We start from the raw sequence: 72089 nt of genomic DNA, 5'->3' as shown, positions 1-72089 counted from the left end.
CTCTCCGTGCTTTGCCGTTATTCAGAACAAGGGCACTTGACATGTTTTAAACTGTATGAGCAGCACTGAGCTGGGACAGGACCCTTCTGCAGTGCTGCTGTAAGTTGTAGCCTGCTGCTGGGCACCAGGCACAGATTATATGTACTTATGAAATATATGTTTGGCACTGAGCTAGGACCGCATCATATATTGTGTATATTGTATTGAATATTGAGGAATGCATTCTACACTTACAATGCACTTTGTACATTTCTGGAGGAAGGAATTTAGGAAATCTTGGTGGTGAGGAAATGAGATGCTAAACCTCCTCCTCCTGGCAGAAGGTCTGTGAGTGGCCAAAACACAGCAGGTAGCAGGCTTTGTGTCTGAAGTCCTGTGTAAAGGTGTTAGTAAGGAAACTTGTGTATGTGATGGGTCATTGAACCCAGGCCATCCTGTGTGCGAGCTGTTGGTAATGCACAGACATTTGTGTTTCTTTATGTAAACATGTCCAGGAGATAATCAAATGATCTCCACCTTCCAGGAAGTTAAATATTGTAAGGAAATTGGATTGAACCCTTTGACATGTAATCTAGATCTATTTATGACAGGAAAATGTTCCAATTGGTATGTGAATGTAAATGTCCCAGGCATGTACACCTCCTGTACAATGCTGATTGGGTGGGGAGAACAGGGTGGAATTGCCCCCTGTGGTGATGTGTGTGGATTTTGGATAAAAAGGCACAAGGTTTGCCTGGAAAGTTGTACTTCTGCCTGTATCTGAATGCTGTGACATCTGTATGCTGGGCCTCCTATGATAGGAGAAGAGATCTCTTAATATGGGTTGGGATCATTCGTCAGAATGATTCTAGGTCTACAGTTATTAGGTCGACCCCACTAGGTCGACTGGCAGGAAGGTCGACCTGACTTAAGGTCGACATGGGCCAAGGTCGACATGACTTAAGGTCGAATTTGCATAAAGGTCGACATGAGGAAGGTCGACTGGTCATAAGGTCGACATGGGTTTTTCACTGTTTTTTGATCCGAATGTCGACACAGTCGACATGGACACAGTTGGCAATGAGAATCGGACCCTCGCATCGCTCGCTTCGCTCGCGATGCTTCGGGCACGGTGCCTCGCTGCGCTCGGCACACTATTTTATTCTCCCACCACGCCCTAGTGGATGGTAGGGCATGAAATACCGCCTGTCGGCACATGTCGGCTCAAAAAACAGTGAAAAACCCATGTCGACCTTATGACCAGTCGACCTTCCTCATGTCGACCTTTATGCAAATTCGACCTTAAGTCATGTCGACCTTGGCCCATGTCGACCTTAAGTCAGGTCGACCTTCCTGCCAGTCGACCTAGTGGGGTCGACCTAATGACTGTAGACCTAAATGCATTCTGACGAATGACCGCATCCCCTTAATATCTATTGGCAAATAAACCATCTATTGCCCAAGACGAATACTTTCATCTTGCGACCAACAGAATTACTGCAATAATTCCCTCCTCCGGCTGTTCTGGGTACAAATATCCAGCGTCTCCCAAGATCCGCTCTGTCAGCTACCGAAGCAGAGGTCTGGTCCGTGACCAGTGGGGAACCAATTGACGCCAGTTGGGGGGTGTCAGCAGCGTGTCACACATTCCAGCAGGTAGTACTCAGGTGCCAGCGTTTGGGCCTGAGGAGGTATCCGTGGTTCCAGGCGATACCTAGTAGGAGAGGTCTGGTGTTGGCAGCGATATCCCCGCTCACTGCTCACCCGCTCACTGCGTAGTGGGCGGAGTCAGTAACAGGTGGTTGCTGCTGGTAACAGGGACTCCACTATTGGCCAGGTCCCGTGAGACCAGGAACCGCTATCTTTGGACCCGAAGGGTGTAGCCAGAGCTAAGGGCAGGCGTCTGGTTACAGAAATTGGTGTCAAGCAGTGGGATATCCCAGGCGGCTTTTCAGTCACCCGATTGGAGAAGCCGAGTTACTCAGGGAGGAGTAAATGCAGCCAGGAGAACGCACAAGATGGCGGACTTCAATGGAATGTTAAAGGATGACCTCGAGATCATGTGTCGGGAAAAGGGTGTGGATATCCCTTTGAAAGCAACTGTAAACGAAATGAGGGCGGCGCTCATTCGCTTGGAGGAGTCGAGTCGAGAGGAGGTGCAGCACGCTGATGGTGACCGTGTCCAAGAGGACAGCCCCACAGAGGACCTTCATCTGGACCCGGTGAGACTCACAAGCCCCACCCCCTCTAGCAGCAGCCACGTTTTCCAACATTCCCTAGCAGGGCCAGGATCCCCGCGTCCCAGGGTGGACGGCGTGGATAGCCTAGCGGATCGGCTAGCGGAACTAGGGGAAAGGGCAACGGAACAAGAACGCATGCTCATCATTCAGATGTGGCGCAATGAGCAGGCACCACAGGCCGTGGTACCCCGAGGACCATCGTCAGCTGCTACCCCCCCGAGCGCTGCTACCCCCCGAGCGGGACGGATTCAGTTTGCCAAGTTTGGGTGGGGACTGTGAGGTTACCGGTTCCTCAATCACTCAGACACCGAGCAGATCAAACCAAAATACGGTTTATTTTTTCACAGCACACACATGTAGATAAAGACAGGAACAAGAGGAAAAATGTAGCATTGAAACATTCAGGTAGCAGTTCAAGTCCTTGTAGCATCACAGTTCCAAATCACAAAACTATCACTCTCTACACAGCAGTGATAGCAGAAACCTGTATAAGTCCACACAACGTGTTCCACAAGATCCAGTGGCGGGTATGACCCCTGAGCCAGGATTGCGACTAACATGAGGAGTCGTCGTGTGTACAAGTCATTTTAAAACCTTCTAAATTCCCACGGTGCCCATACCATCAGTGGGCTTGCACTGGGTCCGGATTGGTGGATTCAAGAGTCAGGTATATCCCCCCAGGTAATCTACAGCTGTCCATCTGCTGCTGCCCCCGTGCTGGGTCCGGTTCCAAAGAGTCTACTAGAGTCCAGAAAGGCACAGAGGAGTGTAAATACAAGGAACAAACACCAGCTGATTGCGTTGTGTGTTGATCACCCCCTGTGGACATAACCTTCCTGTAAATAGCAGGGTGATTGGATCACCCCCTGTGGACATTTCCTGTCTGATCATATTTGGGCAACAGCATCTGATCTACAGTCTAATACTATGGTTCTGGAAATACACACAGATATGGGGAATAGAAACATCTACGGAGAACAAGAGGGTACAGACGGACTAAAAAGTACATTAATCACTGCACCTAATAAAATATAATAATTACAGTCTTACGGTGAGTCTGATAACTTCACAGGGACATTGATGGACATTTGCAAGTTTTTGAGAGGACTTGTAAACTCCATGATTTGCCCAAACAAGAGTGGGTAAGACACCTTGTGCCCACCCTGCATGGAGAGGCGTTGGAGGCCTATCGAGGAGTGGCCAATGAGGACTGTGGGGAGTATAATGTCGCCAAGGCTAGTGCGGGGGGGGGGGGTTTACCACCTGTTCACCGCAGTGCTACGTATAAGGGGCTATGGCTGGTGCGGGGGTACCACCTGCTCACCGCAGTGCTACGTATAAGGGGCTATGGCTGGTGCGGGGTACCACCTGCTCACCGCAGTGCTAGGTATAAGGGGCTATGGCTGGTGCGGGGTACCACCTGCTCACCGCGGCGCTACGTATAAGGGGCTATGGCTGGTGCGGGGGTACCACCTGCTCACCGCGGCGCTACGTATAAGGGGCTATGGCTGGTGCGGGGTACCACCTGCTCACCGCAGCGCTAGGTATAAGGGGCTATGGCTGGTGCGGGGTACCACCTGCTCACCGCAGTGCTACGTATAAGGGGCTATGGCTGGTGCGGGGGTACCACCTGCTCACCGCAGTGCTAGGTATAAGGGGCTATGGCTGGTGCGGGGTACCACCTGCTCACCTCAGCGCTACGTATAAGGGGCTATGGCTGGTGCGGGGTACCACCTGCTCACCTCAGTGCTATGTATAAGGGGCTATGGATGGTGCGGGGTACCACCTGCTCTCCGCAGCGCTACGTATAAGGGGCTATGGCTGGTGCGGGGTACCACCTGCTCACCGCAGTGCTACGTATGAGGGGCTATGGCTGGTGCGGGGGTACCACCTGCTCAGCGCAGCGCTACGTATAAGGGGCTATGGCTGGTGCGGGGTACCACCTGCTCACCGCAGCGCTACGTATGAGGGGCTATGGCTGGTGCGGGGGTACCACCTGCTCACCGCAGTGCTACGTATAAGGGGCTATGGCTAGTGCAGGGGTACCACCTGCTCACCGCAGTGCTAGGTATAAGGGGCTATGGCTGGTGCGGGGTACCACCTGCTCACCGCAGCGCTACGTATGAGGGGCTATGGCTGGTGCGGGGTACCACCTGCTCACCTCAGTGCTATGTATAAGGGGCTATGGATGGTGCGGGGTACCACCTGCTCACCGCAGCGCTACGTATAAGGGGCTATGGCTGGTGCGGGGGTACCACCTGCTCAGCGCAGCGCTACGTATAAGGGGCTATGGCTGGTGCGGGGTACCACCTGCTCACCGCAGTGCTACGTATGAGGGGCTATGGCTGGTGCGGGGGTACCACCTGCTCAGCGCAGCGCTACGTATAAGGGGCTATGGCTGGTGCGGGGTACCACCTGCTCACCGCAGCGCTACGTATGAGGGGCTATGGCTGGTGCGGGGTACCACCTGCTCACCTCAGTGCTATGTATAAGGGGCTATGGCTGGTGCGGGGTACCACCTGCTCACCGCAGTGCTACGTATGAGGGGCTATGGCTGGTGCGGGGGTACCACCTGCTCAGCGCAGCGCTACGTATAAGGGGCTATGGCTGGTGCGGGGTACCACCTGCTCTCCGCAGCGCTACGTATAAGGGGCTATGGCTGGTGCGGGGTACCACCTGCTCACCGCAGTGCTACGTATGAGGGGCTATGGCTGGTGCGGGGGTACCACCTGCTCAGCGCAGCGCTACGTATAAGGGGCTATGGCTGGTGCGGGGTACCACCTGCTCACCGCAGCGCTACGTATGAGGGGCTATGGCTGGTGCGGGGGTACCACCTGCTCACCGCAGCGCTACGTATGAGGGGCTATGGCTGGTGCGGGGGTACCACCTGCTCACCACAGCGCTACGTATAAGGGGCTATGGCTGGTGCGGGGTACCACCTGCTCACCTCAGTGCTATGTATAAGGGGCTATGGATGGTGCGGGGTACCACCTGCTCTCCGCAGCGCTACGTATAAGGGGCTATGGCTGGTGCGGGGTACCACCTGCTCACCGCAGTGCTACGTATGAGGGGCTATGGCTGGTGCGGGGGTACCACCTGCTCAGCGCAGCGCTACGTATAAGGGGCTATGGCTGGTGCGGGGTACCACCTGCTCACCGCAGCGCTACGTATGAGGGGCTATGGCTGGTGCGGGGGTACCACCTGCTCACCGCAGTGCTACGTATAAGGGGCTATGGCTAGTGCAGGGGTACCACCTGCTCACCGCAGTGCTAGGTATAAGGGGCTATGGCTGGTACGGGGTACCACCTGCTCACCTCAGTGCTATGTATAAGGGGCTATGGATGGTGCGGGGTACCACCTGCTCACCGCAGCGCTACGTATAAGGGGCTATGGCTGGTGCGGGGTACCACCTGCTCACCGCAGTGCTACGTATGAGGGGCTATGGCTGGTGCGGGGTACCACCTGCTCACCTCAGCGCTACGTATAAGGGGCTATGGCTGGTGCGGGGTACCACCTGCTCACCTCAGTGCTATGTATAAGGGGCTATGGATGGTGCGGGGTACCACCTGCTCTCCGCAGCGCTACGTATAAGGGGCTATGGCTGGTGCGGGGTACCACCTGCTCACCGCAGTGCTACGTATGAGGGGCTATGGCTGGTGCGGGGGTACCACCTGCTCAGCGCAGCGCTACGTATAAGGGGCTATGGCTGGTGCGGGGTACCACCTGCTCACCGCAGCGCTACGTATGAGGGGCTATGGCTGGTGCGGGGGTACCACCTGCTCACCGCAGTGCTACGTATAAGGGGCTATGGCTAGTGCAGGGGTACCACCTGCTCACCGCAGTGCTAGGTATAAGGGGCTATGGCTGGTGCGGGGTACCACCTGCTCACCGCAGCGCTACGTATGAGGGGCTATGGCTGGTGCGGGGTACCACCTGCTCACCTCAGTGCTATGTATAAGGGGCTATGGATGGTGCGGGGTACCACCTGCTCACCGCAGCGCTACGTATAAGGGGCTATGGCTGGTGCGGGGGTACCACCTGCTCAGCGCAGCGCTACGTATAAGGGGCTATGGCTGGTGCGGGGTACCACCTGCTCACCGCAGTGCTACGTATGAGGGGCTATGGCTGGTGCGGGGGTACCACCTGCTCAGCGCAGCGCTACGTATAAGGGGCTATGGCTGGTGCGGGGTACCACCTGCTCACCGCAGCGCTACGTATGAGGGGCTATGGCTGGTGCGGGGTACCACCTGCTCACCTCAGTGCTATGTATAAGGGGCTATGGCTGGTGCGGGGTACCACCTGCTCACCGCAGTGCTACGTATGAGGGGCTATGGCTGGTGCGGGGGTACCACCTGCTCAGCGCAGCGCTACGTATAAGGGGCTATGGCTGGTGCGGGGTACCACCTGCTCTCCGCAGCGCTACGTATAAGGGGCTATGGCTGGTGCGGGGTACCACCTGCTCACCGCAGTGCTACGTATGAGGGGCTATGGCTGGTGCGGGGGTACCACCTGCTCAGCGCAGCGCTACGTATAAGGGGCTATGGCTGGTGCGGGGTACCACCTGCTCACCGCAGCGCTACGTATGAGGGGCTATGGCTGGTGCGGGGGTACCACCTGCTCACCGCAGCGCTACGTATGAGGGGCTATGGCTGGTGCGGGGGTACCACCTGCTCACCACAGCGCTACGTATAAGGGGCTATGGCTGGTGCGGGGTACCACCTGCTCACCTCAGTGCTATGTATAAGGGGCTATGGATGGTGCGGGGTACCACCTGCTCTCCGCAGCGCTACGTATAAGGGGCTATGGCTGGTGCGGGGTACCACCTGCTCACCGCAGTGCTACGTATGAGGGGCTATGGCTGGTGCGGGGGTACCACCTGCTCAGCGCAGCGCTACGTATAAGGGGCTATGGCTGGTGCGGGGTACCACCTGCTCACCGCAGCGCTACGTATGAGGGGCTATGGCTGGTGCGGGGGTACCACCTGCTCACCGCAGTGCTACGTATAAGGGGCTATGGCTAGTGCAGGGGTACCACCTGCTCACCGCAGTGCTAGGTATAAGGGGCTATGGCTGGTACGGGGTACCACCTGCTCACCTCAGTGCTATGTATAAGGGGCTATGGATGGTGCGGGGTACCACCTGCTCACCGCAGCGCTACGTATAAGGGGCTATGGCTGGTGCGGGGTACCACCTGCTCACCGCAGTGCTACGTATGAGGGGCTATGGCTGGTGCGGGGGTACCACCTGCTCAGCGCAGCGCTACGTATAAGGGGCTATGGCTGGTGCGGGGTACCACCTGCTCTCCGCAGCGCTACGTATAAGGGGCTATGGCTGGTGCGGGGTACCACCTGCTCACCGCAGTGCTACGTATGAGGGGCTATGGCTGGTGCGGGGGTACCACCTGCTCAGCGCAGCGCTACGTATAAGGGGCTATGGCTGGTGCGGGGTACCACCTGCTCACCGCAGCGCTACGTATGAGGGGCTATGGCTGGTGCGGGGGTACCACCTGCTCACCGCAGCGCTACGTATGAGGGGCTATGGCTGGTGCGGGGGTACCACCTGCTCACCGCAGCGCTACGTATAAGGGGCTATGGCTGGTGCGGGGTACCACCTGCTCACCGCAGCGCTATGTATAAGGGGCTATGGATGGTGCGGGGGTACCACCTGCTCACCGCAGTGCTAGGTATAAGGGGCTATGGCTGGTGCGGGGGTACCACCTGCTCACCGCAGCGCTACATATGAGGGGCTATGGCTGGTGCGGGGTACCACCTGCTCACCGCAGTGCTACGTATGAGGGGCTATGGCTGGTGCGGGCTACCACCTGCTCACCGCAGTGCTAGGTATAAGGGGCTATGGCTGGTGCGGGGTACCACCTGCTCACCGCAGTGCTAGGTATAAGGGGCTATGGCTGGTGCGGGGTACCACCTGCTCACCGCAGTGCTACGTATAAGGGGCTATGGCTGGTGAGGGGTACCACCTGCTCACCGCAGTGCTAGGTATAAGGGGCTATGGCTGGTGCGGGGTACCACCTGCTCAGCGCAGCGCTACGTATAAGGGGCTATGGCTGGTGCGGGGTACCACCTGCTCACTGCAGTGCTACGTATGAGGGGCTATGGCTGGTGCGGGGGTACCACCTGCTCACCGCAGCGCTACGTATAAGGGGCTATGGCTGGTGCGGGGTACCACCTGCTCAGCGCAGCGCTACGTATAAGGGGCTATGGCTGGTGCGGGGTACCAAAGTGATATGTTACCTGCTCACCAGAGAGCTACTTAGTGTTGTTGCTGGTTATAAGGACTTTGGGCCAGATGTACTAGGGTCCAATCAGCTTCTGTCATGTTACAGACTATGTGTAAAACATGACAGCTTGTCGCTGATAGGTCGGTGGTGTATGACTTTCTATGGCTTAGTACATCTCGCTCTTTGTCTGTTGTCACGGTGCGGTCCCTCATTATATTCCGGCTTTGTTCTTTTTCTGTGGTAAAGGTATATTGTTACTGTCTGATAATAACTGTGAGCGGGACCCTGTATCGGCATAACATATAACAGTCATTGGGGTGCGTACGTCGTGTGTGGCCTCTATCGGAGGGGATGCAGCATCCGCAAGCCACACCCCCATTTCATCACTATGGCGGCACGGTGAGAGCTGCTGGCTATTATGTCTCACGGAATCAATTCCCCACAGAGCAGCGCCATGCAGGCGGGACTCCCAACTGCACCCCCCCCCCCCTACCACTGTAGGACACTGGCAGCCCTGGGCCGGACAGTCACAACAAAAGGGTCTGTGAGCAAAAGTTGGGCAGTATGCTACAGGGAGGTCCTACACTGGCCTCCGTCTAATTACATCCCTATGAGATAATGGGCCAGCTGTATCAAGCACTGTGCCTACACAACATGGGAGAAAGAGACCCCCACCTGCCCCATGCGCCCCTAACCCCCACCTGCCCCATGTCCTATACACCCCTAACCCTCACCTGCCCCATGTCCTATACACCCCTAACCCCCACCTGCTCCATGTCCTATACACCCCTAACCCCCACCTGCCCCATATCCTATACACCCCTAACCCCCACCTGCCCCATGTCCTATACACCCCTAACCCTCACCTGCCCCATGTCCTATACACCCCTAACCCCCACCTGCTCCATGTCCTATACACCCCTAACCCCCACCTGCCCCATATCCTATACACCCCTAACCCCCACCTGCCCCATGTCCTATACGCCCCTAACCCCCACCTGCCCCATGTCCTATACACCCCTAACCCTCACCTGCCCCATGTCCTATACGCCCCTAACACTCACCTGCCCCATGTCCTATACGCCCCTAACCCCCACCTGCCCCATGTCCTATACACCCCTAACCCTCACCTGCCCCATGTCCTATACGCCCCTAACCCCCACCTGCCCCATGTCCTATACGCCCCTAACCCCCACCTGCCCCATGTCCTATACACCCCTAACCCTCACCTGCCCCATGTCCTATACACCCCTAACCCCCACCTGCCCCATGTCCTATACGCCCCTAACCCCCACCTGCCCCATGTCCTATACACCCCTAACCCTCACCTGCCCCATGTCCTATACGCCCCTAACCCCCACCTGCCCCATGTCCTATACGCCCCTAACCCCCACCTGCCCCATGTCCTATACACCCCTAACCCTCACCTGCCCCATGTCCTATACACCCCTAACCCCCACCTGCCCCATGTCCTATACGCCCCTAACCCCCACCTGCCCCATGTCCTATACACCCCTAACCCTCACCTGCCCCATGTCCTATACGCCCCTAACCCCCACCTGCCCCATGTCCTATACGCCCCTAACCCCCACCTGCCCCATGTCCTATACGCCCCTAACCCTCACCTGCCCCATGTCCTATACGCCCCTAACCCCCACCTGCCCCATGTCCTATACGCCCCTAACCCCCACCTGCCCCATGTCCTACACGCCCCTAACCCCCACCTGCCCCATGTCCTATACGCCCCTAACCCCCACCTGCCCCATGTCCTATACGCCCCTAACCCCCACCTGCCCCATGTCCTATACGCCCCTAACCCCCACCTGCCCCATGTCCTATACGCCCCTAACCCCCACCTGCCCCATGTCCTATACGCCCCTAACCCTCACCTGCCCCATATCCTATACACCCCTAACCCTCACCTGCCCCATGTCCTATACACCCCTAACCCCCACCTGCCCCATGTCCTATACGCCCCTATCCCCCACCTGCCCCATGTCCTATACGCCCCTAACCCCCACCTGCCCCATGTCCTATACGCCCCTAACCCCCACCTGCCCCATGTCCTATACGCCCCTAACCCCCACCTGCCCCATATCCTATACGCCCCTAACCCCCACCTGCCCCATGTCCTATACGCCCCTAACCCCCACCTGTCCCATGTCCTATACGCCCCTATCCCCCACCTGCCCCATGTCCTATACACCCCTAACCCCCACCTGCCCCATGTCCTATACGCCCCTAACCCCCACCTGCCCCATGTCCTATACGCCCCTATCCCCCACCTGCCCCATGTCCTATACGCCCCTAACCCTCACCTGCCCCATGTCCTATACACCCCTAACCCCCACCTGCCCCATGTCCTATACGCCCCTAACCCCCACCTGCCCCATGTCCTATACGCCCCTAACCCCCACCTGCCCCATGTCCTATACGCCCCTAACCCCCACCTGCCCCATGTCCTATACGCCCCTAACCCCCACCTGCCCCATGTCCTATACGCCCCTAACCCTCACCTGCCCCATGTCCTATACGCCCCTATCCCCCACCTGTCCCATGTCCTATACGCCCCTAACCCTCACCTGCCCCATGTCCTATACGCCCCTAACCCCCACCTGCCCCATGTCCTATACGCCCCTAACCCCCACCTGCCCCATGTCCTATACGCCCCTAACCCCCACCTGCCCCATGTCCTATACGCCCCTAACCCTCACCTGCCCCATGTCCTATACGCCCCTATCCCCCACCTGCCCCATGTCCTATACGCCCCTAACCCTCACCTGCCCCATGTCCTATACGCCCCTAACCCCCACCTGCCCCATGTCCTATACGCCCCTAACCCCCACCTGTCCCATGTCCTATACGCCCCTAACCCCCACCTGCCCCATGTCCTATACGCCCCTATCCCCCACCTGCCCCATGTCCTATACACCCCTAACCCCCACCTGCCCCATGTCCTATACGCCCCTAACCCCCACCTGCCCCATGTCCTATACGCCCCTAACCCCCACCTGCCCCATGTCCTATAAGCCCCTAACCCCCACCTGCCCCATGTCCTATACGCCCCTAACCCCCACCTGCCCCATGTCCTATACGCCCCTAACCCCCACCTGCCCCATGTCCTATACGCCCCTAACCCTCACCTGCCCCATGTCCTATACACCCCTAACCCCCACCTGCCCCATGTCCTATACGCCCCTAACCCCCACCTGCCCCATGTCCTATACGCCCCTAACCCCCACCTGCCCCATGTCCTATAAGCCCCTAACCCCCACCTGCCCCATGTCCTATACGCCCCTAACCCCCACCTGCCCCATGTCCTATACGCCCCTAACCCCCACCTGCCCCATGTCCTATACGCCCCTAACCCCCACCTGCCCCATGTCCTATACGCCCCTAACCCCCACCTGCCCCATGTCCTATACGCCCCTAACCCTCACCTGCCCCATGTCCTATACGCCCCTATCCCCCACCTGTCCCATGTCCTATACGCCCCTAACCCTCACCTGCCCCATGTCCTATACGCCCCTAACCCCCACCTGCCCCATGTCCTATACGCCCCTAACCCCCACCTGCCCCATGTCCTATACGCCCCTAACCCCCACCTGCCCCATGTCCTATACGCCCCTAACCCTCACCTGCCCCATGTCCTATACGCCCCTATCCCCCACCTGCCCCATGTCCTATACGCCCCTAACCCTCACCTGCCCCATGTCCTATACGCCCCTAACCCCCACCTGCCCCATGTCCTATACGCCCCTAACCCCCACCTGTCCCATGTCCTATACGCCCCTAACCCCCACCTGCCCCATGTCCTATACGCCCCTATCCCCCACCTGCCCCATGTCCTATACACCCCTAACCCCCACCTGCCCCATGTCCTATACGCCCCTAACCCCCACCTGCCCCATGTCCTATACGCCCCTATCCCCCACCTGCCCCATGTCCTATACGCCCCTAACCCCCACCTGCCCCATGTCCTATACGCCCCTAACCCCCACCTGCCCCATGTCCTATACGCCCCTAACCCTCACCTGCCCCATGTCCTATACGCCCCTAACCCTCACCTGCCCCATGTCCTATACATCCCTAACCCCCACCTGCCCCATGTCCTATACGCCCCTAACCCCCACCTGCCCCATGTCCTATAAGCCCCTAACCCCCACCTGCCCCATGTCCTATACGCCCCTAACCCCCACCTGCCCCATGTCCTATACGCCCCTAACCCCCACCTGCCCCATGTCCTATACGCCCCTAACCCCCACCTGCCCCATGTCCTATACGCCCCTAACCCTCACCTGCCCCATGTCCTATACGCCCCTAACCCCCACCTGCCCCATGTCCTATACGCCCCTATCCCCCACCTGCCCCATGTCCTATACGCCCCTAACCCCCACCTGCCCCATGTCCTATACGCCCCTAACCCCAACCTGCCCCATGTCCTATACGCCCCTAACCCTCACCTGCCCCATGTCCTATACACCCCTAACCCCCACCTGCCCCATGTCCTATACGCCCCTAACCCCCACCTGCCCCATGTCCTATACGCCCCTAACCCCCACCTGCCCCATGTCCTATACGCCCCTAACCCTCACCTGCCCCATGTCCTATACGCCCCTAACCCCCACCTGCCCCATGTCCTATACGCCCCTAACCCCCACCTGCCCCATGTCCTATACGCCCCTAACCCCCACCTACCCCATGTCCTATACGCCCCTAACCCTCACCTGCCCCATGTCCTATACGCCCCTAACCCCCACCTACCCCATGTCCTATACACCCCTAACCCCCACCTGCCATATGTCCTATACACCCCTAACCCCCACCTGCCCCATGTCCTATACGCCCCTAACCCCCACCTGCCCCATGTCCAATACGCCCCTAACCCTCACCTGCCCCATGTCCTATACACCCCTAACCCCCACCTACCCCATGTCCTATACACCCCTAACCCCCACCTGCCATATGTCCTATACACCCCTAACCCCCACCTGCCCCATGTCCTATACGCCCCTAACCCCCACCTGCCCCATGTCCAATACGCCCCTAACCCTCACCTGCCCCATGTCCTATACACCCCTAACCCCCACCTGCCCCATGTCCTATACACCCCTAACCCTCACCTGCCCCATGTCCTATACGCCCCTAACCCCCACCTGCCCCATGTCCTATACGCCCCTAACCCCCACCTGCCCCATGTCCTATACGCCCCTAACCCCCACCTGCCCCATGTCCTATACGCCCCTAACCCCCACCTGCCCCATGTCCTATACGCCCCTAACCCCCACCTGCCCCATGTCCTATACGCCCCTAACCCCCACCTGCCCCATGTCCTATACGCCCCTAACCCCCACCTGCCCCATGTCCTATACACCCCTAACCCTCACCTGCCCCATGTCCTATACGCCCCTAACCCCCACCTGCCCCATGTCCTATACGCCCCTAACCCCCACCTGTCCCATGTCCTATACGCCCCTATCCCCCACCTGCCCCATGTCCTATACACCCCTAACCCCCACCTGCCCCATGTCCTATACGCCCCTAACCCCCACCTGCCCCATGTCCTATACGCCCCTAACCCTCACCTGCCCCATGTCCTATACGCCCCTAACCCCCACCTGCCCCATACGCCCCTAACCCTCACCTGCCCCATGTCCTATACGCCCCTATCCCCCACCTGCCCCATGTCCTATACGCCCCTATCCCCCACCTGCCCCATGTCCTATACGCCCCTAACCCCCACCTGCCCCATGTCCTATACGCCCCTAACCCCCACCTGCCCCATGTCCTATACGCCCCTAACCCCCACCTGCCCCATGTCCTATACGCCCCTAACCCCCACCTGCCCCATGTCCTATACGCCCCTAACCCCCACCTGCCCCATGTCCTATACGCCCCTAACCCCCACCTGCCCCATGTCCTATACGCCCCTAACCCCCACCTGCCCCATGTCCTATACGCCCCTATCCCCCACCTGCCCCATGTCCTATACGCCCCTATCCCCCACCTGCCCCATGTCCTATACGCCCCTAACCCCCACCTGCCCCATGTCCTATACGCCCCTATCCCCCACCTGCCCCATGTCCTATACGCCCCTAACCCTCACCTGCCCCATGTCCTATACGCCCCTAACCCTCACCTGCCCCATGTCCTATACGCCCCTAACCCCCACCTGCCCCATGTCCTATACGCCCCTAACCCCCACCTGCCCCATGTCCTATACGCCCCTAACCCCCACCTGCCCCATGTCCTATACGCCCCTAACCCCCACCTGCCCCATGTCCTATACGCCCCTATCCCCCACCTGCCCCATGTCCTATACGCCCCTAACCCCCACCTGCCCCATGTCCTATACGCCCCTAACCCCCACCTGCCCCATGTCCTATACGCCCCTAACCCCCACCTGCCCCATGTCCTATACGCCCCTAACCCCCACCTGCCCCATACGCCCCTAACCCTCACCTGCCCCATGTCCTATACGCCCCTATCCCCCACCTGCCCCATGTCCTATACGCCCCTATCCCCCACCTGCCCCATGTCCTATACGCCCCTAACCCCCACCTGCCCCATGTCCTATACGCCCCTAACCCTCACCTGCCCCATGTCCTATACACCCCTAACCCCCACCTGCCCCATGTCCTATACACCCCTAACCCCCACCTGCCCCATGTCCTATACGCCCCTAACCCCCACCTGCCCCATGTCCTATACGCCCCTAACCCTCACCTGCCCCATGTCCTATACACCCCTAACCCTCACCTGCCCCATGTCCTATACGCCCCTAACCCCCACCTGCCCCATGTCCTATACGCCCCTAACCCCCACCTGCCCCATGTCCTATACGCCCCTAACCCCCACCTGCCCCATGTCCTATACGCCCCTAACCCCCACCTGCCCCATGTCCTATACACCCCTAACCCCCACCTGCCCCATGTCCTATACGCCCCTAACCCCCACCTGCCCCATGTCCTATACGCCCCTAACCCCCACCTGCCCCATGTCCTATACACCCCTAACCCTCACCTGCCCCATGTCCTATACGCCCCTAACCCCCACCTGCCCCATGTCCTATACGCCCCTAACCCCCACCTGTCCCATGTCCTATACGCCCCTATCCCCCACCTGCCCCATGTCCTATACACCCCTAACCCCCACCTGCCCCATGTCCTATACGCCCCTAACCCCCACCTGCCCCATGTCCTATACACCCCTAACCCCCACCTGTCCCATGTCCTATACACCCCTAACCCCCACCTGCCCCATGTCCTATACGCCCCTAACCCTCACCTGCCCCATGTCCTATACGCCCCTAACCCCCACCTGCCCCATACGCCCCTAACCCTCACCTGCCCCATGTCCTATACGCCCCTATCCCCCACCTGCCCCATGTCCTATACGCCCCTATCCCCCACCTGCCCCATGTCCTATACGCCCCTAACCCCCACCTGCCCCATGTCCTATACGCCCCTAACCCTCACCTGCCCCATGTCCTATACACCCCTAACCCCCACCTGCCCCATGTCCTATACGCCCCTAACCCTCACCTGCCCCATGTCCTATACGCCCCTAACCCCCACCTGCCCCATGTCCTATACACCCCTAACCCTCACCTGCCCCATGTCCTATACGCCCCTAACCCTCACCTGCCCCATGTCCTATACGCCCCTAACCCCCACCTGCCCCATGTCCTATACGCCCCTAACCCCCACCTGCCCCATGTCCTATACGCCCCTAACCCCCACCTGCCCCATGTCCTATACGCCCCTAACCCCCACCTGCCCCATGTCCTATACGCCCCTAACCCCCACCTGCCCCATGTCCTATACGCCCCTAACCCCCACCTGCCCCATGTCCTATACGCCCCTAACCCCCACCTGCCCCATGTCCTATACGCCCCTAACCCCCACCTGCCCCATGTCCTATACGCCCCTATCCCCCACCTGCCCCATGTCCTATACGCCCCTAACCCCCACCTGCCCCATGTCCTATACGCCCCTAACCCCCACCTGCCCCATGTCCTATACGCCCCTAACCCTCACCTGCCCCATGTCCTATACGCCCCTAACCCCCACCTGCCCCATGTCCTATACGCCCCTAACCCCCACCTGCCCCATGTCCTATACACCCCTAACCCCCACCTGCCGAATGTCCTATACGCCCCTAACCCCCACCTGCCCCATGTCCTATATGCCCCTAACCCTCACCTGCCCCATGTCCTATACGCCCCTAACCCTCACCTGCCCCATGTCCTATACGCCCCTAACCCCCACCTGCCCCATGTCCTATACGCCCCTAACCCTCACCTGCCCCATGTCCTATACGCCCCTAACCCTCACCTGCCCCATGTCCTATACACCCCTAACCCCCACCTGCCCCATGTCCTATACGCCCCTAACCCCCACCTGCCCCATGTCCTATACGCCCCTAACCCCCACCTGCCCCATGTCCTATACGCCCCTAACCCTCACCTGCCCCATGTCCTATACACCCCTAACCCTCACCTGCCCCATGTCCTATACACCCCTAACCCCCACCTGCCCCATGTCCTATACGCCCCTAACCCCCACCTGCCCCATGTCCTATACGCCCCTAACCCCCACCTGCCCCATGTCCTATACGCCCCTAACCCTCACCTGCCCCATGTCCTATACGCCCCTATCCCCCACCTGCCCCATGTCCTATACGCCCCTATCCCCCACCTGCCCCATGTCCTATACGCCCCTAACCCCCACCTGCCCCATGTCCTATACACCCCTAACCCCCACCTGCCCCATGTCCTATACGCCCCTAACCCCCACCTGCCCCATGTCCTATACGCCCCTAACCCTCACCTGCCCCATGTCCTATACACCCCTAACCCCCACCTGCCCCATGTCCTATACGCCCCTAACCCCCACCTGCCCCATGTCCTATACACCCCTATCCCCCACCTGCCCCATGTCCTATACGCCCCTAACCCCCACCTGCCCCATACGCCCCTAACCCTCACCTGCCCCATGTCCTATACGCCCCTATCCCCCACCTGCCCCATGTCCTATACGCCCCTAACCCCCACCTGCCCCATGTCCTATACGCCCCTATCCCCCACCTGCCCCATGTCCTATACGCCCCTAACCCCCACCTGCCCCATGTCCTATACGCCCCTAACCCCCACCTGCCCCATGTCCTATACACCCCTAACCCCACCTGTCCCATGTCCTATACACCCCTAACCCCCACCTGCCCCATGTCCTATACGCCCCTAACCCCCACCTGCCCCATGTCCTATACGCCCCTAACCCCCACCTGTCCCATGTCCTATACGCCCCTAACCCCCACCTGCCCCATGTCCTATACGCCCCTAACCCCCACCTGCCCCATGTCCTATACGCCCCTAACCCCCACCTGCCCCATGTCCTATACGCCCCTAACCCCCACCTGCCCCATGTCCTATACACCCCTAACCCCCACCTGCCCCATGTCCTATACACCCCTAACCCCACCTGTCCCATGTCCTATACACCCCTAACCCCCACCTGTCCCATGTCCTATACGCCCCTAACCCCCACCTGCCCCATGTCCTATACGCCCCTAACCCTCACCTGCCCCATGTCCTATACGCCCCTATCCCTCACCTGCCCCATGTCCTATACGCCCCTAACCCCCACCTGCCCCATGTCCTATACGCCCCTAACCCCCACCTGCCCCATGTCCTATACGCCCCTATCCCCCACCTGCCCCATGTCCTATACGCCCCTAACCCTCACCTGCCCCATGTCCTATACGCCCCTAACCCTCACCTGCCCCATGTCCTATACGCCCCTAACCCCCACCTGCCCCATGTCCTATACGCCCCTAACCCCCACCTGCCCCATGTCCTATACGCCCCTAACCCCCACCTGCCCCATGTCCTATACGCCCCTAACCCCCACCTGCCCCATGTCCTATACGCCCCTAACCCTCACCTGCCCCATGTCCTATACGCCCCTATCCCCCACCTGCCCCATGTCCTATACGCCCCTAACCCCCACCTGCCCCATGTCCTATAACCCCCTAACCCCCACCTGCCCCATGTCCTATACGCCCCTATCCCCCACCTGCCCCATGTCCTATACGCCCCTAACCCCCATGTCCTATACGCCCCTAACCCCCACCTGCCCCATGTCCTATCCACCCCTATCCCCCACCTGCCCCATGTCCTATAATACACCCCTATCCCCCACCTGCCCCATGTCCTATACACCCCTAACCCCCACCTGCCCCATGTCCTATACGCCCCTAACCCCCACCTGCCCCATGTCCTATACGCCCCTATCCCCCACCTGCCCCATGTCCTATACACCCCTAACCCCCACCTGCCCCATGTCCTATAATACACCCCTATCCCCCACCTGCCCCATGTCCTATACACCCCTATCCCCCACCTGTCCCATGTCCTATACGCCCCTAACCCCCACCTGCCCCATGTCCTATACGCCCCTAACCCCCACCTGCCCCATGTCCTATACGCCCCTAACCCCCACCTGCCCCATGTCCTACACGCCCCTAACCCCCACCTGCCCCATGTCCTATACGCCCCTAACCCCCACCTGTCCCATGTCCTATACGCCCCTATCCCCCACCTGCCCCATGTCCTATACACCCCTAACCCCCACCTGCCCCATGTCCTATACGCCCCTATCCCCCACCTGCCCCATGTCCTATACACCCCTATCCCCCACCTGCCCCATGTCATATACATGACACTCTCGTGTCCAATCCATGGTTAACACTGCCCCCGCCCCGCGCTGCTGCTGCTGCTGCTGCTGCTGCCGCCGCCGCAGTCGGCAGAGTCGGTCACGTGGTGCCCGCTCAGTCACATGACCGTGACGTCAGCCGCCCTGATCTGGGAGGGCCCGGGAGAGAGAGACCCCTGGATTTCCGCACCACCGAGTATGCTGGGACCCGGGTGAGTGACCCGGGGGAGTGGGTAGCATCCATCCTACTGCGATTATCACTCTGGCAGGCACATGGCCAACGCTGGCTCCGCAGCGCCGCCCATCTGCAGAGCATCGCACGTTGTGTGCTGCCAACTCCCCCTGCAGAGCATTACACACTGTATACTGCCCCCTCATCCCTGCAGAGCATTGCACAACACTATACTCTCCCTGCAGAGAATTGCATAATGTGTGCCACCACCTCCCCCTGCAGAGCATTACACCCTATGCTGCCCCCTCCCCCTGCAGAGCATCGCACACTGTGTGCTGTGCCATTTCCCCCTGCAGAGCATTGCACGCTGTATACTGCCCCCTTCCCACTGCAGAGCATTGCACAATATACTCTCCATGCAGAGCATTGCATGCTCTCTACTTTGCCCCTTCCCAACTGCAGAGCATCATACAGTGTATACATCCCCGCCTCTTGCAGATCATCGTACACTGTATATATCCCCTCCTCTTGCAGAGCATCATACGCTGTATACAGCCCCCTCCCCCTGCAGAACATTGCTCACTGTATACTGGTTTGTATATAGCCTCCTCCAATCTACAGAGCAGTGTACACTCTGTATACAGCCCCTTCTGCAGAGCATCGCTATCTGTATACAACTTCCTCCGCGCAGAGTGAGGAACACAATGTAACTATATAGTTCCTCCCCTGCAGAGTATCGCACACTCTGTATACCGCCCCCTCTTCCCTGCAGAACATTGCACACTCTGTATACCTCACTGTCAGACTATGTTCTGGTACAGCAGATGTCACCCATGTTATGGTCCACCTCGTTCAGTTACACACCTAAAGATAGTCGACAGTGTCTAGATCGACAGTAATGAAAGTTGACATCAGCTTTAGGTTGACAGGATAATGATCGACATTCACACGGTCAACATTAGCTTTTCACTTTTTTTGGTGGCTTTGCTTGGATATAATTACACCCAGGACACCTACATCTGCTCCATCCTGTGACTCCACAGAATAGACCCACTCTCTGCTTACACCCAGGACACCTGCATCTGCTCCATCCTGTGACTCCCCAGAATAGACCCACTCTTTGCTTACACCCAGGACACCTACATCTGCTTTATTCCTTGTTACCAGCAGATACTCCATCCTGTGACTCCCCAGAATAGACCCACTCTCTGCTTACACCCAGGACACCTACATCTGCTCCATCCTGTGACTCCCCAGAATAGACCCACTCTCTGCTTGCTACCAGGGCAGATATGACCCAGAGTAAGCGGCTAGTGGGGAATTAGCGACAACCATCCAGGAGGTGCTGCAGCAGCATGACCACACACGTCAGCCTATCCGGTTATGGTGGGCATTTACCGGAGCCCATGGTCCTCATCTATTAATATGTATATACTGTATGGCTGTAAGCAGCAACGGTATACAGTCAGTCCATGTCCTGTATTGTATCCATGTATCCGATCAGAAGGTTATGCTGAGGGAATGCTCGGGTACTGGGGAGAGTGGGCCGGTGCTGAGGGAATGCTCGGGTACTGGGGAGAGTGGGCCGGTGCTGAGGGAATGCTCGGGTACTGGGGAGAGTGGGCCGGTGCTGAGGGAATGCTCGGGTACTGAGGAGAGTGTGCCGGTGCTGAGGGAATGCTCGGGTACTGAGGAGAGTGGGCCGGTACTGAGGAGAGTGGGCCGGTGCTGAGGGAATGCTCGGGTACTGGGGAGAGTGCGCCGGTGCTGAGGGAATGCTCGGGTACCGGGGAGAGTGGGCCGGTGCTGAGGGAATGCTCGGGTACTGGGGAGAGTGGGCCGGTGCTGAGGGAATGCTCGGGTACTGGGGAGAGTGGGCCGGTGCTGAGGGAATACTCTGTACTGGGGAGAGTGGGCTGGTGCTGAGGGAATGCTCGGGTACTGGGGAGAGTGGGCCGGTGCTGAGGGAACGCTCGGGTACTGAGGAGAGTGGGCCGGTGCTGAGGGAATACTCTGTACTGAGGAGAGTGGGCCGGTGCTGAGGGAATGCTCGGGTACTGAGGAGAGTGGGCCGATGCTGAGGGAATACTCTGTACTGAGGAGAGTGGGCCGGTGCTGAGGGAATGCTCAGGTACTGGGGAGAGTGGGCCGGTGCTGAGGGAATGCTCGGGTACTGAGGAGAGTGGGCCGGTGCTGAGGGAATGCTCAGGTACTGGGGAGAGTGGGCCGGTGCTGAGGGAATACTCTGTACTAAGGAGAGTGGGCTGGTGCTGAGGGAATGCTTGGGTACTGGGGAGAGTGGGCTGGTGCTGAGGGAATGCTCTGTACTGGGGAGAGTGGGCTGGTGCTGAGGGAATGCTAGGGTACTGAGGAGAGTGGGCCGGTGCCGAGGGAATGCTCGGGTACTGAGGAGAGTGGGCCGGTGCCAAGGGAATGCTCGGGTACTGAGGAGAGTGGACCGGTGCTGAGGGAATGCTCGGGTACTGGGGACAGTGGGCCGGTGCCGAGGGAATGCTCGGGTACTGGGTAGAGTGGGCCGGTGCTGAGGGAATGCTCGGGTACTGGGGAGAGTGGGCCGGTGCTGAGGGAATGCTCGGGTACTGAGGAGAGTGGGCCGGTGCTGAGGGAATGCTCGGGTACTGGGTACAGTGTGCCGATGCTGAGGGAATGCTCGGGTACTGGGGAGAGTGGGCCGGTGCTGAGGGAATGCTCGGGTACTGGGGAGAGTGGGCCGGTGCTGAGGGAATGCTCGGGTACTGAGGAGAGTGGGCCGGTGCTGAGGGAATGCTCGGGTACTGAGGAGAGTGGGCCGGTGCTGAGGGAATGCTCGGGTACTGAGGAGAGTGGGCCGGTGCTGAGGGAATGCTCGGGTACTGAGGAGAGTGGGCCGGTGCTGAGGGAATGCTCGGGTACTGAGGAGAGTGGGCCGGTGCTGAGGGAATGCTCGGGTACTGAGGAGAGTGGGCCGGTGCTGAGGGAATGCTCGGGTACTGAGGAGAGTGGGCCGGTGCTGAGGGAATGCTCGGGTACTGAGGAGAGTGGACCGGTGCTGAGGGAATGCTCGGGTACTGAGGAGAGTGGGCCGGTGCTGAGGGAATGCTCGGGTACTGAGGAGAGCGGGCCGGTACTGAGGAGAGTGGGCCGGTGCTGAGGGAATGCTCGGGTACTGGGGAGAGTGGGCCGGTGCTGAGGGAATGCTCGGGTACTGGGGAGAGTGGGCCGGTGCTGAGGGAATGCTCGGGTACTGAGGAGAGTGGGCCGGTGCTGAGGGAATGCTCGGGTACTGGGGAGAGTGGGCCGGTGCTGAGGGAATGCTCTGGTACGGAGTATCATGCAGTGACAGCCAGAATAGGGGCCGGTACCAGCAGATCCGCTCCTGGGAAGCCCAGGTGACTGGCGGCCAGGATATAATGCTTATCTCCTATTTGCAGATCTATAAATATGGGGACGCCTGAGATTCTACTGAAGACCACGAGCGGAGAGGAGATGTCACATTGTGGGAGTGCGCTGGAGCCCCCCGGAGCAGGTGATATTATACGTACGTCTGTGTATGACCGTATGCAGCATAGACTTTGTATCAGGCCCTTTCCTGCTCCGTATCTTACTCTTAATAAAGGGATCAGTTTTCTATAATTCCAGAGAGTTTCTTTCACTTATCCGTAAGTGTCGCATCATAGTGTGTGGTAATGTAGCATTGTCCTGCATCTCAGCTCTCATCAACTCTGTATATACTGGTCACTCCGCCATTGTCCTGCATCTCCGCTCTCATCAGCTCTGTATATACTGGTCACTCCGCCACTGTCCTGCGTCTCCGCTCTCATCAGCTCTGTATATACTGGTCACTCCGCCATTGTCCTGCATCTCCTCTCTCATCAGCTCTGTATATACTGGTCACTCCGCCATTGTCCTGCATCTCCGCTCTCATCAGCTCTGTATATACTGGTCACTCCGCCACTGTCCTGCGTCTCCGCTCTCATCAGCTCTGTATATACTGGTCACTCCGCCATTGTCCTGCGTCTCCGCTCTCATCAGCTCTGTATATACTGGTCACTCCGCCATTGTCCTGCGTCTCCGCTCTCTTGTTCTATCCATCCCATCAGCTCTTTATATACACTGGTCACTCCGCCATTGTCCTGCGTCTCCGCTCTCTTGTTCTATCCATCCCATCAGCTCTTTATATACACTGGTCACTCCGCCATTGTCCTGCATCTCAGCTCTCTTGTTCTATCCATCCCATCAGCTCTGTATACACTGGTCACTCCACCATTGTCCTGCGTCTCCGCTCTCTTGTTCTATCCATCCCATCAGTTCTTTATATACACTGGTCACTCCGCCATTATCCTGCATCTCCGCTCTCTTGTTCTATCCATCCCATCAGCTCTGTTTACACTGGTCACTCCGCCATTGTCCTGCGTCTCCGCTCTCTTGTTCTATCCATCCCATCAGCTCTGTATACACTGGTCACTCCGCCATTGTCCTGCGTCTCCGCTCTCTTGTTCTATCCATCCCATCAGCTCTGTTTACACTGGTCACTCCGCCATTGTCCTGCGTCTCCACTCTCTTCCTCTATCTTAGTGTTCTATCCATCCCATCAGCTCTGTATACACTGGTCACTCCGCCATTGTCCTGCGTCTCCGCTCTCTTGTTCTATCCATCCCATCAGCTCTGTATACACTGGTCACTCCGCCATTGTCCTGCATCTCCGCTCTCTTGTTTTATCCATCCCATCAGCTCTGTATACACTGGTCACTCCGCCATTGTCCTGCATCTCCGCTCTCTTGTTCTATCCATCCCATCAGCTCTTTATACACTGGTCACTCCGCCATTGTCCTGCATCTCCGCTCTCTTGTTTTATCCATCCCATCAGCTCTGTATACACTGGTCACTCCGCCATTGTCCTACATCTCCGCTCTCATCAGCTCTTTATACACTGGTCACTCCGCCATTGTCCTGCATCTCCGCTCTCTTGTTTTATCCATCCCATCAGCTCTGTATACACTGGTCACTCCGCCATTGTCCTGCATCTCCGCTCTCATCAGCTCTGTATATACTGGTCACTCCGCCATTATCCTGCATCTCCGCTCTCTTGTTTTATCCATCCCATCAGCTCTGTATACACTGGTCACTCCGCCATTGTCCTGCATCTCCGCTCTCGTTTTATCCATCCCATCAGCTCTGTATACACTGGTCACTCCGTCATTGTCCTGCATCTCCGCTCTCATCAGCTCTTTATACACTGGTCACTCCGCCATTGTCCTGCATCTCCGCTCTCTTGTTTTATCCATCCCATCAGCTCTGTATACACTGGTCACTCCGCCATTGTCCTGCATCTCCGCTCTCTTGTTTTATCCATCCCATCAGCTCTGTATACACTGGTCACTCCGCCATTGTCCTGCATCTCCGCTCTCATCAGCTCTTTATACACTGGTCACTCCGCCATTGTCCTGCATCTCCGCTCTCGTTTTATCCATCCCATCAGCTCTGTATACACTGGTTACTCCGCCATTGTCCTGCATCTCCGCTCTCATCAGCACTTTATACACTGGTCACTCTGCCATTGTCCTGCATCTCCGCTCTCTTGTTTTATCCATCCCATCAGCTCTGTATACACTGGTCACTCCGCCATTGTCCTGCATCTCCACTCTCATCAGCTCTGTATATACTGGTCACTCCGCCATTATCCTGCATCTCCGCTCTCTTGTTTTATCCATCCCATCAGCTCTTTATATACTGGTCACTCCGCCATTGTCCTGCATCTCCGCTCTCATCAGCTCTGTATATACTGGTCACTCCGCCATTGTCCTGCATCTCCGCTCTCATCAGCTCTGTATATACTGGTCACTCCGCCATTGTCCTGCATCTCCGCTCTCATCAGCTCTGTATATACTGGTCACTCCGCCATTGTCCTGCGTCTCCGCTCTCATCAGCTCTGTATATACTGGTCACTCCGCCATTGTCCTGTGTCTCCGCTCTCATCAGCTCTGTATATACTGGTCACTCCGCCATTGTCCTGTGTCTCCGCTCTCATCAGCTCTGTATATACTGGTCACTCCGCCATTGTCCTGCGTCTTCGCTCTCTTTTTTTATCCATCCCATCAGCTCTGTATATACTGGTCACTCCGCCATTGTCCTGCATCTCCGCTCTCTTGTTCTATCCATCCCATCAGCTCTTTATATACACTGGTCACTCCGCCATTGTCCTGCATCTCAGCTCTCTTGTTCTATCCATCTCATCAGCTCTGTATACACTGGTCACTCTGCCATTGTCCTATGTCTCCGCTCTCATCAGCTCTGTATATACTGGTCACTCTGCCATTGTCCTGCATCTCCGCTCTCATCAGCTCTGTATATACTGGTCACTCCGCCATTGTCCTGTGTCTCCGCTCTCATCAGCTCTGTATATACTGGTCACTCCGCCATTGTCCTGCATCTCCGCTTTCTTGTTCTATCCATCCCATCAGCTCTTTATACACTGGTCACCGCCATTGTCCTGCATCTACGCTCTCTTGTTCTATCCATCCCATCAGCTCTGTATATACTGGTCACTCCGCCATTGTCCTGCATCTCCGCTCTCTTGTTTTATCCATCCCATCAGCTCTGTATATACTGGTCACTCCGCCATTGTCCTGCATCTCCGCTCTCTTGTTCTATCCATCCCATCAGCTCTGTATATACTGGTCACTCCGCCATTGTCCTGCATCTCCGCTCTCTTGTTTTATCCATCCCATCAGCTCTGTATACACTGGTCACTCCGCCATTGTCCTGCATCTCCGCTCTCATCAGCTCTTTATACACTGGTCACTCCGCCATTGTCCTGCATCTCCCCTCTCTTGTTTTATCCATCCCATCAGCTCTGTATACACTGGTCACTCCGCCATTGTCCTGCATCTCCGCTCTCATCAGCTCTTTATACACTGGTCACTCCGCCATTGTCCTGCATCTCCGCTCTCTTGTTTTATCCATCCCATCAGCTCTGTATACACTGGTCACTCCGCCATTGTCCTGCATCTCCGCTCTCATCAGCTCTTTATACACTGGTCACTCCGCCATTATCCTGCATCTCCGCTCTCTTGTTTTATCCATCCCATCAGCTCTTTATATACTGGTCACTCCGCCATTGTCCTGCATCTCCGCTCTCATCAGCTCTGTATATACTGGTCACTCCACCATTGTCCTGCATCTCCGCTCTCATCAGCTCTGTATATACTGGTCACTCCGCCATTCTCCTGCATCTCCGCTCTCATCAGCTCTGTATATACTGGTCACTCCGCCATTGTCCTGTGTCTCCGCTCTCATCAGCTCTGTATATACTGGTCACTCCGCCATTGTCCTGTGTCTCCGCTCTCATCAGCTCTGTATATACTGGTCACTCCGCCATTGTCCTGCGTCTTCGCTCTCTTGTTTTATCCATCCCATCAGCTCTGTATATACTGGTCACTCTGCCATTGTCCTGTGTCTCCGCTCTCATCAGCTCTGTATATACTGGTCACTCCGCCATTGTCCTGCGTCTTCGCTCTCTTGTTTTATCCATCCCATCAGCTCTGTATACACTGGTCACTCCGCCATTGTCCTGCGTCTTCGCTCTCTTGTTTTATCCATCCCATCAGCTCTGTATATACTGGTCACTCTGCCATTGTCCTGTGTCTCCGCTCTCATCAGCTCTGTATATACTGGTCACTCCGCCATTGTCCTGCGTCTTCGCTCTCTTGTTTTATCCATCCCATCAGCTCTGTATACACTGGTCACTCCGCCATTGTCCTGTGTCTCCGCTCTCATCAGCTCTGTATATACTGGTCACTCTGCCATTGTCCTGCATCTCCGCTGTCTTCCTCTATCTTAGTGTTCTATCCGACCCATCAGCTCTTTATATGCTGGTCACTCCGCCATTGTCCTGCATCTCCGCTCTCTTGTTCTATCCATCTCATCAGCTCTGTATACACTGGTCACTCCGCCATTGTCCTGCATCTCCTCTCTCTTGTTTTATCCATCCCATCAGCTCTGTATAGACTGGTCACTCCGCCATTGTCCTGCGTCTTCGCTCTCATCAGCTCTGTATATACTGGTCACTCCGCCATTGTCCTGCATCTCCGCTCTCATCAGCTCTGTATATACTGGTCACTCCGCCATTGTCCTGCATCTCCGCTCTCATCAGCTCTGTATATACTGGTCACTCCGCCATTGTCCTGCGTCTCCGCTCTCATCAGCTCTGTATATACTGGTCACTCCGCCATTGTCCTGTGTCTCCGCTCTCATCAGCTCTGTATATACTGGTCACTCCGCCATTGTCCTGCATCTCCGCTCTCTGGTCACTCCGCCATTGTCCTGCATCCATCCCATCAGCTCTGTATATACTGGTCACTCCGCCATTGTCCTGCATCTCTGCTGTCTTCCTCTATCTTAGTGTTCTATCCGACCCATCAGCTCTTTATATACTGGTCACTCCGCCATTGTCCTGCATCTCCGCTCTCTTGTTCTATCCATCTCATCAGCTCTGTATACACTGGTCACTCCGCCATTGTCCTGCATCTCCGCTCTCTTGTTTTATCCATCCCATCAGCTCTGTATACACTGGTCACTCCGCCATTGTCCTGTGTCTCCGCTCTCATCAGCTCTGTATATACTGGTCACTCCGCCATTGTCCTGTGTCTCCTCTCTCATCAGCTCTGTATATACTGGTCACTCCGCCATTGTCCTGCGTCTTCGCTCTCTTGTTTTATCCATCTCATCAGCTCTGTATATACTGGTCACTTCGCCATTGTCCTGCATCTCCGCTCTCTTGTTTTATCCATCCCATCAGCTCTGTATATACTGGTCACTCCGCCATTGTCCTGCATCTCCGCTCTCATCAGCTCTGTATATACTGGTCACTCCGCCATTGTCCTGTATCTCCGCTCTCATCAGCTCTGTATATACTGGTCACTCCGCCATTGTCCTGCATCTCCGCTCTCTTGTTCTATCCATCCCATCAGCTCTTTATACACTGGTCACTCCGCCATTATCCTGTGTCTCCGCTCTCATCAGCTCTGTATATACTGGTCACTCCGCCATTGTCCTGCATCTCCGCTCTCTTGTTCTATCCATCCCATCAGCTCTGTATATACTGGTCACTCCGCCATTGTCCTGCATCTCCGCTCTCTTGTTCTATCCATCCCATCAGCTCTGTATACACTGGTCACTCCGCCATTGTCCTGCATCTCCGCTCTCATCAGCTCTGTATATACTGGTCACTCCGCCATTGTCCTGCATCTCCGCTCTCATCAGCTCTGTATATACTGGTCACTCCGCCATTGTCCTGCATCTCCGCTCCCATCAGCTCTGTATATACTGGTCACTCCGCCATTATCCTGCATCTCCGCTCTCTTGTTTTATCCATCCCATCAGCTCTGTATACACTGGTCACTCCGCCATTGTCCTGCATCTCCGCTCTCGTTTTATCCATCCCATCAGCTCTGTATACACTGGTCACTCCGTCATTGTCCTGCATCTCCGCTCTCATCAGCTCTTTATACACTGGTCACTCCGCCATTGTCCTGCATCTCCGCTCTCTTGTTTTATCCATCCCATCAGCTCTGTATACACTGGTCACTCCGCCATTGTCCTGCATCTCCGCTCTCTTGTTTTATCCATCCCATCAGCTCTGTATACACTGGTCACTCCGCCATTGTCCTGCATCTCCGCTCTCATCAGCTCTTTATACACTGGTCACTCCGCCATTGTCCTGCATCTCCGCTCTCGTTTTATCCATCCCATCAGCTCTGTATACACTGGTCACTCCGCCATTGTCCTGCATCTCCGCTCTCATCAGCACTTTATACACTGGTCACTCTGCCATTGTCCTGCATCTCCGCTCTCTTGTTTTATCCATCCCATCAGCTCTGTATACACTGGTCACTCCGCCATTGTCCTGCATCTCCACTCTCATCAGCTCTGTATATACTGGTCACTCCGCCATTATCCTGCATCTCCGCTCTCTTGTTTTATCCATCCCATCAGCTCTTTATATACTGGTCACTCCGCCATTGTCCTGCATCTCCGCTCTCATCAGCTCTGTATATACTGGTCACTCCGCCATTGTCCTGCATCTCCGCTCTCATCAGCTCTGTATATACTGGTCACTCCGCCATTGTCCTGCATCTCCGCTCTCATCAGCTCTGTATATACTGGTCACTCCGCCATTGTCCTGCGTCTCCGCTCTCATCAGCTCTGTATATACTGGTCACTCCGCCATTGTCCTGTGTCTCCGCTCTCATCAGCTCTGTATATACTGGTCACTCCGCCATTGTCCTGTGTCTCCGCTCTCATCAGCTCTGTATATACTGGTCACTCCGCCATTGTCCTGCGTCTTCGCTCTCTTTTTTTATCCATCCCATCAGCTCTGTATATACTGGTCACTCCGCCATTGTCCTGCATCTCCGCTCTCTTGTTCTATCCATCCCATCAGCTCTTTATATACACTGGTCACTCCGCCATTGTCCTGCATCTCAGCTCTCTTGTTCTATCCATCTCATCAGCTCTGTATACACTGGTCACTCTGCCATTGTCCTATGTCTCCGCTCTCATCAGCTCTGTATATACTGGTCACTCTGCCATTGTCCTGCATCTCCGCTCTCATCAGCTCTGTATATACTGGTCACTCCGCCATTGTCCTGTGTCTCCGCTCTCATCAGCTCTGTATATACTGGTCACTCCGCCATTGTCCTGCATCTCCGCTTTCTTGTTCTATCCATCCCATCAGCTCTTTATACACTGGTCACCGCCATTGTCCTGCATCTACGCTCTCTTGTTCTATCCATCCCATCAGCTCTGTATATACTGGTCACTCCGCCATTGTCCTGCATCTCCGCTCTCTTGTTTTATCCATCCCATCAGCTCTGTATATACTGGTCACTCCGCCATTGTCCTGCATCTCCGCTCTCTTGTTCTATCCATCCCATCAGCTCTGTATATACTGGTCACTCCGCCATTGTCCTGCATCTCCGCTCTCTTGTTTTATCCATCCCATCAGCTCTGTATACACTGGTCACTCCGCCATTGTCCTGCATCTCCGCTCTCATCAGCTCTTTATACACTGGTCACTCCGCCATTGTCCTGCATCTCCCCTCTCTTGTTTTATCCATCCCATCAGCTCTGTATACACTGGTCACTCCGCCATTGTCCTGCATCTCCGCTCTCATCAGCTCTTTATACACTGGTCACTCCGCCATTGTCCTGCATCTCCGCTCTCTTGTTTTATCCATCCCATCAGCTCTGTATACACTGGTCACTCCGCCATTGTCCTGCATCTCCGCTCTCATCAGCTCTTTATACACTGGTCACTCCGCCATTATCCTGCATCTCCGCTCTCTTGTTTTATCCATCCCATCAGCTCTTTATATACTGGTCACTCCGCCATTGTCCTGCATCTCCGCTCTCATCAGCTCTGTATATACTGGTCACTCCACCATTGTCCTGCATCTCCGCTCTCATCAGCTCTGTATATACTGGTCACTCCGCCATTCTCCTGCATCTCCGCTCTCATCAGCTCTGTATATACTGGTCACTCCGCCATTGTCCTGTGTCTCCGCTCTCATCAGCTCTGTATATACTGGTCACTCCGCCATTGTCCTGTGTCTCCGCTCTCATCAGCTCTGTATATACTGGTCACTCCGCCATTGTCCTGCGTCTTCGCTCTCTTGTTTTATCCATCCCATCAGCTCTGTATATACTGGTCACTCTGCCATTGTCCTGTGTCTCCGCTCTCATCAGCTCTGTATATACTGGTCACTCCGCCATTGTCCTGCGTCTTCGCTCTCTTGTTTTATCCATCCCATCAGCTCTGTATACACTGGTCACTCCGCCATTGTCCTGCGTCTTCGCTCTCTTGTTTTATCCATCCCATCAGCTCTGTATATACTGGTCACTCTGCCATTGTCCTGTGTCTCCGCTCTCATCAGCTCTGTATATACTGGTCACTCCGCCATTGTCCTGCGTCTTCGCTCTCTTGTTTTATCCATCCCATCAGCTCTGTATACACTGGTCACTCCGCCATTGTCCTGTGTCTCCGCTCTCATCAGCTCTGTATATACTGGTCACTCTGCCATTGTCCTGCATCTCCGCTGTCTTCCTCTATCTTAGTGTTCTATCCGACCCATCAGCTCTTTATATGCTGGTCACTCCGCCATTGTCCTGCATCTCCGCTCTCTTGTTCTATCCATCTCATCAGCTCTGTATACACTGGTCACTCCGCCATTGTCCTGCATCTCCTCTCTCTTGTTTTATCCATCCCATCAGCTCTGTATAGACTGGTCACTCCGCCATTGTCCTGCGTCTTCGCTCTCATCAGCTCTGTATATACTGGTCACTCCGCCATTGTCCTGCATCTCCGCTCTCATCAGCTCTGTATATACTGGTCACTCCGCCATTGTCCTGCATCTCCGCTCTCATCAGCTCTGTATATACTGGTCACTCCGCCATTGTCCTGCGTCTCCGCTCTCATCAGCTCTGTATATACTGGTCACTCCGCCATTGTCCTGTGTCTCCGCTCTCATCAGCTCTGTATATACTGGTCACTCCGCCATTGTCCTGCATCTCCGCTCTCTGGTCACTCCGCCATTGTCCTGCATCCATCCCATCAGCTCTGTATATACTGGTCACTCCGCCATTGTCCTGCATCTCTGCTGTCTTCCTCTATCTTAGTGTTCTATCCGACCCATCAGCTCTTTATATACTGGTCACTCCGCCATTGTCCTGCATCTCCGCTCTCTTGTTCTATCCATCTCATCAGCTCTGTATACACTGGTCACTCCGCCATTGTCCTGCATCTCCGCTCTCTTGTTTTATCCATCCCATCAGCTCTGTATACACTGGTCACTCCGCCATTGTCCTGTGTCTCCGCTCTCATCAGCTCTGTATATACTGGTCACTCCGCCATTGTCCTGTGTCTCCTCTCTCATCAGCTCTGTATATACTGGTCACTCCGCCATTGTCCTGCGTCTTCGCTCTCTTGTTTTATCCATCTCATCAGCTCTGTATATACTGGTCACTTCGCCATTGTCCTGCATCTCCGCTCTCTTGTTTTATCCATCCCATCAGCTCTGTATATACTGGTCACTCCGCCATTGTCCTGCATCTCCGCTCTCATCAGCTCTGTATATACTGGTCACTCCGCCATTGTCCTGTATCTCCGCTCTCATCAGCTCTGTATATACTGGTCACTCCGCCATTGTCCTGCATCTCCGCTCTCTTGTTCTATCCATCCCATCAGCTCTTTATACACTGGTCACTCCGCCATTATCCTGTGTCTCCGCTCTCATCAGCTCTGTATATACTGGTCACTCCGCCATTGTCCTGCATCTCCGCTCTCTTGTTCTATCCATCCCATCAGCTCTGTATATACTGGTCACTCCGCCATTGTCCTGCATCTCCGCTCTCTTGTTCTATCCATCCCATCAGCTCTGTATACACTGGTCACTCCGCCATTGTCCTGCATCTCCGCTCTCATCAGCTCTGTATATACTGGTCACTCCGCCATTGTCCTGCATCTCCGCTCTCATCAGCTCTGTATATACTGGTCACTCCGCCATTGTCCTGCATCTCCGCTCCCATCAGCTCTGTATATACTGGTCACTCCGCCATTGTCCTGCATCTCCGCTCTCCTGTTCTATCCGACCCATCAGCTCTGTATACACTGGTCACTCCGCCATTATCCTGCATCTCCGCTCCCATCAGCTCTGTATACACTGGTCACTCCGCCATTGTCCTGCATCTCCGCTCTCTTGTTCTATCCATCCCATCAGCTCTGTATATACTGGTCACTCCGCCATTGTCCTGCATCTCCGCTCTCTTGTTCTATCCATCCCATCAGCTCTTTATACACTGGTCACTCCGCCATTGTCCTGCATCTCCGCTCTCATCAGCTCTGTATACACTGGTCACTGCGCCATTGTCCTGTGTCTCCGCTCTCATCAGCTCTGTATATACTGGTCACTCCGCCATTGTCCTGTGTCTCCTCTCTCATCAGCTCTGTATATACTGGTCACTCCGCCATTGTCCTGTGTCTCCGCTCTCATCAGCTCTGTATATACTGGTCACTCCGCCATTGTCCTGCGTCTTCGCTCTCTTGTTTTATCCATCTCATCAGCTCTGTATATACTGGTCACTTCGCCATTGTCCTGCATCTCCGCTCTCTTGTTTTATCCATCCCATCAGCTCTGTATATACTGGTCACTCCGCCATTGTCCTGCATCTCCGCTCTCATCAGCTCTGTATATACTGGTCACTCCGCCATTGTCCTGTATCTCCGCTCTCATCAGCTCTGTATATACTGGTCACTCCGCCATTGTCCTGCATCTCCGCTCTCTTGTTCTATCCATCCCATCAGCTCTTTATACACTGGTCACTCCGCCATTATCCTGCGTCTCCGCTCTCATCAGCTCTGTATATACTGGTCACTCCGCCATTGTCCTGCATCTCCGCTTTCATCAGCTCTGTATATACTGGTCACTCCGCCATTGTCCTGCATCTCCGCTCTCATCAGCTCTGTATATACTGGTCACTCCGCCATTGTCCTGCATCTCCGCTCCCATCAGCTCTGTATATACTGGTCACTCCGCCATTGTCCTGCATCTCCGCTCTCCTGTTCTATCCGACCCATCAGCTCTGTATACACTGGTCACTCCGCCATTGTCCTGTGTCTCCGCTCTCATCAGCTCTGTATATACTGGTCACTCCGCCATTGTCCTGTGTCTCCTCTCTCATCAGCTCTGTATATACTGGTCACTCCGCCATTGTCCTGCGTCTTCGCTCTCTTGTTTTATCCATCTCATCAGCTCTGTATATACTGGTCACTTCGCCATTGTCCTGCATCTCCGCTCTCTTGTTTCTCCATCCCATCAGCTCTGTATATACTGGTCACTCCGCCATTGTCCTGCATCTCCGCTCTCATCAGCTCTGTATATACTGGTCACTCCGCCATTGTCCTGTATCTCCGCTCTCATCAGCTCTGTATATACTGGTCACTCCGCCATTGTCCTGCATCTCCGCTCTCTTGTTCTATCCATCCCATCAGCTCTTTATACACTGGTCACTCCGCCATTATCCTGTGTCTCCGCTCTCATCAGCTCTGTATATACTGGTCACTCCGCCATTGTCCTGCATCTCCGCTCTCTTGTTCTATCCATCCCATCAGCTCTGTATATACTGGTCACTCCGCCATTGTCCTGCATCTCCGCTCTCTTGTTCTATCCATCCCATCAGCTCTGTATACACTGGTCACTCCGCCATTGTCCTGCATCTCCGCTCTCATCAGCTCTGTATATACTGGTCACTCCGCCATTGTCCTGCATCTCCGCTCTCATCAGCTCTGTATATACTGGTCACTCCGCCATTGTCCTGCATCTCCGCTCTCATCAGCTCTGTATATACTGGTCACTCCGCCATTGTCCTGCATCTCCGCTCCCATCAGCTCTGTATATACTGGTCACTCCGCCATTGTCCTGCATCTCCGCTCTCCTGTTCTATCCGACCCATCAGCTCTGTATACACTGGTCACTCCGCCATTATCCTGCATCTCCGCTCCCATCAGCTCTGTATACACTAGTCACTCCGCCATTGTCCTGCATCTCCGCTCTCTTGTTCTATCCATCCCATCAGCTCTGTATATACTGGTCACTCCGCCATTGTCCTGCATCTCCGCTCTCTTGTTCTATCCATCCCATCAGCTCTTTATACACTGGTCACTCCGCCATTGTCCTGCATCTCCGCTCTCATCAGCTCTGTATACACTGGTCACTGCGCCATTGTCCTGTGTCTCCGCTCTCATCAGCTCTGTATATACTGGTCACTCCGCCATTGTCCTGTGTCTCCTCTCTCATCAGCTCTGTATATACTGGTCACTCCGCCATTGTCCTGTGTCTCCGCTCTCATCAGCTCTGTATATACTGGTCACTCCGCCATTGTCCTGCGTCTTTGCTCTCTTGTTTTATCCATCTCATCAGCTCTGTATATACTGGTCACTTCGCCATTGTCCTGCATCTCCGCTCTCTTGTTTTATCCATCCCATCAGCTCTGTATATACTGGTCACTCCGCCATTGTCCTGCATCTCCGCTCTCCTGTTCTATCCATCCCATCAGCTCTGTATACACTGGTCACTCCGCCATTGTCCTGCATCTCCGCTCTCATCAGCTCTGTATATACTGGTCACTCCGCCATTGTCCTGTATCTCCGCTCTCATCAGCTCTGTATATACTGGTCACTCCGCCATTGTCCTGCATCTCCGCTCTCTTGTTCTATCCATCCCATCAGCTCTTTATACACTGGTCACTTCGCCATTATCCTGTGTCTCCGCTCTCATCAGCTCTGTATATACTGGTCACTCCGCCATTGTCCTGCATCTCCGCTTTCATCAGCTCTGTATATACTGGTCACTCCGCCATTGTCCTGCATCTCCGCTCTCATCAGCTCTGTATATACTGGTCACTCCGCCACTGTCCTGCATCTCCGCTCCCATCAGCTCTGTATATACTGGTCACTCCGCCATTGTCCTGCATCTCCGCTCTCCTGTTCTATCCGACCCATCAGCTCTGTATATACTGGTCACTCCGCCATTATCCTGCATCTCCGCTCCCATCAGCTCTGTATACACTGGTCACTCCGCCATTGTCCTGCATCTCCGCTCTCTTGTTCTATCCATCCCATCAGCTCTTTATACACTGGTCACTCCGCCATTGTCCTGCATCTCCGCTCTCATCAGCTCTGTATACACTGGTCACTCCGCCATTGTCCTGTGTCTTCCTCCATCTTAGGGCAGTATTCAATGCGGCCGGTGAGGGGGTTAAACGGTGGGGATCGCCAAAAACGAGTAACCCTCGCCGTTTAACCCCCGTGCCGGCCTCTCACCCTATTCAACGTTCTGGGGGAACCCTCGCTATCAGAGGACAGCGAGGATTCCCCAAAGCACCGAGGTTCGCGGCTAATGCAGGGAGCCTGCTGCATTTATCCGCTAGCCTCACTGTTTAGGCGGCTGCACCCGCCATTTCCACGTCACTGCAAAAACCCAGCGAGGTGTTTAACGGCGTGTGTGAGCTGTGACAGCGAGGTGTTAACGGCGTGTGTGAGCTGTGACAGCGAGGTGTTAATGGCGTGTGTGAGCTGTGACAGCGAGGTGTTAACGGCGTGTGTGAGCTGTGACAGCGAGGTGTTAACGGCGTGTGTGAACTGTGACAGCAGGTGTTAACGGCGTGTGTGAGCTGAGACAGCGAGGTGTTAACGGCGTGTGTGAGCTGAGACAGCGAGGTGTTAACGGCGTGTGTGAGCTGAGACAGCGAGGTGTTAACGGCGTGTGTGAGCTGTGACAGCGAGGTGTCAACGGCGTGTGTGAGCTGTGACAGCGAGGTGTTAACGGCGTGTGTGAGCTGTGACAGCGAGGTGTTAACGGCGTGTGTGAACTGTGACAGCGAGGTGTTAACGGCGTGTTTGAGCTATGACAGCGAGGTGTTAACGGCGTGTGTGAGCTGAGACAGCGAGGTGTTAACGGCGTGTGTGAGCTGAGACAGCGAGGTGTTAACGGCGTGTGTGATCTGTGACAGCGAGGTGTTAACGGCGTGTTTGAGCTATGACAGCGAGGTGTTAACGGCGTGTGTGAGCTGAGACAGCGAGGTGTTAACGGCGTGTGTGAACTGTGACAGCGAGGTGTTAACGGCGTGTGTGAGCTGTGACAGCGAGGTGTTAACGGCGTGTGTGAGCTGTGACAGCGAGGTGTTAACGGCGTGTGTGAGCTGTGACAGCGAGGTGTTAACGGCGTGTTTGAGCTATGACAGCGAGGTGTTAACGGCGTGTGTGAGCTGAGACAGCGAGGTGTTAACGGCGTGTGTGAGCTGTGACAGCGAGGTGTTAACGGCGTGTGTGAACTGTGACAGCAGGTGTTAACGGCGTGTGTGAGCTGAGACAGCGAGGTGTTAACGGCGTGTGTGAGCTGTGACAGCGAGGTGTTAACGGCGTGTGTGAGCTGTGACAGCGAGGTGTTAACGGCGTGTGTGAACTGTGACAGCGAGGTGTTAACGGCGTGTGTGAGCTGTGACAGCGAGCAGTCAGCATTGAATATACCTGTGAGTGTCCTATAAGCCAGAACATAACGTGTCAGGAATACAGCGCAGTACAATAAGGTTATTAGATGGGGATGTTTTTAGGGAAAGGGGAATGGGGGCAGAGACCCAGTGCACAGGTTTAGATTTCTGGTATAGAGGTAGTATTTTCCACAATTAACCTATAGAGAGAGAGAGAAAGCTTGGCCTCTCTAATAATTAGAGAATGTGGAGGTCCAACCTTGAGAGTAAAATGAGTATTTAGAGGAGAAGAAGAAATGACTCTTTGTTGGGGCGCTGTTTTATGGAGATTACGGAACGTAACCTGATTTTTTTTATTAATCTTGTACAATGTGTTGATGGTGAGTGGGACACAGCAGAGGACCAACTTAGTAACAGACCCTTATTAGTTTAGTGTCACGATCTGGGAATGTGCCCTGGTTTAAATGAAGTGTATTGAAATATAACTTTTAATGATACATTTAAAATCAGCACTAGACAAACATATAAACATAGACACACAAGACAATCAACACTAGGTAACACTTGTTAGGTTGGTGCACTTTCTCCCTGCCATCTGCTCACCCACAATACCTACATCAAATTACCTTGGCGGCAGCTGGTAAAATGTGGGACGTACATAAATAGAGAAGGGCGACCGCTCTGATAGTTCGTGCTATTGCTACTGGTATATAAACTCGGGCAGCAGCCGCTCTATAAGGGACATAACAGGAGCATTTCCCTCTCTATGCTCAATGTCACTAAAATGGCTTTAAAGGGAGAGGTCATAATCATGGGAGACTTTAATCTACCTGATGTGAATTGGGAGGAGTCTTTTGCAAGATCATCTACAAGTAGCAAATTTCTAATTTCCCTACAGGGAGCCTCTCTCAATCAATTGGTGAGGGAGCCTACTCGCAAAGACTCAATATTAGATGTAATACTCACATATGGTGACAGGATATCAGACATATATGTGGGTGAGAACCTGGGATCCAGTGACTAATAAAAAATCAGACGTTACGTAGTCTTCATAAAAGAGCGCCCCAACAAAGAGTCATTTCTTCTTCTATAAATGTATTCTGCTCCCCACTATCAGTGTGTGTAATATCCCCCCTATCTATATAATGGGACCTGGCAGCGATGTGTACGCTTGCATGGTAACCCGCTGCTATACACAGTAACCCCTGTATTCTGCTCCCCACTATCAGTGTGTGTAACATCCCCCCTTCTTATCCCCAGAGACTACGACCAGTCCGGCACAAGACGCGGCAGACGTGAGACCCGACGCCTCAGGAGAGGGGAACCTGCGGGAGAGACGTAGGATAAAACCCAAGTACCCCTCGGAGATCTACTTCGATTTCACCAAACGGAAAATGCCTGTCGCACATAGTAAGGCGAATGGCGCCAGCCGTAAGCAGAAGGGCTCAAAGGGCTCTACGACGGGGAAGTGCCACGTGCCAGGTGCGGCCGCCGCGCCCGCCACGGACGAGCAGGGACATGGAGATAAACTTTACATCTGTGCGGACTGTGGGCAATCCTTCGACCTGTGGCCGTCTCTTGTGGACCATTTGGGCATTCACAATGGCACCAAGCCGTACTCCTGCCCGGACTGTGACAAGTCGTACAGCTACAGATCTGCGCTTCTCATCCACCAGAACACGCACAGCGGCCTAAAGCCACACCAGTGCTCCATATGTATGAAACGCTTCCCGCGCAAATCCTCGCTGGTCGTCCACATGCGCTCACACACAGGAGAGAGACCGTATATCTGCGACATCTGCAACAAAAGCTTTATCGAGCGCGCAAAGCTGCGGAGACACGGTCGGGTTCACACCGGCGAGAAGCCGTACCGTTGCGGCACCTGTGGCAAAAGTTTTAGCGACCCATCTGCTCTTACCCGCCATCATAAAGCGCACGCTCCACTGATAGACGAGATGTATTATAAGCGTGGCACAATCGGCCGTCACCCCAGTGACCCGGATCAGGGCGAGATACAGGCTGATCAGAGAGTGAGTGATCTCACTCAGACTCCCCCCAGTGTAAACTCAGAACATGGGCAGGACACTCAGCCGAGTGGGAATGTGAAAACCGAGTATGAGTGTGACACTCACCCGATCCCTAACACCAGCAGTACACTCAATGTGAAAACTGAGTATGAGTGTAGTGTGTCAGAGAATGCGGAGTGTGACACTCGCCCGATCCCTAACACCAGCAGTACACTCAATGTGAAAACTGAGTATGAGTGTAGTGTGTCAGAGAATGCGGAGTGTGACACTCACCCGATCCCTAACACCAGCAGTACACTCAATGTGAAAACTGAGTATGAGTGTAGTGTGTCGGAGAACGCTGAGTGTGACACTCTCACAAGTAGTGTGAAAATCGAGTGTGAGAATGATGCGATGGAGAACATTGAGTCTGACACTCACCCAAGTGTGAAAGTGGAGTATGAGTGAGATGTGTTGTAGAACGCTGAGTGTGACACTCACCTGACCTCTCCCACCGGTAGCGCACTCAGTTCGCTCTCCGAGGCAGTGTGTGACGTGTCTTGACCAGCGACCGGGGATCCCTCTACGGCAGAACTAAAGGGCTTTAATATATATATATATATTGCAATCATAAAAGGTGACAAGTTGTCTGTAGAGCAGGGCGCTGGGAATGCCGTATACTCGCCCTGCGGTGACAGCCGCCCTGTACGGGGCAGACTGAGCACTTACACATCTGTATCCGTCTCCTGCAGTCCTGATACCTGATTATATCTGTACCTTAGCGGATCATAGCTCCAACACACATTGCATTCCTTTCTGTGTTTCCTCTTAGAGTGTAAGCTCTGTGGAGCAGGCCGCTGCCCGCATCTGTTTCATGAATAAAGAGTGGAAATGAACATAGCGTAAACTGTCTTTCTATGTCATATCGCTCCCCATTATACTTCCTATAGGCATCCCGGCAGCTGTGATTCCAGCGCTGGCAATCTAAGTGACCATGTACAATGATTGGGCATGGTTCCTGAACCTGTATATTGGTGCAGGTATATAGTGGCTTGGATTGGATAAGACGGCACGGTAGGGTGATATACATATATTTGGACTATTGGACGTGTAAATGGGAGCACGTTCAGCGGGCAGAGATCCGGTGCATCTGAAATGTGGATCTGGAAGACGTAGAGGGAACCAGCTGGGACAGTTGGTAGAGAGTATATCTGCACACATAGAATAATCCTGGTTATTCTTCATGTGCTATGGGGGTGCCGCCCTACACAGCCAAGAACAGTCCTAATCCGGACCTAAGGAAAGGGCAGTATCTGGTGGGCGCATGTTTTTGGCGCCCATCAATCAGGTAAATGCTGCCCGCACCCCCCCCCGCCCAATTTTACGGCTGCGAATGCGATTGCTGCTGTGCACACGAAGGGTAAACCATTCAAAATAACTCCCCATGGAATGGTTTCTCCTCCGGACGCAGTGCTGAGTAAGCCAGGACTGCGTTGGCTGCGGAGAGGAGGAAGCCGCGGGGAACACTCACAGAAAACGCAAGGTTATCGCCTCTAAACGCCCACAAGGTGTCAGTCATCCTGCGAGCTGCCAGCGGGCTGCCATCGCACGGATGGCTCACAGTGTACCGTGCCCATGTGAGTTCAGAGCCATGCCTTCGGTATTATTGATGTGTAACTGCAGGAATGTAAATATGGCTCTTGTTTCTCCCCAGATAATTATTGTTCATTCTCATGTGTTGAGCATTTGAGTTTATATTAATATACAATAGGCCTGATTCAGACCAGTTCACTAGGCAGCGTATGTTCACAGCCTAGTGAACAGGTAAACGCTGCACGTCCAAATGGCCACTTCCCCCTGCCGCGCAAATTCCCTCACCAACACTTCCACCCTGAGCATCGCTAGCATAGGCCACGCCCCTTGCTTGGGAGGTATGGCTTATGGGAAAGACCGCTGTTTAGGGGTGTGGTCAGTCTGCTCGTGTCATCATGGCCACAGGCATTTCACAGTGGGGAGTGGGACTACAATGACGCAATTCAGGTAGTTTGATTCTCACGTATAGGAAGGGGGGGGGGGGGTTGCAGAGACCGGCAGGAAAGTGAAGGGCTTGCCCACCTCCCGGCTATTCATGGAGGGTAGGCAACCCTGCTCTTAGTGGTGGCAGCCTTAGGAGGCGGAGATGGCAAACCAGAGAGGAACAGTGTAAAAGAGCAGGTGATGGTCAGAGAGTGGCAATATCACATTGGAGGGCATCAGAGGACTCGGGATAGTAACTGGACCATTAAATAGGATAATGGAGAGAATGTCAGATGTTAGGGAGCAAAGGTGTCCAGGAATGTGTAAGAAGAGCCAGGGGGCAATAGATGAGAAGTACCCCCTTTACAGTGTCGGTGGTGCGGACCCCTGGTGTATGAGTTGGTGGAAGTAGTCATAGTCTACAAGCTACCCATTACCACCAATATGGCAACCCCTACTGTGTCCACAACTGGGGGACAAGTGGAGGAGAGGTTACGGGTACACAAAGTGTGACAACTTCCTATAATAATAATGTATATACAGTATGAGCAGCAATATGACTGCCGGTGGCTCTGAGGGAACTGGCTGTGTCATTATACACACGGAGAATTTCTTAGGCGGAACCGGAAGCACGGAGCCACGTTGCGTGGGGGAACACATTTGTGAAGCGCCGGAAGCTAGCCATTGCATGAGCGGAAGCCGAGCGTCCCGTGAGCGGAAGCCGGACGCAGAGTGAATCGGAAGCCGGCAGTGCAGCGCCATGTTCAGCCCCGCTGCGGACAGTCTGCTCCGGCAGGCCCGGGAGCTGAGCGATGAGGAGCTGGAGAAGTTTTGCGCCCGGAGCCTCCAGCACTGCTGGGACCCGGAGAGCCTGGACAGCCTGCGGCGTCTACACCTCATCCTGTCCGCCAGCAGGGGGCGCCGCCGGCTGGAGCCCGCCCTTGTGGGGCAGCTGGAGGAGGCCGTGTGCAGCCCCCGGGCCCCAGCTCCGGTACAGGCCCTGTGTGCGGGCATCCTGTGTCTGCTGTGCCCCTGCCCTAGGGGCAGCCCAACGCTGGGGGCCCCTGTGTACCCTCTGAGTCCGACAGCGCATGTCCTGGCACTGGGGCCACATATATGCCGAGCCCTGGAGTCCCGGGCCCCCGAGGGCCAGAGAGCCCTCCTCCCACTGCTACTGCAAGCTGCTGGTGCCTGTCCAGAGGGCCTGCGGGAGGACAACATCAACACTGTCAACAGGAAGATGGCCGACTGGCTACGGTATGCTGTGCACTCCTCCCCCGCCCCGGCGGGGCTATTCACTTCTCCCCGCTTCAAGTCGCCTGGCCTCATATCTGAAGTGGACGGAACCGCTGCCACCGACTTCTTCACGGTGCTGAATGCTGGCCAGAGCTACACAGAAGAGCAGTGGATGAACGTCCAGGCCTTCTCCATGCTGCGCCGCTGGTTGCTGCATTATGGGACTGCTGGGGCAGAAGATAAGTCAGAGGTGGAGGGGTCGGTGGTTTCCATGGTCTCCGCTTCCTCTACCTCCAGCCGCCTTTTGCCACCCCGGGAGAGGCTGAGGGAGAAGGGCTTTGAGTACTGCCTGAGGCTGATTGAGCAGTGTAACCGGAAGCCTCTGAGAAAGGCAGATGTGGACCTGCAGAGAGCTTGTCTGGTGGAAGCTGTCACCCTGATAGACCTCCTGTGCAAGCAAGACACCTCCTTTCTCTACCGCACACTGCCCCTCATGAAGATCCTGCATGCACGACTGTGCTCGGACTCCTCGTTGTCCGCCATCTTGCTGCCTGTTGCCCAGTTCTACCTGAATCACAGTGAAGCTGCTGCTGTGGAATCCGAAGCCGTGTACAGGCACCTTTTCACCAAAGTTCCCGCTGACTTGTTCCATCAGACCCTCTTCCCTTTCCAATTCATCCAGTTTTGCAGGACCAATGGCAGCTTTCTCTCCGAGAACGTGGAGGCTTTTAGAGGCAGCTTCCCCAATATCCTGAAACTTCTGGCATGGAACGCACCCTCACTGATAAAAGAGTTTGTGGCTCTTCTTCCAGCCCTTGTGAAATCGGATTCTGCCATTGAAGTGCTTCACGCTCTTCTTGACTTACCTTGCGTTACAGCGGCCATGGAGGTCCAACACAGTTTTGCTTGGTCAACAGAGAAATCCACAATGGACCCCTCATTGATTCCTTCATGTTCTTCTGAAGCTTTTCGTCATCCATTTTACAGGCCCATGTTCCAGTATCTTTTACGCAATGAGGTTTGGCGTGGACCACCACCGGAAGGATTAAACTTGCTTCGCCAGATCCTCTCCGATAAGAACAGTTCTTCTCGTGTTATACAGTGTGCGCAGATTGTTCCGTGCCTCCTTCAGCTCTATGTCCGCATCATTGCAACGTTTGCAGATGGCCTCTTGATCAACAAAGTAGTATTAACTTTTCTGGAGCGGAGCGGCCTCTTGTATGATCTGCCGACATTCCAAGCGGATGTCCAGAAAGTTCTCAGTTCTCAGCTCCCTCTCTTGTGCCGTCTGCACCCCTCTGTTGTTCTAGAGCTTTCTCGTGAACTGCTAGACTTTATAAGCACAGTCGGTAACATCCAAAGCAAAGAACCGTTTTTTACCCATGTGGTGTGGGCCATGGGAGAGTATGTGTCTGTATCTTATGACAAGAGATGCACCGTGGAGCAAGTCAACAGGTTCTTTGAGGTTCTGGAAGCTTTACTTTTTGAGATTACACAGCATCGTGGCTCGTCCAGTGCGACCACCTCTTCACCACGTGTTATTACCACACTGATGATGACCCTTACTAAACTGGCATCACGCAGCCAGGACCTCATTCCCAGGGTGTCTCTATACTTATCCAAGATGAGGTCTTGTGTGCAGAGCTCAGCCATGATGTCTGCTTACGGGGAGGAAGACAGTGAGCAGATTCTTATTAGAGCCACTGAACTTTTAAATCTGCTAAAAGTGCCAAGCGTGGCCCAGTTTGTGCTGACGCCTCCTTCTGACGTTTCCAAGCCATGCTTCCACCGTGATCCGTGTTCCTCGCTACCACTTGCTATTCGTACAGCCAGCTGTCTGCTGCAGAGGGACAGGAAGTTGTCAGGATGACAGAGATGTGTGAGATGGTAATTGCCCGCTCTCCGATCTGACTGTTACCCTTTCCAAGCTTTCTGCTCGGGGCCTGATTCATCAGCAGTCTTCGTTTCTGTCGTGCCCCTAACATATGCTCTCTATATATCGTTCTGTCTAAATGAAGATCCTTTGAATACTGATTGTTTTATGTGTCATTGTGAGCCACGGAGTCCACTTGATCTAAATGCTGTATAGGACCAGTGCAGATCCAGCTTACAAATGTAGCCCCGCAGCCTAACCTCTGTACACTGCCACGTGAACTACACCTACCCTCCCCAGCAGCCTAACCCCTGTCACCTAAACCTACCATCCACCGCCTCACAGCCTAACCCCTGCCCCCGCCACCTAAACTTTACCACCACAGCCCGCAGCGTAATCCCTGCACCCCACCACCTAAACCTAACCACCCCAGCCCCGCAGCCTAACCCCTGTACCCCACCACCTGCACCTAACCACCCTGCTCCGCAGCCTAACCCCTGTACCCCACCACCTGCACCTAACCACCCTGCTCCGCAGCCTAACCCCTGCACCTGACCACCCCCGCACCGCAGCCTAACCCCTGCAATCCTCCACCTAAACCTTACCACCCCTGCACCCCGCCACCTAAACCTTACCACCACTGTCCTGCAGCCTAAACCCTGCACCTGACTAACCCCGCCCACAGCCTGCATCTAATCTTCCTGGCAGCCTAACCCCTGCACCCCATCACCTAAACCTAACCGCCCTGCAGTCTAATCCTTGCAGCCCGCCACTAGTGTTCCCGCTAGGCTGTTTTAGCGGGGCGCTGCGCCCTGCCCCTCTAGCAGCGCCCCCGCTGAAACAGCCTGCCCGACTGCTTGCACGGGGAAGCCCAGCGCCGCCTTAGACGGCGATCTCCGGCGCTTCCTCGGCATCACGGCACCTTCGCCCCTGTAGTGACGACGGCGGTCGGGCTCTCCCCCTTTAGTGACGTCGACGGCCCAGCCACTTTAGTGACATCGGCAGCCCGTCCCGCCCCCTTTAGTGGCGCCCACAAGTGTGACGTTGTCTGGCCGGACCTCCCCCCGGCACCCTGCCCGACCAAAACCCTAGAGTGAACACTACGCCACCTAAACCTAACCGCCCCGCAGCCTAATCTGCACAACACCACCTAACCCCTGCACCCCGACACCTACATCTAACCTCCCGGCAGACTATCCCCTGCCCCCCGCCACCTACACCTCACCATCCCCCTAAAACAAACAAATGGTTGAAATAGTCCCAAGGCGCAGCCAATCCTTGCAGCCACAAGTTGGAAGAGGGACCACAAAAAGCGCCCCTACTGGCAAGACTTTACAGAAGAACAACAAACTTGTTGGTGCTGGATTTGTTGTCACAGTTGATTGACAGAGATTCCTCAGTCAGGGTTTGATGTATATGCTAAATAAATTTAAATGCAATGTGTCAGAGAAAACTAACTGTAAGGGTTATACAAATTTGCCCCAGTGATTAAAAAGGGGGATCCGTACCCAACTCACAGGAAGGTGAGGAATGATAAACTTATAAAGGTATCTTTGGGTGAAAGATCCTCGGAATCACCACGTGCTCTATAGACCCCAAAGCCAGGCAATATTTGATAAAGGGTGCGTACCGTACTCACTCTCGTAAGAGGTTAACATAGCGGTTTCTTTGGTTGAAGATGTGATGGGTACATTTAGGGGTCACCACTTAGTGTAAGATGATATTTTCTGTACCAGATAACAAGTAACACTTCCTCGGATGCGTACCGTAATCACTGAATAAATATGTGGTTTGAAAAGGAATAAAGTCTCTCCAAAGATACCTTTATAAGTTTAACAGTCCTCACCTTCCTGTGAGTTGGGTACAGATCCCCCTTTTTAATCACTGGGGCATATTTCTATAACCCTTACAGTTAGAGTTTTCTCTGACACATTGCATTTACATTTATTTTGCATATACATCAAACCCTGACTGAGGAATCTGTCAATCAACTATGACAACAAATCCAGCGCCGACAAGTTTGTTCTTCTTCTGTAAAATCTCACCATCCCCCGCCTGCAGCCTAACCCTTACACCCCGCCACCTACACCTAACTGCCCGTACAGCTGCGCTGGGATCAGCCAGTGATTGACAGCTCAGTGTGCACCCGCACACTTGTGATGTCAGTTCTGATGGATCGGGCAGCATGTACGGAGTCTGTAGATCTAACTATTAGTGTGTACCTAGCTTTACCCTCCATCCCTGCAGTCTAACCTCAAACCCCCGCACAGCCTAACCTTAAGCCGCCCCCCAGACTGCTGGATCCGGCACCGCCAGGCCAAATCAGGAAGACACAGAAACACATTAAGTCAAAGTTTTATTCTTGTTGCAGTGATGGCAGAACGCTGTCCTGGATTATCTCAGAGAACACTGCTGTAGGGATAGAATCCCAGACTTTGGATACCTACGTGTAGGGGGGTGTATGTGGGGTTGGGAGGGGGGTGTGATTAGCTATTACCCATTGCTCCTAATGTAGGACACGGCGGAGGGACAGAGCTTCCATAGTACAGATCCGATGACCCCAGCGGGGGATGGACCCTGTTCCTGGTGTCACCTGTCTCAGGTAACAGACACATGTGTGGCTCCACTGCTCTGCCGGCCTTGTGACCATGATTATGGCTTTTATTCAGGTCTGATCGCAGTACACATTTGGGTACTTGTTTCCTAGCACGGCGCCCATCGCATACCATACTTCTTGGTGTGCCGATAAATTAACAGGAGTGCTTGTACAATGAAATATAGCATTGCATGGCAGCAAATGGCATGCGATGCAATTTTTAATTGTACAAGCACCCTGATGGGTGCTTACAATGTTAAATGCACCCCCATTGTCAACCCGAAGCCTGGCGAGCGCAGCGGTTACGCGTCCTCCGACCTTTTCATACCCCCACTATCCACGTCGGCGTGGAGTTAATTTTAGGTAGTGTGGCGAGCGCAAGCGGAATACATGTAAAGTAATCCGCGTCCGCTTGCCACGCTTCGGGCTCTCTGCGCTCGCCACACTATCTAAAATTGACTCCACGCCGACGTGGATAGTGAGGGTATGAAAAGGTCGGAGGACGCGTATCGCCGCTGCTCGCTGCTTTCGCCACACTTCGGGTTGGCGTTGATAGTGGGGGTGGTGTTGACTATGGGGGTGCATTTAACATTGTAAGCACCCATCAAAAATCGCATCTCATGCAATATAGCGGCATGCGATTGTATAAGATGCACTACGATGAAAATCGGGGGCGCCGTGCTAGGAAACAAGCACCCAAATTTGTTCTCAAAATGGGCAAAACCATGTGCACTGCAGGTGGGGCAGATGTAACAGTGCAGAGTGAGTTAGATTTGGGTGGGGTGTGTTGAAACTGAAATCTAAATTGCAGTGTAAAAATAATGCAGCCAGTATTTACCCTGCACAGAAACAACATATGGGCCCCATTTATCAAATGCAATCTGGGCGGAATATTACCATTGTGAAATGCGATCACACCGGCTGGTAGTATCATCCCTGAGGGCACAGGAACAAGGCTCCAAAGGAGCCCGTCCCGGCGAAGCCCTGACCCGGAAGCTGGGGGTACTGTGCATGCGCGGTTATGTGCTGACCCCCCCGACCACACTGCTGCTTGGGCAGTGCGATGTGTATCCATAGACTACAATGGGCTATCGCTATATCAGAATGGCGATAGCCCAGGGGTGCGAAGCCGGGCTGCCCGATGTTGATACATCGGGCAGCTTCACATCCCCCATAGAAACCTATGGGGCATGCGGTCGGCGGCGGTGCAGGGGGGAATCGCAGCAGGTATCAGAGATTCTTGCCGCAGTCCCCGTTTGATACATTAGGGGGATATTTAATATTTGCGACTTTCGGGGATTTAGCCACAAATATTCTTTGATAAATAACTCACACAAATTTAACACTGTGCACATGTTCCATCTGCCCCACCTGCAGTGCACATGGTTTTGCCCATTTTGAGAACAGATTTGTACTGTGATCAGATCTGAATAAGGGCCAATATCTCAGGGGAAAGTGTAACTGTAGCTATATCCCGATGGCTCACAGACCAGATCTAGATAAACAATCAATAGATCAATGTGTGCGGAGCGCGGCGGCGGCAGAGCGAGGGGATGCACCACACCACTTGCTTAGGTGTCATGTTAACACAATGGAGATGAGAATATCTCCTGAGGAAACGTCCTGGGGTACTGAGGTAGTGACACTAGAAGTAGCGACAGAACGTGGCATCAATGTGAGCCTAGAATCAGATGTATAACGCTGTGCGGTCCCTGCCGCTGGGGGCGTCTCGGGCTTATTCCCAGTGTTTCAGACAGGGCCTGACTAATGGTTCAAGATGCCCCAGATTAATACACATGTAATGGGCCCCATACATCAGCAATCACAATTTATGGATTTTTAGATATTGGGATATTTTGGCCAGATAAATGGATTTTCAGATCTATCTGACTTTGCCCACACATTACAGATTGTTTCAGTGATCGGCAGATTTTTCCATCTAAAGATTGCATCTTCATATCTGGAAATTGCCCCAATCGATTGTCATTTCAGCTGTTCATAATGTAAATAGATGAAGAAAACAAATTGGGAATGCCCACACATATAAAAAAGATCTGCAGATAATACCAGATTATTAAACATGTTTAAAAACCTGATTAAGCAATCGATTGGCGATTCTGATTGGGATTGCCAAAAGGGGGAGCCCACACATCTAAAATTAATTGTGGCAATCATCTCCATATCTGAAAATTGTCACAATTAATTGCTGATGTATGGGGCTCTTAACACTGCTAAATGGGCGCTCCGGGACTCCCCAGTCATACTGCCCATGTGCATGTAATGCTGTTATACACACGTGTATGGGCACTCAGGGACCCGCCAGTCATACTGCCCATGTATTGCTGCTATACACAGGTGTATGGGTGCTCAGGGACTCACCAGTCATACTGCCCATGTGCATGTAATGCTGTTATACATACTTGTGTGGGCGATCAGGGACTCACCGGTCATACTGCCCATGTAATGCTGCTATACACAGGTGTATGGGTGCTCAGGGACTCCCCAGTCATACTGCCCATGTGCATGTAATGCTGTTATACACACGTGTATGGGCACTCAGGGACCCGCCAGTCATACTGCCCATGTATTGCTGCTATACACAGGTGTATGGGTGCTCAGGGACTCACCAGTCATACTGCCCATGTGCATGTAATGCTGTTATACATACTTGTGTGGGCGATCAGGGACTTACCGGTCATACTGCCCATGTAATGCTGCTATACACAGGTGTATGGGTGCTCAGGGACTCTCCAGTCATACTGCCCATGTGCATGTAATGCAGTTATACACACATGTATGGGCGCTCAGGGACTCACCAGTCATACTGCCCATGTGCATGTAATGCTGTTATACACACGTATATGGGCGCTCAGGGACTCACCAGTCAAACTGCCCATGTGCATGTAATGCTGTTATACACACGTGTATGGGCGCTCAGGGACTCACCAGTCATACTGCCCATGTGCATGTAATGCTGTTATACACACGTATATGGGCGCTCAGGGACTCACCAGTCATACTGCCCATGTGCATGTAATGCTGTTATACACTCGTGTATGGGCGCTCAGGGACTCACCAGTCATACTGCCCATGTGCATGTAATGCTGTTATACACACGTGTATGGGCGCTCAGGGACTCGCCAGTCATACTGCCCATGTGCATGTAATGCTGCTATACACACGTGTATGGGCGCTCAGGGACTCGCCAGTCATACTGCCCATGTGCATGTAATGCTGCTATACACACGTGTATGGGCGCTCAGGGACTCACCAGTCATACTGCCCATGTGCATGTAATGCAGTTATACATATGTGTATGGGTGCTCAGGGACTCACCAGTCATACTGCCCATGTGCATGTAATGCTGCTATACACACATGTATGGGCGCTCAGGGACTCGCCAGTCATACTGCCCATGTGCATGTAATGCTGCTATACACACATGTATGGGCGCTCAGGGACTCACCAGTCATACTGCCCATGTAATGCTGCTATACACAGGTGTATGGGTGCTCAGGGACTCTCCAGTCATACTGCCCATGTGCATGTAATGCTGTTATACACACGTGTATGGGCTCAGGGACTCCACAGTCATACTGCCCATGTGCATGTAATGCAGTTATACATATGTGTATGGGTGCTCAGGGACTCACCAGTCATACTGCCCATGTAATGCTGCTATACACACGTGTATGGGCGCTTAGGGACTCACCAGTCATACTGCCCATGTGCTTGTAATGCTGCTATACACACGTGTATGGGCGCTCAGGGACTCGCCAGTCATACTGCCCATGTGCATGTAATGCTGCTATACACACGTGTATGGGCGCTCAGGGACTCACCAGTCATACTGCCCATGTGCATGTAATGCAGTTGTACACACATGTATGGGCGCTCAGGGACTCACCAGTCATACTGCCCATGTGCATGTAATGCTGTTATACACACGTATATGGGCGCTCAGGGACTCACCAGTCATACTGCCCATGTGCATGTAATGCTGTTATACACTCGTGTATGGGCGCTCAGGGACTCACCAGTCATACTGCCCATGTGCTTGTAATGCTGCTATACACACATGTATGGGCGCTCAGGGACTCGCCAGTCATACTGCCCATGTGCATGTAATGCTGCTATACACACGTGTATGGGCGCTCAGGGACTCACCAGTCATACTGCCCATGTGCATGTAATGCTGCTATACACACGTGTATGGGCGCTCAGGGACCCGCCAGTCATACTGCCCATGTGCATGTAATGCTGCTATACACACGTGTATGGGTGCTCAGGGACTCGCCAGTCATACTGCCCATGTGCATGTAATGCTGCTATACACACATGTATGGGCGCTCAGGGACTCACCAGTCATACTGCCCATGTAATGCTGCTATACACAGGTGTATGGGCGCTCAGGGACTCGCCAGTCATACTGCCCATGTGCATGTAATGCTGCTATACACACGTGTATGGGCGCTCAGGGACTCACCAGTCATACTGCCCATGTGCATGTAATGCAGTTATACATATGTGTATGGGTGCTCAGGGACTCACCAGTCATACTGCCCATGTAATGCTGCTATACACACACGTGTATGGGCGCTCAGGGACTCACCAGTCATACTGCCCATGTGCATGTAATGCGGTTATACACACGTGTATGGGCGCTCAGGGACTCGCCAGTTATACTGCCCATGTACATGTAATGCTGCTATACACACGTGTATGGGCGCTCAGGGACTCACCAGTCATACTGCCCATGTGCATGTAATGCTGCTATACACACGTGTATTGGCGCTCAGGGACTCGCCAGTCATACTGCCCATGTGCATGTAATGCTGCTATACACACATGTATGGGCACTCAGGGACTCACCAGTCATACTGCCCATGTGCATGTAATGCTGCTATACACATGTGTATGGGCGCTCAGGGACTCGCCAGTCATACTGCCCATGTACATGTAATGCTGTTATACACACATGTATAGGTGCTCAGGAACTCGCCAGTCATACGGCCCATGTGCATGTAATGCTGTTATACATACATGTATGGGCGCTCAGGGACTCACCAGTCATACTGCCCATGTACATGTAATGCTGTTATACACACGTGTATGGGCGCTCAGGGACTCACCATTCATACTGCCCATGTACATGTAATGCTGTTATACACACGTGTATGGGCGCTCAGGGACTCACCATTCATACTGCCCACGTGCATGTAATGCTGTTATACACACGTGTATGGGCGCTCAGGGACTCGCCAGTCATACTGCCCATGTACATGTAATGCTGCTATACACACGTGTATGGGCGCTCAGGGACTCGTCAGTCATACTGCCCATGTGCATGTAATGCTGCTATACACACGTGTATGGGCGCTCAGGGACTCACCAGTCATACTGCCCATGTGCATGTAATGCGGTTATACACACGTGTATGGGCGCTCAGGGACTCGCCAGTCATACTGCCCATGTAATGCTGCTTTACAAACGTGTATGGGCGCTCAGGGACTCACCAGTCATACTGCCCATGTGCATGTAATGCTGCTATACACACGTGTGTGGGCGCTCAGGGACTCACCAGTCATACTGCCCATGTACATGTAATGCTGCTTTACACACGTGTATGGGCGCTCAGGGACTCACCAGTCATACTGCCCATGTGCATGTAATACTGCTATATACACGTGTATGGGCGCTCAGGGACTCACCAGTCATACTGCCCATGTGCATGTAATGCGGTTATACACACGTGTATGGGCGCTCAGGGACTCGCCAGTCATACTGCCCATGTATTGCTGCTTTACAAACGTGTATGGGCGCTCAGGGACTCACCAGTCATACTGCCCATGTACATGTAATGCTGGGCGCTCAGGGACTCACCAGTCATACTGCCCATGTGCATGTAATGCTGCTATACACACATGTATGGGCGCTCAGCGACTCACCAGTCATACTGCCCATGTGCATGTAATGCGGCTATACACACGTGTATGGGCGCTCAGTGACTCGCCAGTCATACTGCCCATGTACATGTAATACTGCTATACACACGTGTATGGGCGCTCAGGGACTCACCAGTCATACTGCCCATGTGCATGTAATGCTGCTAAACTCAGGTGTATGGGCGCTCAGGGACTCACCAGTCATACTGCCCATGTGCAGGTAATGCTGCTATACACACGTGTATGGGTGCTCAGGGACTCGCCAGTCATACTGCCCATGTGCAGGTAATGCGGTTATACACACGTGTATGGGCGCTCAGGGATTTGCCAGTTATACTGCCCATGTACATGTAATGCTGCTATACACACGTGTATGGGCGCTCAGGGACTCACCAGTCATACTGCCCATGTGCATGTAATGCTGCTATACACACGTGTATGAGCGCTCAGGGACTCGCCAGTCATACTGTAATGCTGCTATACACACATGTATGGGCACTCAGGGACTCACCAGTCATACTGCCCATGTGCATGTAATGCTGCTATACACACGTGTATGGGTGCTCAGGGACTCGCCAGTCATACTGCCCATGTACATGTAATGCGGTTATACACACGTGTATGGGCGCTTAGGGACTCGCCAGTCATACTGCCCATGTACATGTAATGCGGTTATACACACGTGTATGGGCGCTCAGGGACTCGTCAGTCATACTGCCCATGTGCATGTAATGCTGCTATACACACGTGTATGGGCGCTCAGGGACTCACCAGTCATACTGCCCATGTGCATGTAATGCGGTTATACACACGTGTATGGGCGCTCAGGGACTCGCCAGTCATACTGCCCATGTAATGCTGCTTTACAAACGTGTATGGGCGCTCAGGGACTCACCAGTCATACTTCCCATGTGCATGTAATGCTGCTATACACACGTGTGTGGGCGCTCAGGGACTCACCAGTCATACTGCCCATGTACATGTAATGCTGCTTTACACACGTGTATGGGCGCTCAGGGACTCACCAGTCATACTGCCCATGTGCATGTAATACTGCTATATACACGTGTATGGGCGCTCAGGGACTCACCAGTCATACTGCCCATGTGCATGTAATGCGGTTATACACACGTGTATGGGCGCTCAGGGACTCGCCAGTCATACTGCCCATGTAATGCTGCTTTACAAACGTGTATGGGCGCTCAGGGACTCACCAGTCATACTGCCCATGTACATGTAATGCTGGGCGCTCAGGGACTCACCAGTCATACTGCCCATGTGCATGTAATGCTGCTATACACACATGTATGGGCGCTCAGCGACTCACCAGTCATACTGCCCATGTGCATGTAATGCGGCTATACACACGTGTATGGGCGCTCAGTGACTCGCCAGTCATACTGCCCATGTACATGTAATACTGCTATACACACGTGTATGGGCGCTCAGGGACTCACCAGTCATACTGCCCATGTGCATGTAATGCTGCTAAACACAGGTGTATGGGCGCTCAGGGACTCACCAGTCATACTGCCCATGTGCAGGTAATGCTGCTATACACACGTGTATGGGCGCTCAGGGACTCGCCAGTCATACTGCCCATGTGCAGGTAATGCGGTTATACACACGTGTATGGGCGCTCAGGGATTTGCCAGTTATACTGCCCATGTACATGTAATGCTGCTATACACACGTGTATGGGCGCTCAGGGACTCACCAGTCATACTGCCCATGTGCATGTAATGCTGCTATACACACGTGTATGAGCGCTCAGGGACTCGCCAGTCATACTGCCCATGTGCATGTAATGCTGCTATACACACGTGTATGGGTGCTCAGGGACTCGCCAGTCATACGGCCCATGTGCATGTAATGCTGTTATACATACATGTATGGGCGCTCAGGGACTCACCAGTCATACTGCCCACGTGCATGTAATGCTGTTATACACACGTGTATGGGCGCTTAGGGACTCGCCAGTCATACTGCCCATGTACATGTAATGCGGTTATACACACGTGTATGGGCGCTCAGGGACTCGTCAGTCATACTGCCCATGTGCATGTAATGCTGCTATACACACGTGTATGGGCGCTCAGGGACTCACCAGTCATACTGCCCATGTGCATGTAATGCGGTTATACACACGTGTATGGGCGCTCAGGGACTCGCCAGTCATACTGCCCATGTAATGCTGCTTTACACACGTGTATGGGCGCTCAGGGACTCACCAGTCATACTGCCCATGTACATGTAATGCTGCTATACACACGTGTATGGGCGCTCAGGGACTCGCCAGTCATACTGCCCATGGGCATGTAATGCTGCTATACACACGTGTATGGGCGCTCAGGGACTCACCAGTCATACTGCCCATGTGCATGTAATGCGGTTATACACACGTGTATGGGCGCTCAGGGACTCACCAGGCATACTGCCCATGTAATGCTGCTTTACACACGTGTATGGGCGCTCAGGGACTCACCAGTCAAACTGCCCATGTGCATGTAATGCTGCTATACACACGTGTATGGGCGCTCAGGGAATTGCCAGTCATACTGCCCATGTGCATGTAATGCTGCTATACACACGTGTATGGATGCTCAGGGACTCACCAGTCATACTGCCCATGTAAAGCTGCTTTACACACGTGTATGGGCGCTCAGGGACTCACCAGTCAAACTGCCCATGTGCATGTAATGCTGCTATACACACGTGTATGGGCGCTCAGGGACTCACCAGTCATACTGCCCATGTGCATGTAATGCTGCTATACACACATGTATGGGCGCTCAGGGACCCGCCAGTCATACTGCCCATGTGCATGTAATGCTGCTATACACACGTGTATGGGTGCTCAGGGATTCACCAGTCATACTGCCCATGTACATGTAATGCTGCTATACACACTGCGCATAGACTCACCAGTCATACTGCCCATGTACATGTAATGCTGCTACACACACTGTATAATGCTGCTATACACACTGCGCATAGACTCACCAGTCATACACATGTATGGGCGCTCAGGGACCCGCCAGTCATACTGCCCATGTGCATGTAATGCTGCTGTTCACATGTGTATGGGCGCTCAGGGATTCACCAGACATACTGCCCATGTGCATGTAACGCTGTTATACACACGTGTGTGGGCGCTCTGGAAATTGCCAGTCATACTGCCCATGTGCATGTAATGCGGTTATACACACATGTACGGGCGCTCAGGGACACGCCAGTCATACTGCCTATGTACATGTAACGCTGCTATACACACGTGTATGGGCGCTCAGGGAATTGCCAATCATACTGCCCATGTGCATGTAATGCTGCTATACACACGTGTATGGATGCTCAGGGACTCACCAGTCATACTGCCCATGTACATGTAATGCTGCTATACACTAGTGTATGGGCGCTCAGGAAATTGCCAGTCATACTGCCCACGTGCATGTAACGCTGTTATACACACGTGTATGGGCGCTCAGGGACTCGCCAGTCATACTGCCCATGTGCATGTAATGCTGCTATACACACGTGTATAGGCGTGCAGGGACTCACCAGTCATACTGCCCATGTGCATGTAATGCTGCTATACACACGTGTATGGGCGCTCAGGAAATTGCCAGTCATACTGCCCATGTGCATGTAATGCTGCTATACACACGTGTATTGACGCTCAGGGACTCACCAGTCATACTGCCCTTGTACATGTAACGCTGTTATACACACGTGTATTGACGCTCAGGGACTCACCAGTCATACTGCCCATGTACATGTAATGCTGCTATACACACTGCGCATAGACTCACCAGTCATACTGCTAATGTACATGTAATGCTGGTACACACACTGTATAATGCTGCTATACACACTGCGCATAGACTCACCAGTCATACTGCCCATGTACATGTAATCCTGCTATACACACTGTATAATGCTGCTATACACGCTGCGCATAGACTCACCAGTCATACTGCCCATGTACATGTAATGCTGCTATACACACTGTATAATGCTGCTATACACACTGAATAATGCTGCTATACACGCTGTATAATGCTGCTATACACGCTGCGCATAGACTCACCAGTCATACTGCCCATGTACATGTAATCCTGCTATACACACGGGATGCAGTTACGATCCCGGCGTTCAGAATCCCGACGCCGGAATCCCGACCGCCGAAATGCCGACACTTTCTCCCTCCTGGGGTGTCCACGACACCCCTGGAGGGAGAATAAATTAGTGTGCCGAGCGTAGCGAGGCACCGGGCCCGCTGCGTGGCGAGCGCAGCGAGCCCGCAAGGGGGGGCGATCCACGTCCCCCCCTTGTCGGCTTTTCGGCTGTCGGGATTCCGGCGTCGGGATTCCGGCGTCGGGATTCTGAACGCCGGGATTCAATACTGAATCCATACACACTGCGCATAGACTCACCAGTCATACTGCCCATGTACATGTAATGCTGCTACACACACTGTATAATGCTGCTATACACACTGCGCATAGACTCACCAGTCATACTGCCCATGAACATGTAATCCTGCTATACACACTGTATAATGCTGCTATACACACTGCGCATTGACTCACCAGTCATACTGCCCATGTACATGTAATGCTGCTATACACACTGCGCATAGACTCACCAGTCATACTGCCCATGTACACATAATGCTGCTATACACACTGCATAATGCTACTATACACGCTGCGCATAGACTCACCAGTCATACTGCCCATGTACATGTAATGCTGCTACACACACTGTATAATGCTGCTATACACACTGCGCATAGACTCACCAGTCATACTGCCCATGTACATGTAATGCTGCTATACACACTGCGCATAGACTCACCAGTCATACTGCCCATGTACATGTAATGCTGCTATACACACTGCGCATAGACTCACCAGTCATACTGCCCATGTACATGTAATCCTGCTATACACACTGCGCATAGACTCACCAGTCATACTGCCCATGTACATGTAATGCTGCTACACACACTGTATAATGCTGCTATACACACTGCGCATAGACTCACCAGTCATACTGCCCATGAACATGTAATCCTGCTATACACACTGTATAATGCTGCTATACACACTGCGCATTGACTCACCAGTCATACTGCCCATGTACATGTAATGCTGCTATACACACTGCGCATAGACTCACCAGTCATACTGCCCATGTACACATAATGCTGCTATACACACTGCATAATGCTACTATACACGCTGCGCATAGACTCACCAGTCATACTGCCCATGTACATGTAATGCTGCTATACACACTGTATAATGCTGCTATACACACTGCGCATAGACTCACCAGTCATACTGCCCATGTACATGTAATGCTGCTATACACACTGCGCATAGACTCACCAGTCATACTGCCCATGTACATGTAATGCTGCTACACACACTGTATAATGCTGCTATACACACTGCGCATAGACTCACCAGTCATACTGCCCATGTACATGTAATGCTGCTATACACACTGCGCATAGACTCACCAGTCATACTGCCCATGTACATGTAATGCTGCTATACACACTGCGCATAGACTCACCAGTCATACTGCCCATGTACATGTAATCCTGCTATACACACTGCGCATAGACTCACCAGTCATACTGCCCATGTACATGTAATGCTGCTACACACACTGTATAATGCTGCTATACACACTGCGCATAGACTCACCAGTCATACTGCCCATGAACATGTAATCCTGCTATACACACTGTATAATGCTGCTATACACACTGCGCATTGACTCACCAGTCATACTGCCCATGTACATGTAATGCTGCTATACACACTGCGCATAGACTCACCAGTCATACTGCCCATGTACACATAATGCTGCTATACACACTGCATAATGCTACTATACACGCTGCGCATAGACTCACCAGTCATACTGCCCATGTACATGTAATGCTGCTATACACACTGCGCATAGACTCACCAGTCATACTGCCCATGTACATGTAATGCTGCTACACACACTGTATAATGCTGCTATACACACTGCGCATAGACTCACCAGTCATACTGCCCATGTACACATAATGCTGCTATACACACTGCATAATGCTACTATACACGCTGCGCATAGACTCACCAGTCATACTGCCCATGTACATGTAATGCTGCTATACACACTGCGCATAGACTCACCAGTCATACTGCCCATGTACATGTAATGCTGCTATACACACTGCGCATATACTCACCAGTCATACTGCCCATGTACATGTAATGCTGCTATACACACTGCGCATAGACTCACCAGTCATACTGCCCATGTACATGTAATCCTGCTATACACACTGCGCATAGACTCACCAGTCATACTACCCATGTACATGTAATGCTGCTATACACACTGTATAATGCTGCTATACACACTGCGCATAGACTCACCAGTCATACTGCCCATGTACATGTAATGCTGCTATACACACTGTATAATGCTGCTATACACACTGCGCATAGACTCACCAGTCATACTGCCCATGTACATGTAATGCTGCTATACACACTGCGCATAGACTCACCAGTCATACTGCCCATGTACATGTAATGCTGCTACACACACTGTATAATGCTGCTATACACACTGCGCATAGACTCACCATTCATACTACCCATGTACATGTAATGCTGCTATACATGCTGCGCATAGACTCACCAGTCATACTGCCCATGTACATGTAATGCTGCTACACACACTGTATAATGCTGCTATACACACTGCGCATAGACTCACCATTCATACTACCCATGTACATGTAATGCTGCTATACACACTGTATAATGCTGCTATACACGCTGCGCATAGACTCACCAGTCATACTGCCCATGTACATGTAATGCTGCTATACACACTGTATAATGCTGCTATACACACTGCGCATAGACTCACCAGTCATACTGCCCATGTACATGTAATGCTGCTATACACACTGCGCATAGACTCACCAGTCATACTGCCCATGTACATGTAATGCTGCTACACACACTGTATAATGCTGCTATACACACTGCGCATAGACTCACCATTCATACTACCCATGTACATGTAATGCTGCTATACACACTGTATAATGCTGCTATACACGCTGCGCATAGACTCACCAGTCATACTGCCCATGTACATGTAATGCTGCTATACACACTGTATAATGCTGCTATACACACTGCGCATTGACTCACCAGTCATACTGCCCATGTACATGTAATGCTGCTATACACACTGTATAATGCTGCTATACACACTGCGCATAGACTCACCAGTCATACTGCCCATGTACATGTAATGCTGCTATACACACTGTATAATGCTGCTATACACACTGCGCATTGACTCACCAGTCATACTGCCCATGTACATGTAATCCTGCTATACACACTGCGCATAGACTCACCAGTCATACTACCCATGTACATGTAATGCTGCTATACACACTGCGCATAGACTCACCAGTCATACTGCCCATGTACATGTAATGCTGCTATACACACTGTATAATGCTGCTATACACACTGTATAATGCTGCTATACACACTGTATAATGCTGCTATACACACTGTATAATGCTGCTATACACACTGCGCATAGACTCACCAGTCATACTGCCCATGTACATGTAATGCTGCTATACACACTGTATAATGCTGCTATACACACTGTATAATGCTGCTATACACACTGTATAATGCTGCTATACACACTGCGCATAGACTCACCAGTCACGCCAATCTGCTGCAGATACACAGTAGCTGAGACATTGGCCGCAATTCCCTGTTGTGCGATAATTAATATATAGGCCCCGAATTCTCCTTCATGACAAGCAGCGATACAATAAGACATTGGGTTATTGGAAGTGTAGTAGCAGTCCACCAGCCGGCTTCCGCAGCGTCCGTCTGTCCTGTTATAGGGTAACCCCCACTCGCAGCTTATCCTTACAGTAAGGACACCCTGATCCATCTTGTATCTTCTGCTGCCCATACACTGGCGACCTTCCTGGGGGACAGGATCGCATACGATACATTGTATACAATGTATCACATGCCATCCTAGCGGGGGGGCTGCGGGCTGCAAGAACTGTCCAGGGCAGCCAGTGAGATGTGAGGCCATATCGCACCAGTGGATGGGCACCTTTACACACAGAAACCATGCTGCGCTGCAGGTGGGGCAGATGTGACAGTGCAGAGAGTTATAGTATGTACACACGGTGCAATTTTGGCTTAATACAGTATCAGCAATATATTGCTCAGCGACCATAGTGCTCAGTGTACTGTTTTCATCAGCGACCTTGGCTGAAAATTACAGTAATTCTGTTTTTAAACATATATATATATATATATATATATATATATATATATATATATATATATATATATATATATATATATAACCATATTCTATTTTAGCTAGAAGTCCCTGGTGCACAGGTGTAGTCATGCGCGGCACAGATGTAGTCAGGTGGTGCACAGGTGTAGTCAGGCGCGGCACAGATGTAATCAGGTGGTGCACAGGTGTAGTCAGGCACGGCACAGATGTAGTCAGGTGGTGCACAGGTGTAGTCAGGCGCGGCAAAGATGTAATCAGGTGGTGCACAGGTATAGTCAGGCGCGGCAAAGATGTAATCAGGTGGTGCACAGGTGTAGTCAGGCGCGGCACATATGTAATCAGGTGGTGCACAGGTGTAGTCAGGCGCGGCACAGATGTAGTCTGGTGGTGCACAGGTGTAGTCAGGCGCGGCACAGATGTAATCAGGTGGTGCACAGGTGTAGTCAGGCGCGGCAAAGATGTAATCAGGTGGTGCACAGGTGTAGTCAGGCGCGGCACATATGTAATCAGGTGGTGCACAGGTGTAGTCAGGCGCGGCACATATGTAATCAGGTGGTGCACAGATGTAGTCAGGCGCGGCACAGATGTAGTCTGGTGGTGCACAGGTGTAGTCAGGCGCGGCACAGATGTAATCAGGTGGTGCACAGGTGTAGTCAGGCGCGGCAAAGATGTAATCAGGTGGTGCACAGGTGTAGTCAGGCGCGGCACATGTGTAATCAGGTGGTGCACAGGTGTAGTCAGGCGCGGCACAGATGTAATCAGGTGGTGCACAGGTGTAGTCAGGCGCGGCACAGGTGTAGTCAGGTGGTTTTCAGGTGTTGTGAGGCGCGGCACAGATGTAATCAGGTGGTGCACAGATGTAGTCAGGCGCGGTACAGATGTAGTCAGGTGGTGTACAGGTGTCGTCAGGCGCGGCACAGATGTAGTCAGGTGGTGTACAGGTGTCGTCAGGCGCGGCACAGATATAGTCAGGTGGTGTACAGGTGTCGTCAGGTGCGGCACAGATGTAATCAGGTGGTGCACAGGTGTAGTCAGGCGCCGCACAGGTGTAGTCAGGCGCCGCACAGGTGTAGTCAGGTGGTGTACAGGTGTCGTCAGGTGGTGTACAGGTGTCGTCAGGCGCAGCACAGATGTAGTCAGGTGGTGTACAGGTGTCGTCAGGCACGGCACAGATGTAAGCAGGTGGTGCACAGGTGTAGTCAGGTGGTGTACAGGTGTCGTCAGGTGCCGCACAGATGTAGTCAGGTGGTGTACAGGTGTCGTCAGGCGCGGCACAGGTGTAGTCAGGTGGTTTTCAGGTGTTGTGAGGCGCGGCACAGATGTAATCAGGTGGTGCACAGATGTAGTCAGGCGCGGCACAGTTGTAGTCAGGCGGTGTACAGGTGTCGTCAGGCGCGGCACAGATGTAGTCAGGTGGTGTACAGGTGTCGTCAGGCGCAGCACAGATGTAATCAGGTGGTGCACAGGTGTAGTCAGGTGGTGTACAGGTGTAGTCAGGTGGTGTACAGGTGTAGTCAGGTGGTGTACAGGTGTCGTCAGGCGCAGCACAGATGTAGTCAGGTGGTGTACAGGTGTCGTCAGGCGCGGCACAGATGTAAGCAGGTGGTGCACAGGTGTAGTCAGGTGGTGTACAGGTGTCGTCAGGTGCCGCACAGATGTAGTCAGGTGGTGTACAGGTGTCGTCAGGCGCCGCACAGGTGTAGTCAGGCACCGCACAGGTGTAGTGAGGTGGTGTACAGGTGTCGTCAGGCGCAGCACAGGTGTAGTCAGGTGGTGTACAGGTGTAGTCAGGTGGTGTACAGGTGTCGTCAGGCGCAGCACAGATGTAGTCAGGTGGTGTACAGGTGTCGTCAGGCGCGGCACAGATGTAGTCAGGTGGTGTACAGGTGTCGTCAGGCGCGGCACAGATGTAGTCAGGTGGTGTACAGGTGTCGTCAGGCGCGGCACAGATATAGTCAGGTGGTGTACAGGTGTCGTCAGGCGTGGCACAGATGTAATCAGGTGGTGCACAGGTGTAGTCAGGCGCCGCACAGGTGTAGTCAGGTGGTGTACAGGTGTAGTCAGGTGGTGTACAGGTGTCGTCAGGCGCAGCACAGATGTAATCAGGTGGTGCACAGGTGTAGTCAGGCGCCGCACAGGTGTAGTCAGGCGCCGCACAAGTGTAGTCAGGTGGTGTACAGGTGTCGTCAGGCGCAGCACAGATGTAGTCAGGTGGTGTACAGGTGTCGTCAGGCGCGGCACAGATGTAAGCAGGTGGTGCACAGGTGTAGTGAGGTGCCGCACAGTGCATTGTGCGCCAGCGATTTTTAACCATAATTGAAGGAACGTGCTCCTGTGATCTGGTCGCTCAGCGATACAGGCTAAAATCGCCCAATGTGTACAGGGCTTTAGATTTGGGAGAGTTACATTGTTTCTGTGCAGGGTAAATACTGGCTGCTTTATTGTTCAGGTGCCCACACACTAGAATGATTTTTTGGCTGATTTCCGATAGATATCGGTCCGGTGCGCGCTCCCAGGGATATATCGTACATGCTGCATGAAGGATCAGAAGATCCACAGGAACGCACGCGGGATCTGAAGAGGAATCTGTGGTGAAGACGTCGCTCGCTACGGATAAAACAGTTCAAGGCTAATTTCTGCGCACATCTTACGATCGCAGATCTTTCTAGTGTGTGGGCACCTTTACACTGCAATTTAGATCTCAGTTTGATCACACCCCACCCAAATCTAACTCTCTCAGCACCTGTTACATCTTCCCCTCTGCGGTGCTGCATGGTTTTGCCCATGTTTTGCTAAGAAAGCAGAATAGGCCCAATACGCAGCTCTGGCATCACGTCACAGAACACAGAAGTTACACGGACACGTACAGCGCTGTATATGACATGTATGTGCAGTGCCGGCCACGGACAGCATCTCGTACACGGGAACGTGGCCTTATTACAGGTCCGCGACATAGATGTTCCCAGCCGCTGAGGTAAATATTCATGAACAAAGAAGAATAAATAACGTCACATTGTACAAAAGGCTCCGATCGGCCTTACTGACGGGCATCCAGTGTTTTCCTGACGGCTCAATGTTTCTTCAGCGACTTGACTTGGAAAGAGTAGACTGGCGGCCTGGCGCGGTGGCTGTTTGTGTAGACCTCGGAAGCGGTGGAGGAGGCGGACGCCGGTTCTGCGGATCCAGCCGGTGACAGGGCAGTGAAGTCGGACATGGCTGACAGCAGCAGGTGGCTTGGAGTGGTTTGCATTGCAGGGGGTTTGGGTGACGGGACGGGCGACGAAGCCGCAGAGGCCGTTGGACTTAGGGTTGGGGCTTGTTGGAGGGTCCTCATGGCTTGCACCATGGCTCCGTAAAACTGTTTGGTGTCACTGAGATAATTCTGAAACATCAGATTGAAGTGCGCTTGGTTCATGTGTATCTGGCGCACGTGGGCGTTCAGCTCCCGCACCTCCGCCGCCAGCCCCTCCAGCTGCTGCACCACTACGGTGTTACCGTCCACCACGTTCCTCCGCAGCTTGTGCAGCTCAGTGCTGTGACCCTGCGTCAGATGCCGGAGACTGTCGCTGTAGGTCTCCTGTAGACGCAGGTAATGGTGGTCAGCCCCCAGTGCCTCCTGTGCAATGTCGGGGGGGCCAGGTGTTCTGTGGGGTCCCTCTGTACATGAGGTCTCGTTGTGGACAGCGGCTGCAGGAGAACGGGGGGCTTCGTCCTCTGACTCGCTCACCAGCTGGATGTCCAGGGGAGAGGTAGCTTCTTCGCAGTCGGAGACCAGCTCATCCGTTGGCGGCTGGATGGTCTGAGCGGCTGGAGGAGAGGTCCTGTCAGCTAAATAACATGAGGAACCAATCAGTGATCACTCAGGGAGGTCAGATACCAATCAGAAGACAGGAGAGGAGATACCAGGAGCACCTGTCCCGGACAGCGCTGCCTGCGCCCACTAAGGGAGGGCTGCGTACCCATAGTCTGGTCTTAGGACATTCGCTAGTGCAGGGGTTCCCAAACTTTTTCTAATCATGGCACCCTAGAGTATCAGAATTGTTCCCCGGCACCCCTAGGCCCCAAAAAATATATATAAAATGAAGTAGATTGTGTGCATATGTGCTTCTTAGGTTCAGTTATGTGGTAAATGGCAGGATTTGGTTCTGATTGGACACACTTTATGTTTGTCAGCCACCAGCACTGGTTTTGTCCAGAAATAATTGATCATAAATAATTTGAATTGGTCCTGGATGACCAACCTGAGGCAACCCTGCAAGTGTCCCGAGGCACCCCAAGGAGCCTAGGCGCACTGTCTATGACAGGTCACCATTCAGTAGAGGTGCCATTGTTTGTTTTCTCTTACCCATAATGCCCTTTTATCTCCCCATGTAATGAAGAATTTCTAACCTCCCTATACTAGACCTTGCGATCATGACCTAGTACAGAGATGGCCAACTTCAGTCCTCGAGAGCTATCAACAGGTCCCCCGGCAGGTGCACAGGTGTACTCATTACTCACTGACACATCTCACAGGTCCCCCGGCAGGTGCACAGGTGTACTCATTACTCACTGACACATCTCACAGGTCCCCCGGCAGGTGCACAGGTGTATTCATTACTCACTGACACATCTCACAGGTCCCCCGGCAGGTGCACAGGTGTATTCATTACTCACTGACACATCTCACAGGTCCCCCGGCAGGTGCACAGGTGTACTCATTACTCACTGACATCTCACAGGTCACCCGGCAGGTGCACAGGTGTACTCATTACTCACTGACACATCTCACAGGTCCCCCGGCAGGTGCACAGGTGTATTCATTACTCACTGACACATCTCACAGGTCACCCAATAGACACACAGGTGTATTCATTACTCACTGACACATCTCACAGGTCACCTAATAGACACACAGGTGTATTCATTACTCACTGACACATCTCACAGGTCACCCAATAGACACACAGGTGTATTCATTACTCACTGACACATCTCACAGGTCACCTAATAGACACACACGTGTATGCATTACTCACTGACACATTTACCAGGTCACCCGGCAGGTGCACAGGTGCACTCATTACTCACTGACACATCTCACAGGTCCCCCGGCAGGTGCACAGGTGTACTCATTACTCACTGACACATCTCACAGGTGCCCCGGCAGGTGCACAGGTGTATTCATTACTCACTGACACATCTCACAGGTCCCCCGGCAGGTGCACAGGTGTACTCATTACTCACTGACACATCTCACAGGTCCCCCGGCAGGTGCACAGGTGTATTCATTACTCACTGACATCTCACAGGTCCCCCGGCTGGTGCACAGGTGTATTCATTACTCACGGACACATCTCACAGGTTCCTCGCCAGGTGCACAGGTGTATTCATTACTCACCGACACATCTCACAGGTCCCCCGGCAGGTGCATAGGTGTATTCATTACTCCCTGACACATCTCACAGGTCCCCCGGCAGGTGCACAGGTGTATTCATTACTCTGACACATCTCACAGGTCCCCCGGCAGGTGCACAGGTGTATTCATTACTCACTGACACATCTCACAGGTCCCCCGGCAGGTGCACAGGTGTATTCATTACTCACTGTCACATCTCACAGGTCCCCCGGCAGGTGCACAGGTGTATTCATTACTCACTGTCACATCTCACAGGTCCCCCGGCAGGTGCACAGGTGTACTCATTACTCACTGACACATCTCACAGGTCCCCCCGGCAGGTGCACAGGTGTACTCATTACTCACTGACACATCTCACAGGTCCCCCCGGCAGGTGCACAGGTGTACTCATTACTCACTGACACATCTCACAGGTCCCCCCGGCAGGTGCACAGGTGTACTCATTACTCACTGACACATCTCACAGGTCCCCCGGCAGGTGCACAGGTGTATTCATTACTCCCTGACACATCTCACAGGTCCCCCGGCAGGTGCACAGGTGTATTCATTACTCACTGACACATCTCACAGGTCCCCCGGCAGGTGCACAGGTGTATTCATTACTCACTGACACATCTCACAGGTCCCCCGGCAGGTGCACAGGTGTATTCATTACTCACTGACACATCTCACAGGTCCCCCGGCAGGTGCACAGGTGTATTCATTACTCACTGTCACATCTCACAGGTCCCCCGGGAGGTGCACAGGTGTACTCATTACTCACTGACACATCTCACAGGTGTATTCATTACTCACTGACACATCTCACAGGTCCCCCGGCAGGTGCACAGGTGTATTCATTACTCACTGACACATCTCACAGGTCCCCCGGCAGGTGCACAGGTGTATTCATTACTCACTGACACATCTCACAGGTCCCCCGGCAGGTGCACAGGTGTATTCATTACTCACTGACACATCTCACAGGTCCCCCGGCAGGTGCACAGGTGTATTCATTACTCACTGACACATCTCACAGGTCCCCCGGCAGGTGCACAGGTGTATTCATTACTCACTGACATCTCACAGGTCCCCCGGGAGGTGCACAGGTGTACTCATTACTCACTGACACATCTCACAGGTGTATTCATTACTCACTGACACATCTCACAGGTCCCCCGGCAGGTGCACAGGTGTATTCATTACTCACTGACACATCTCACAGGTCCCCCGGCAGGTGCACAGGTGTATTCATTACTCACTGACACATCTCACAGGTCCCCCGGCAGGTGCACAGGTGTATTCATTACTCACTGACACATCTCACAGGTCCCCCGGCAGGTGCACAGGTGTATTCATTACTCACTGACACATCTCACAGGTCCCCCGGCAGGTGCACAGGTGTATTCATTACTCACTGACACATCTCACAGGTCCCCCGGCAGGTGCACAGGTGTATTCATTACTCACTGACATCTCACAGGTCCCCCGGCAGGTGCACAGGTGTATTCATTACTCACTGACATCTCACAGGTCCCCCGGCAGGTGCACAGGTGTATTCATTACTCACTGACATCTCACAGGTCCCCCGGGAGGTGCACAGGTGTATTCATTACTCACTGACACCTCACAGGTCCCCCGGGAGGTGCACAGGTGTATTCATTACTCACTGACACATCTCACAGGTCCCCCGGCAGGTGCACAGGTGTATTCATTACTCACGGACATCTCACAGGTGGCGCTAGTTACTGCATGTGATTGGCTGAGGGCACCTGGAGGACTGGAGTTGGCTGTCATCTTTATGGTGTTATGGCCGCGCAGGCCAGGTGGTCGACACATATAATGTCAACATGCACTGGGTCGATGTGGCTTAGGTCAGAATATATAACTGACATCACTGTGCTGACAGGGCTGGAAGGTGGACAAGCAGTAGGTTATTAATGGCTGGGTTTTTGTACCGACAGGCAGTATTTCCTGCCACTAGGGCGTGGTCGGGGGATATAATAGTGCGCCGAGCACAGCGCGTCATGTGAGGGGACATGGTGGTACATTCTGACGGTGTCCATGTCAACATTCAAGAATATCGTGAAAAACCCATGTTGACCTTTTGACTGTCCACCCAGCCATTGCCGACCTAATGCTTGTGTCGTCGTTCCAATGCCAATGAGCCCTACCCGGCCGGACACCCGAGTCCCTGACCCCATTCCCCATACTGTAATGCAGGACATCCCATCATGCACTGCCACAATCATGGTATCACCTGTACCCCAGCGGGTAACCCCTGCCATAAGATATCAGTAACTGGCATGGAGAGAGAGAGGTGGCTAATGTGGATGTTATCCGGGTATTACAGGGACAAACACAGAAAGGGGACACCCAGGCTCTTACCCGAAGTCTCCATGGCGGCTGACCAGGACTGGTGCATGATGGTCTCTGCGGGATAATCTGTAAGAGATAATGGGGAAGCGCAGGATCAGCAGAGGGCTGCTGGACGACACTGGGATCTCTCACACATAGTGGCTGATTCAGGTGCAAGCCCTCTGTGTGATCACCGCCAGCCATCAGGCCTGAATCAGCCCCACAGTACATGCCGTAATAATAATAATCCATCCGGCTGCTATGATGTGCCTCCTACCTCCGAGGTCCAGGCTGGAGTGCTCACAGGTGTCCAGCACATGCTGAGGTCCACTCTCTGCCACCGAGCTGATCTTCTGCCGAAGGTTTTCCTCCCAGTTACTAAACCTGATCTGCTCCTGGGGATCCCCATGGCCCAGCGCCTGGTGCTCCATGGCGGCCATCTTCAGTTTCACCGCCCGGCGACAGTCGCCGTAGCGCTTCTTGCACACCTCGATAGTCCTATAGGTTGTCCCTACACTATTGACTCTGTTTACGACCTCCTGCCAGAGGCGGCGTTTCTGCGAGGCACTGCCCTTTAGCGACGAATGGCCGCACAGCTCCTTATAGTGACTGAGTACCCCCGACACCAGTGTCTCATTCTCCTCATCACTAAATCGCTGACCCCGCTGCCTCTCCTCCTCCCCATACGTCAGGTCGGCCTTCTTCAGCTTACGCTCAAACTGCTGCCGGTCCTTGTAGAGAAACTGGTGCCAACCCCCGCGTCTCCTCCGCCCTGCCCTATGGTGCCCACCGCCCCTCTCAGATTCCCTGGATAGCCCATTATGCCCCAGCCCGTGGGCCTGGCCCATCTTCCTATGGACGGTGTCTGCATAATGATGTTTTCTAGGGCGGCCCACCCTCCCTCTGTGTACTGCTCTCCCCCAATGTGAGTGACAGAGAGGGGAGAAAGGGGAGAAAGGGGAGAAAAGACAGAGAATGGTCATCATTAGTGATATTCTGACACACACTGATAGTACATATAACTCCTCCCCCCTCACTGCCACACTGACAGTACAGATAACTCCTCCCCCCTCACTGATAGTACATATAACTCCTCCCCCCTCACTGCCACACTGACAGTACAGATAACTCCTCCCCCCTCACTGCCACACTGACAGTACAGGTAACTCCCTCACTGCAAGACTAACAGTACATATAACTCCTCCCCCTCACTGCCACACTGACAGTACAGATAACTCCTCCCCCCTCACTGCCACACTGACAGTACAGATATCTCACATTGTGTGTTGTACTGAGGCTGGATGTACAGTATGAGGTATATCACGCTGCACGGTGTACTGAGGCTGGATGTACAGTATGAGGTATATCACGCTGCACGGTGTACTGAGGCTGGATGTATGAGGTATATCACGCTGCACGGTGTACTGAGGCTGGATGTATGAGGTATATCACGCTGCACGGTGTACTGAGGCTATATGTATGAGGTATATCACGCTGCACGGTGTACTGAGGCTGGATGTATGAGGTATATCACGCTGCACGGTGTACTGAGGCTGGATGTATGATGTATATCACGCTGCACGGTGTACTGAGGGTGGATGTATGAGGTATATCACGCTGCATGGTGTACTTAGGCTGGATGTATGAGATATATCACGCTGCACGTGTACTGAGGCTGGATGTATGAGGTATATCACACTGCACGGTGTACTGAGGCTGGATGTATGATGTATATCACACTGCACGGTGTACTGAGGCTGGATGTATGATGTATATCACGCTGCACGGTGTACTGAGGGTGGATGTATGAGGTATATCACGCTGCATGGTGTACTGAGGCTGGATGTATGAGGTATATCACGCTGCACGGTGTACTGAGGCTGGATGTATGAGGTATATCACACTGCACGGTGTACTGAGGCTGGATGTATGAGGTATATCACACTGCACGGTGTACTGAGGCTGGATGTATGAGGTATATCACGCTGCACGGTGTACTGAGGGTGGATGTATGAGGTATATCACGCTGCACGGTGTACTCAGGCTGGATGTATGAGGTATATCACACTGCACGGTGTACTGAGGCTGGATGTATGAGGTATATCACGCTGCACGGTGTACTGAGGCTGGATGTATGATGTATATCACGCTGCACGGTGTACTGAGGCTGGATGTATGAGGTATATCACACTGCACGGTGTACTGAGGCTGGATGTATGAGGTATATCACACTGCACGGTGTACTGAGGCTGGATGTATGAGGTATATCACGCTGCACGGTGTACTGAGGGTGGATGTATGAGGTATATCACGCTGCACGGTGTACTCAGGCTGGATGTATGAGGTATATCACACTGCACGGTGTACTGAGGCTGGATGTATGAGGTATATCACGCTGCACGGTGTACTGAGGCTGGATGTATGAGGTATATCACGCTGCATGGTGTACTGAGGCTGGATGTATGAGGTATATCACGCTGCACGGTATACTCAGGCTGGATGTATGAGGTATATCACGCTGCACGGTGTACTGAGGCTGGATGTATGAGGTATATCACGCTGCACGGTGTACTCAGGCTGGATGTATGAGGTATATCATGCTGCACGGTGTACTGAGGCTAGATGTATGAGGTATATCACGCTGCATGGTGTACTGAGGGTGGATGTATGAGGTATATGATGCTGCGCTGTGTACTGAGGCTGGATGTATGAGGTATATCACGCTGCATGGTGTACTGAGGCTGGATGTATGAGGTATATCACACTGCATGGTGTACTGAGGCTGGGTGTATGAGGTATATCACGCTGCATGGTGTACTGAGGGTGGATGTATGAGGTATCTCATGCTGCATGCTGTACTGAGGCTGGATGTATGAGGTATATCACGCTGCATGGTGTACTGAGGCTGGATGTATGAGGTA

The 72089-nt window shown here is 53.6% G+C and overlaps 3 protein-coding genes across 3 annotated transcripts in view; 2 read left to right on the top strand and 1 right to left on the bottom strand.

Annotated features, from left to right (window-relative positions):
* The first annotated feature begins 19233 nt into the window (after positions 1-19233).
* LOC146079866 (uncharacterized) lies at positions 19234-40287 on the top strand. Its single transcript, XM_083186531.1, has 3 exons — positions 19234-19383; positions 22775-22869; positions 38646-40287. Exons 1-3 carry the CDS (start codon positions 19295-19297, stop codon positions 39857-39859), a joined length of 1398 nt encoding a protein of 465 aa, XP_083042657.1. The 5' UTR covers positions 19234-19294; the 3' UTR covers positions 39860-40287.
* A 1824-nt stretch (positions 40288-42111) lies between these two features.
* On the top strand, positions 42112-44677 carry AP5Z1 (adaptor related protein complex 5 subunit zeta 1). The gene has a single exon (XM_083186530.1). It carries the CDS (start codon positions 42168-42170, stop codon positions 44511-44513), a length of 2346 nt encoding a protein of 781 aa, XP_083042656.1. The 5' UTR covers positions 42112-42167; the 3' UTR covers positions 44514-44677.
* An 18039-nt stretch (positions 44678-62716) lies between these two features.
* The window catches only part of LOC146079863 (uncharacterized), a 31704-nt gene continuing 22331 nt past the window's right edge, over positions 62717-72089 (bottom strand). The window contains exons 5-7 of the mRNA XM_083186529.1: positions 69446-70078; positions 69199-69255; positions 62717-65261 (exon numbers count right to left, since the gene is read on the bottom strand). Coding sequence (XP_083042655.1) covers positions 64504-65261; positions 69199-69255; positions 69446-70078 — 1448 coding nt within the window. The 3' untranslated portion in view covers positions 62717-64503. The remainder of the gene's footprint in view (positions 65262-69198; positions 69256-69445; positions 70079-72089) is intronic.

Source organism: Crinia signifera, chromosome 5 (assembly GCF_055691185.1).
Source record: "Crinia signifera chromosome 5, ASM5569118v1, whole genome shotgun sequence".
In the NCBI taxonomy this organism is placed as follows: domain Eukaryota; kingdom Metazoa; phylum Chordata; class Amphibia; order Anura; family Myobatrachidae; genus Crinia; species Crinia signifera.
Note: the sequence above shows the minus strand (reverse complement) of the source record. Positions and strands in the feature narration are given on the sequence as shown.

Coding starts and splice junctions, on each gene's coding strand:
- LOC146079866 (XM_083186531.1), top strand. CDS start 19,295: ATGACCGTGACGTCAGCCGCCCTGATCTGGGAGGGCCCGGGAGAGAGA. Junction 19,384..22,774: donor CCGAGTATGCTGGGACCCGG/GTGAGTGACCCG, acceptor TCCTATTTGCAG/ATCTATAAATATGGGGACGC. Junction 22,870..38,645: donor GCTGGAGCCCCCCGGAGCAG/GTGATATTATAC, acceptor TCTTATCCCCAG/AGACTACGACCAGTCCGGCA.
- AP5Z1 (XM_083186530.1), top strand. CDS start 42,168: ATGTTCAGCCCCGCTGCGGACAGTCTGCTCCGGCAGGCCCGGGAGCTG.